This window comes from Chelonoidis abingdonii, chromosome 6, assembly GCF_003597395.2.
Source record: "Chelonoidis abingdonii isolate Lonesome George chromosome 6, CheloAbing_2.0, whole genome shotgun sequence".
NCBI classification, from domain to species: domain Eukaryota; kingdom Metazoa; phylum Chordata; order Testudines; family Testudinidae; genus Chelonoidis; species Chelonoidis abingdonii.
The window spans coordinates 52,291,005-52,350,584 of record NC_133774.1 but is presented as its reverse complement, the minus strand read 5'-3'; the positions used below and the strand labels follow the sequence as shown (position 1 = coordinate 52,350,584).

General features: G+C 40.9%; 3 protein-coding genes across 7 annotated transcripts; 2 read left to right on the top strand and 1 right to left on the bottom strand.

Annotated features, from left to right (window-relative positions):
• Positions 1-1,475: 1,475 nt before the first annotated feature.
• Positions 1,476-7,259, bottom strand: AK6 (adenylate kinase 6). Its single transcript, XM_032769595.2, has 5 exons — positions 7,118-7,259; positions 5,255-5,347; positions 2,690-2,748; positions 1,907-2,052; positions 1,476-1,757 (listed from the first exon to the last, which is right to left on the bottom strand). The coding sequence occupies exons 1-5, from the start codon at positions 7,257-7,259 to the stop codon at positions 1,568-1,570; spliced, it is 630 nt and encodes a 209-aa protein (XP_032625486.1). The 3' UTR covers positions 1,476-1,567.
• A 317-nt stretch (positions 7,260-7,576) lies between these two features.
• Positions 7,577-38,722, top strand: RAD17 (RAD17 checkpoint clamp loader component). 4 transcript variants are annotated; one of them, XM_032769539.2, is made up of 16 exons: positions 7,577-7,706; positions 9,606-9,875; positions 10,553-10,636; positions 13,678-13,834; positions 14,351-14,487; positions 16,790-16,842; positions 16,938-17,063; positions 17,154-17,223; positions 17,621-17,732; positions 21,447-21,641; positions 24,372-24,457; positions 24,657-24,803; positions 25,308-25,454; positions 26,384-26,504; positions 33,703-33,760; positions 37,196-37,598. In XM_032769539.2, exons 1-16 carry the CDS (start codon positions 7,662-7,664, stop codon positions 37,461-37,463), a joined length of 2,076 nt encoding a protein of 691 aa, XP_032625430.1. In that variant the 5' UTR covers positions 7,577-7,661; the 3' UTR covers positions 37,464-37,598. The 4 variants fall into 4 exon arrangements, with proteins under 4 accessions (XP_032625430.1, XP_032625432.1, XP_032625434.1 ...); XM_032769541.2 differs by lacking the exon at positions 25,308-25,454; XM_032769542.2 differs by lacking the exon at positions 33,703-33,760 and having other exon boundaries at positions 7,596-7,706; positions 37,196-38,722.
• Positions 38,723-39,588: 866 nt separating this feature from the next.
• MARVELD2 (MARVEL domain containing 2) lies at positions 39,589-52,544 on the top strand. 2 transcript variants are annotated; one of them, XM_032769544.2, is made up of 7 exons: positions 39,590-39,708; positions 40,508-41,680; positions 45,972-46,004; positions 48,188-48,324; positions 48,947-49,118; positions 49,589-49,639; positions 51,353-52,544. In XM_032769544.2, the coding sequence occupies exons 2-7, from the start codon at positions 40,526-40,528 to the stop codon at positions 51,467-51,469; spliced, it is 1,665 nt and encodes a 554-aa protein (XP_032625435.1). In that variant the 5' UTR covers positions 39,590-39,708; positions 40,508-40,525; the 3' UTR covers positions 51,470-52,544. The 2 variants fall into 2 exon arrangements, with proteins under 2 accessions (XP_032625438.1, XP_032625435.1); XM_032769547.2 differs by lacking the exon at positions 45,972-46,004 and having other exon boundaries at positions 39,589-39,708.
• Positions 52,545-59,580: the final 7,036 nt, after the last annotated feature.

Sequence of the window (59,580 nt, the reverse complement as noted above, 5' to 3'; positions counted from 1 at the left end):
GTTAAAAGCTCCCCCTGCAGAATGGATTCCCTAACTGCCTATTGTATATATGGCTTCTTATAACTTCTAATGCATCTGGTGCTGGCCCCTTTCAGAGACCAGATTCAACACTAGATGAGCCACCGGCCTGATGTCCTATGACAATTCTTATAGCGCAGGAGACATTGATGGAGCAGCCCATGGAGTTCAAAATATTCAATGAGCTACTAATGGCTAGTGATGTTCGCATAGAAAATAAAAGGCTAAAATAGATGTAGAGGTATACAAGTTACATGTCTGTACCAACCCACTTTTTTCCTGAGACTGTAGTTCTAGATGTTACATTCCACAAATCCAATGCAAGTAAAATAGACCCATTAATGCTTTATATTAATGTACTTTAATTTTCATGTTCAGAAAAATACTTTACAAAAAAAACTAAGCCAAAATTTGCTTTATGGAAGTATACACAGAACTTGTTTGCATTATAGTCCTTCAAATCAATCTGAACAACCAGTTAACGACATTTTTCTTCTTCTAGCAGGTGATAACTTTAAGCAACTCTGGCAGTTTCTTGCTCTTGTAAGATTCTGTAGTCCTTATTCAAGCAACACTTCCATTGTGTTCAGTGAGAATGTAACTTGCAGGATCTGGCCCAGAGGGTTCGCAACCCACCATGAACAAACAAGATTAGTTTGGATGGGTTTAATGCTATCCTCTCACATACATCTTTGTTAACAGAGTCTAATCACATCATTTCCTTCCCCCCTGAGCCACTCAAAACAGTTACAATGAAACCTATAAATAAGGAGGAGCAAGGAGCCTGCTAGTATTGTAGCTGTAATAACAGCTGGATGAATAATGCAGCGCAATTAATAAAGAGGAATTCTTGCAGGGACTGACATTTAACTGACCATTATGACAGGTGACCACAGGCAGTCAAGCTCAGGTTTCACTGTAGTCACTTACCTCTGTCCTCAAACAGTAATTCACATTCCCCTTTCCACAAAATGATATACTGCTGCTCCTTTAAACCTTCCATTCACAAAAACTTTATTTTATTCACTTTGGGTGACTTTTAATCAACATAAAATGAGCAATAGTTTACATTATGGAAAAATATTTGATATGCTCCTCTATGCTATGAAGAAGCTTCTGCTGTTTTAAAATATCTTAGCATTTGAAAACAGCTCACAAAAGTCATGCATTTCACATACCTACCATGAACATAAGCTTTCAAATATATACTCACTCCATTGTAGTCTGGAGCTTTCTCTAACGTAAGAACAGCCTATGTGTGCTCCTGACTTCCCTCTATAACCACTTTATAATATAGATCCCAGCTCCTCTCAGTACAAAATCCATCCTTCAGTGGTTGGCATTATTTTAACCATATCAGATTCATCAGTATGATCAATCATTATTATAATTCCTCAGTTTCTCAGATTAAAAAATTATCATAGTCCCTGAAGTGCAATTGAACAAAGAAAGGTTAGTTTACCATGCCACAATTGCAAATTTCATTTATTGAATGGCCACAATAACCTGCAGGGAAAAAAGTCCAACATGTTCTTTTTCCCCTCAAATTTCAGTTGTTGTCTTTCATCCACTGCTCAATCCACTGTACAATCTGGTCTAAATTCCGCTCCAGGTCCTCTGGTGTGTTACTAGGCAACTGGTGTACAATTTCTTCTTTATAAGATGACATTGCCTCTTCATAAATAGTCTGGAAAATCTCACATTGAATGTTGTCCTGTAGTTTTTTCCCTTTGTACCCTCTAAACACAAAAACAAAAACCACAGATTTTATATATAAAAAATAAGAGGACTTTATAGCCTTAGTTTATACAAAACCCTGAATTTATACTCTTGAAAGGCTCCTGTGAATCTGCATGATAATTCACCTTCTTTTACTCCACTGATTTACCTGCTTTCAAGTCTGTCATATAGAAATGAGTTTTCAGTGCGAAGTACAAATACTATATGAAACCAGCGTTCTGGGAAGAAGTCACAGCCATGATAATCAACAATAACTCCACCTTCATTCATTTTGTCTTCTAGTTCATCAATTACCTATAGAAAAAAGTCAGATAAAGGCACAAGAAAACTAGATGCAGCTTCTTAGTACAGTAAAAGCTTTTTATCTGGCAATGTTGGGGGAAATGAGGGTAAGTAAACAATTCTGGTTAACTAATAGGGAGGGAGTTTGGGTGTGGGAGGGGGCTTAGGGCTGGGAGTTGGGGCATGGGAGAGGGTGCAGGGCATGGGCTCTGGGAGCGACTTTGGGTGTGGGAGAGGCCTTGGGGCAGGGGTGCTGGATCCGGGTGGCCTTCACCTTGGGCAGCTCCCCACAAGCTGCTCCTAGGTGGAGGTGTGGCTAGGTGGCCCTCCATGCTGCCTCCCCCTGCAGGCACCGCCCCCACAGCTCCTAGAGCCATGTCGTGCACCCCCTCCCACACTCCAAACCCTTCATGGCTGTTCCTCTGCCTAGAAGCAGCAGGGACATGTCACTGCTTCCAGGGAGCCACGCAAAGCCAGATAGGAAACCTGCCGGCCCCACACCAACCAGACTATAAAACAGACTTTCAATGAAGATGAGAAATGCCAGTTTACAAAGCTTTCCAGTTGGTAAAGTGCCAGATAACACAGCTTTTACTGTAATTAACCCCACCCCCATCTTCAATATGCTAGATTTTTAAGTTGGACTCACTCGGTCTTCGTCCAAAATTGGGCATTCATATTCCTCATCAAAGCCTTCATATAATTCCCCTATAGAAAAAAGAGTCCACGTTATTTTGTGAGATAACGGTAGTCATTTGACAACACATTTATGTTAATCCAACACTGACAGTCAATAGAAATTGTGTTTATTTTTCAAGTTCTTTAAAATCTATTGTATAGGATTTTTTCCAAAAAACAAATGTCATGGATAAAAGCATTAGCTTGAACATTAAAACTGGGTGGATTGATTTAAATCAGAAAACAGGAAACCTGGATTTAAATAACTGATTTTAATCATGTTTTGCATTTGAACTTTTTAGTTATTTTCCTCAAGAAAAAAGTCGATTCTTCTTGATTGGTACCAATTCACATACTGATTTGCAACTAAATATGGCCTTTACACTAAATGTGGGGTTTCTTTTTGCTAACCAGGAGGACACTACATCTATACAAATGTATTTAAGCAATTATATAGCTTAATTTACGTTTATACAAATTCTTGAGTTTCACCGTTTTTATGATTTTAGAATATGGTTAATGATACATTTCTTATTTATTAGATGATTAGGTTTTTATTTGTGATAGGCTCTCTTTAGATTAATATTTAATTAAAAATGCATAAAACAGAATTTTTATTAAATAAAGTACCTTAAGATACATAAGAAAAAGGTTTATCAAAACATGTTTTGCCCTTAAAACTAACAAATACATTAAACAAAGGAATTACTCTCTGCACTTAGTGAACTGAACTGATTATTTCTGGTCTCCGTGTCCTTCAAGATTTTAGAACTAGTAGATATCATCTTGTTGCAGCTAGTTTTTGATTCATAGATTGAAAGAGGAAAACAAGTGCTCCTTTTCAACTTCCAATTGGTTTCCTAACTTTGAATGAACTAGTTGAATAAACTGAAAAGAAGAAAATATTCTCTTTGCACCTCAGAAGAGGTTACAGCTGTCAAAAGCTGCAACAAACTCCAGTACCACCTCTGCCTGCATATCTATTCAAGGGACACCATCATGAGACGTAACCACATCAGCCACGCCATCCAGGGCTCATTCACCTGCACATCTACCAATGTCATGTATGCTATCGCTGCCATGTACATTGGCCAAACCGGACAGTCTCTACGCAAAAGAATAAATGGACACAAATCTGACATCAGGAATTATAACATTCAAAAACCAGTAGGAGAACGCTTCAATCTCCCTGGACACTCAACAACAGACTTAAAGGTGGCAATTCTTCAACAAAAAAACTTCAGAAACAGACTCCAACGAGAAACTGCAGAACTGAAATTAATTTGCAAACTGGACATCATCAAATTAGGCCTGAATAAAGATTGGGAGTGGATGGGTCACTACAAAAACTCATTTCCGCCTGCTGATACTCACACTTTCTTGTCAACTGTTTGAAATGGGCCACCTTATTTACATTGGCCTCATTAGCACCACAAAAATGATTTCCACCCCTTCTTGTCAACTGTTGAGAATAGCCCACTTCCACCTTAATTGAATTTGCTCATTAGCCCTGACCTCCCACTTGCTAAGCCAACTCCCATCTTTTCATATGCTGTGTATTTATACCTCCCTACTCTATGTTCCACTCCATGCACCTGATGAAGTGGGTTTTAGCCCACAAAAGCTTATGCCCAAATAAATTTGTTAGTCTCTAAGGTGCCACAAGGACTCCTTGTTGTAAAAGCTGGTTTAGCACTTCAGAGAATTCTGGTTCTAGGTGCAGAGCCATTGACTTTCACCAGTTCAGTGGTCTGGTGTATCTTTAAAACTTTTCTGCTTCATATTATTTCTGGTATTTAATTTAAATGACTAATGGATTATCGTACGTGTAGACCTTTACGTTGACAACCTATTTCAAATTTAAATAGTTTATTTTTTAAAAATCCTGTTTTTAATTTAAATAAAAAATCCAATTCATTTTTAAAATATCAATTTGTATCCACACCTCATTAAAACATCTGTCATACCACAAGCCTCTTAGTAACAAATTATCCCTACATATTGCAAAGCTGCTTAGGGAAATGAGGACATGAGGTGCAATTGTATAAGGGTGGGAAGTATGGTGAGCAGCTGGTCATGCTACACCTTTAAAAAGGTGCAGTTAACACTTTCCCAACTGTTTATCTTTCAGTTGTCTCAGGGCTTCATCTGCAACCCTTATGCCTGTAAGCAGTTCTCACTGATTACAAAGACCCAATCTTGCATCTGAATCTACACAAGCAGACCCCCATGAGCAGTGGGTATCACAGACTGGGGAGGCTGTGCCTCCCCAAACAGCCAGATGTGGCCCTGCCCCCATTCCACTCCATGCCCTCCTTGCTTTCTGCTCTGGGGTTCCCTCTGTGCAGTGGCCCTGGCTTCGGTACTCTGGGGGAGCTAGCCTGGGCAAGGGCCAGTGGTCACAGTGTAGGAGCTCTGGGTTCCATCAGCTGCGGAAGAGGCAAGACCTTGTGTGGAAGGGGCAGGGCTCGGAGCTAGCCTTCCTCAACCAGAAGTTCACATGACACCCATGCATGTATTCTGTTTTACAACCTACCTTCTTTTGCCAAATCACCCACATTAACATATGTTGCCCCTATTCTTGCTGCAAGCTCTTTGCCCAGTGTAGTCTTCCCTACACCAGGAGTACCTATAAAACAAATTATATAAAGTGATAAGTTATTTAAGTCAATGCCAGTCATAATGTATTTGTATCACACCTAACAAGTACATTAGCAAAATAAATACATTATGGTACATTACAACCATAAACTCACTGATAAGTGGAAACATAATTATGTTAAAATGACAAAAAATAAAATTTAGATTTAAAGGAACCAAGTCAGCTGCGCAGATCTGAAAGGCCACAAATGTTTCCTTAAATAAGTCAGCCAGAAAAGTGCACAAAAAAAACTCACAACAAAATAACCACCACCAAACACCCAGCCCCCACAGAATAATGGAGGAGAAGAAAGTTTGGCCAGAAAATACAAATCTGAATGGCATCAACAAATAAAAGTGAAATCTGCTCTATGCTATGCAACTTAAAGCTGACCCCAAACTGATTCTGGTATCATCATATGGTCATGGTAAAGTCCTAGCAACACTCTGCTGAAACCCTAAGTTTGAAAGCCAGTTGTCAGACTACTTGTGTGAATGCATTACTGCCATTAATCATAGAGGATGATTAGGGTTGGAAGGGAACTCAGAAGGTCATCTAGTCTAAACCCCTGCTCAAAGCAAGCCCCATCTCCAGACAGATTTTAACCCCAGTTCCCTAAATGGCCCCCTCAAGGATTGAGCTCACAACCCTGGGTTTAGCAGACCAATGCTCAAACCACTGAGCTATCCCTGCCCCCCATTCATAGCAAAGAACTGATGGGAAAAAATTCCTGTCAGACTGATGTGTCAAAAGCTGCTAATGGAGCTAACAAAAGTAATAAAACACGTAATGGGATCACTAGCTTTCAATGGTTAAAACACTTAACCCCAGGCAGGGGGAGGGATTATTCAGTGGTTTGAGCACTGGCCTGCTAAACCCAAGGTTGTGAATTGAATCCTTGAGAGATCCGTTTAGGAATCTGGGGCATAAAAAAATTGTCAGGGACAGTACTTGGTCCTGTTAGTGAAGGCAGGGGATGGATTCGATGACTTCAGGTCCCTCTCAGTTCCGTTATGCATATGAGTATCTCCTGTATTTTTATTTTCCCTAGTCAACCATCCAGTTCCCCACGTGGCAGGGACAAAGGAACGAACATTGCAGGGATCATATGGATTCCTCTCTGACTCACTCGAAGGTAACAGTGGACCCTCTTCGTCACGTTGACCATGGTGCAGCGGTGGGGATCCGCGGCTCTGCTACCGGGCAGGCGGTGCGGGGCCGGACCCGCGCTCCTCCATGTCGTGCCTTGGCGGCACAGACCGCTCTCAACGGTTCGATTTAACCTGTGTGACAAGACGATTGGCCGCCGCACTCTGCCGTTCTCGGCATGCTGCTGGGACTTAAAGCAGCAAATGCTCACTAGGAGGACACTGAGCACCTTTCCCGGGCGCCTCCCTAGGCTCAGCGTCGCCGCACCTAAGGCCGACAGCATGCGCCACCGCTGTTCATTGGTTGGTGGTGCGTTCCTTGGGCGCTGTGGGGCAAGGCGCTGTGCGCACTAAGGCCCGCAAGCGTGGGGATCCTGCGGTGCCGCAGGCGGGTCGGTTTCACTGGCCGGCGTCTTTCGCTAAGGAAGCGGTGCCGCCCCTTCCGGAAGCGGTGGCCAGCGGCTGAGCGCGTGCCCAGGTGTTGTTGCTTAGGGCCGCGGTCGCTCAGGCCCGGGTCGGGCCGGGGTGGGACTCGACTTGCGCTCAGACCGCTACGGTCCGGACTACAGGGAGAGCAACTCTGTGCTCGCCCAGCCCGCAACCTCTAGACCGTGACTGCAGCGGGGAGGGCTCTGGTTTGACTGAGGCCCTCGCTGGTGCAGGCGGGGCCCCTGATTAGCACGGACGAGGCCCATGTACGCTGCAAGCCGCAGCGGTCCAGGAGGTGTGGTATCGACAGCCATGCCCGACATCGGGGACAGACCTGCCAGGGAAGCTTTCGCTGAGTATCTCTGTAACCAGGGTACTGCCTTTGGGCAGGGTGGGTATACCCAGTCACAGGGTGCAGTGCGGTTCCCGCCCGTACGGACTCGGTTGTACCGCCCTCAGGCCCCCCCCCCAGTCTCCTTTGTAGAGCAGATAGGATATATTTTTAACCTTGTATTTGCATGTACATTTATTTAAATATCACTTAGTATTTCACATAGGTTTCAGTTAGAAGACTAGTTAATCTTTAATGGCTATGAATGCTTTAGATTCTTTTCCTCAGGAAGGAAAGGATTATTCTTAAGGTCTGTTCCCCCACTTTTCAGTTTCAGGTCACTTTCTTTAACGTGCTACTGGTCATACACTGCGGATGGGAATGATAAAGGTTGATGATGTCAAAAAATTCTTCTAGAACAAAGATAGTGCCAACTAAAGTAGGTGATTGCTACAAATATTTAAGAAAGATTGTTTTGGATTATGTGTGTAAAGTGGAGCTTTACTCTTGCTACAGTGCACACGCATCTTGATACAGGTGTGTGTAATTAAATATAATTTTATGATATAGCAACAAGCCATTCCTACCCTTGTATCTTAATCAGAAACTTAAGTGAAGGCAAAAAAAGGAAAAGATTATTTGCACAATATTCCTTGTTTTTATGCTGAGTTTATTTCAGTGTTCTCTTGGAATGGCTTAATTTGTTATTCATACTATATGACAGTTTGTGTTAAATCTGAGGTCGATTTAAGTATTGATAGCTTTGTATCATCTTTCTTATACCTGAATATTGCTTTTGCCATCAATGTGGCTTAAAGGAAGCCAATTTGAAAGCTAGCCTTAAAATAATAATAATGTAAAGTACTTCCAAGTACTGTAGGTGTTCCTTAATCTGTGTGCCACTATTTGTTATCCAATCACATTTTCCTGTACAAAAAGTTTTTTTCCTCTTACTGATGCAGAGTGAAAAATCCACATGAATCAAAGAGATTACTGTCTATTAAATCACACTATGCTGACAAGTGCACAAATGTATCTGAAAAAAAATCAGTTCTGGTAATCTTAGATGTTACTTGTGTTTATTTTAAGCTTCAAGTAGTTTTAATTGCACAAGTCTGATTTTCTTCTTCCAGTTGATGATACCCCTTTCACTCAGTGGAACATTTTTAAGCGCCCTGCAAATATGTGTTGGTTTTGTAAAAAGTGTGTAGAGTACTGAGTATGCAGGAACCCTCTTGATGGGGATAATATTGATTTAATTTATTCTTATTAGGTTCTTTCAGGCAGAGTTCTTTAGAACATGTGATAGATTCCACCCGCGTCCACGGAATTGTTCTTTAGAATCTAAGTTTTCATTTAAAAAAACGCCCAGTGGTTGTGAAGATAACTTTGAAAACGTGGACAGAATGTAAACTGTGCAGTGTTGTCACTGAGTGTACAAGTAGTTTGAAAAAGAGCTTTGAGTTATGTAAACTTCCCTACCTGTGTCAATGGGCTATTAAATCTAAAATCTACAGATAAACATTTTAATGTTAGCTTTCTTAGCTATTTCATTGCTGATCATCACTGTAGGAGAAACTTCAGGTAAATGTGCTTGACCCACAATCCCAGATTAGTTTCCATATATCTCCCTTTAACAAAGCCCAACTGTGTTCTGCTTTGTTGCCAAAACCTTCTGTTTCCTGTGTCCTCACCCCCCCCCACACTCTTAAATTTGTAAATACAAAAATGTGCAGCATATCAGACATTCAAAATGTAGAGGCAATGTAAAATAAATTGAATAATAGCTTCTTTAGTATTTTTATATTGAATTCTTTATTTTATTTAATATTTAATTCATTGTAAACCTTGGCTCTTTAATAAAGGAAGCTGCCCCAGAATTTCCCGTGTGCTGCACCAGAGTGCTGTGATACAATGTCCTTGCCATGGAATTTAGGTCTAGCTTCTTGTGATGCATAAGAGGCTTTCATTGTAGAATTTAAGTAAGGGTGAGCAAGCCAACATTTGTTTATAATTATACAGTATCACTGAGGACTTCTAAGAGCTTCTTTTAAAATATTAAATGAACATGTTGAAAGAGAGATCTTTTAGACCAACTTCTGTTAGTGAAAGGGACAAGCATTCAAGCTTACTCTTCAGATATTTTTCAAATATGGCATTTCATTATATTTTCATAAGGGAAAATGATTGGTTGTTACTGAAAATATTCAAGATGTAAATGTATATGTCTGATAGATAATGCCAAGTTATTCAGCGTCAACTGCAGCTGAATGTAGAGCGGAAAAAAAAAAGTGAAATTCTGTCTGGCATTAACCTTCACAAATTTATGTTTTGTCAGGTAACAGATTGGGTAGCACCTTCATTTGATGATTTCTTTGGGAATACAAATATCTTACCTAGTACCCTTCTTGTTAAGTCATCTGGGGAGGCTAATCAGCATCAGAAGAGAAAAGATCATTCCTCTGTGCCAGAAAGTAGCAAGAAAAAGGTTCTGGGCAGAATCAAAGGAAAGTCATCTTCAATAGATCACATTTGTGATCACTCTAAACAAAATCAAAGCCAGTCTCAAAATGAACCATGGGTGGATAAATACAAACCAGGAACACAGGTACAAGAAATATTTTAAGTGTTAGATGTGGTAAGGGATACAAAATCATTTTTGTGTAACTTATGAATTGTTCTGTTTCTGCAAATTAGTCCTACCTAGAGTGTAGCTTCTAAATGTTAGTTTGTCTTGCATCAGTGTATAAGCTGAATGGTTAGTTGACTGTGCCAACTATCTGTAGAGAAGATCCTGAACAAACTCAGGTTTTCACAGCTATTTATCCACAGAACTTGCATTTTTAGTGGTGCATTTCAAATATGTTAATGTGTATTGACTTATTACTCTCAGAATGAGGAACCTTGTGGTATGAACTACTGTGAAGTAGTAAATTAACATTCTTATGCATTTAAAATAATCCCCCTCTGAAATGGCTTTGTTGGTATGTATGTAAATAATAAACAACTCTACTTCAGGGATTGTTTCAGGGCTCATCTTTGATTCTTGGCATTTGGAAAATTGGTGGGGAATTGGAGGAGTTAAAGGAGGGGATTTGTGATGGATTACTTCTAATTGCTGTGTTTAGGATATATTTAAATTACGTTAAGGGTGGCTAGGGCGTTCTCATACAAGCCCTTTGTTTGGCATTTTTACACACACAAATACTATTCTTGAACTGTATCAATAAAAGCTCATAAATAAGAGCTTATATGCATTTCTTATATCCTTTCTCGTCATTCTAGAATGAGCTTGCTGTACATAAGAAGAAGATTGAAGAAGTTGAAAGCTGGTTAAAAGCTCAAATATTTCAAAGGCAGCCAAAGCAGGTAGTCCATAAATTATATTTTTTAAAATTTTTTGATTTAATTAAGTTGTAAGAAGTTAAACTTGCAAGTAATCATACAAATGAGACTACAGACCTTTTATAGCTTATATACAGTAGACTCCACGTCACTGAAATAGAATGAATTATGTGGGGTTCATGGGGTTCATTTGGATAAACAGGATATTTCTTAACGCATAGCTGGAGACAAATCTAAAATTGGCTTAATGGGGTTTGAAGTAAGAGAGAGCCTCTGTATTTTGTTTGGGAGACACCATGTTTATACATTTAATGAAAAAATGGACCCATGTGACTGTCCACTGCAGTATGAAGGAGCTCATTGTGAGAAGATCATTACACCATAAACAATGACACACATTTAAAAATATAACTTCTGATTTAAACTGCTGTGTACAGATGCTCAGAAATGCCCATCTTGCTGAAAATTTAATATCTTGGGAGTTTAATGCACAAGATAGTTGGCATTCTATTTTAATATTGAAAGGACTGTTGATGTTTTAATATCGGTATAAAATTATTCTAACAATGTAGGTGACAGTTTTACTTTTCAAACTTATCTATTCTTAGATCCCTTCCGAGTCTGTATATGTCAGAGAAACAGAACTGGATTCTATTTCTCCTTCACCAACAGAATTATTTACTAACTTCTGGTCAGTTTACACCTGTGCAATCTCATTGAAGGTAATGGGGTTGGACAGGTGTCGTTGAAATGCTAATTTATTCAGCAGAGCTTCTGTTATTGATGATATGTTAGTGTGCAGGAACTAAGCTTGAATTGTATAATGGCAGATTGATTTTGTAGAACTGGTGCTTGTAAAAGTATGGCTTTTCTTCATAAACTGAGAACACTTAAGAAGAATCCTTGAGACACAATTAACATGTAACCTCAGATGTTGTTTCTCGTCACTTTTCAGAAAAGAACCAAGCTATAAATGTTCTACCATTTCCTTAGAGGAAATCTCAAAATGAAATGTTTAATACTAAACTGGATGACGCCCTAGACACACATACAGCTGGGGAACAATTTGACATGGTCAAGGGGATGATCTAGAGAACCTGAAAAAGGCCCTGTCCTGTTTTCCTTGTACACCCAACATTCCCACTGAAGCCAAAAGGGAGTTTTGATAGTTCATAGAATGGAGGACTGGGCCTCTACTAGTTAATTTCTATCTCATTTCTAAGATTTTTCTGTGAAGGCCCATTTTAAAGCAGGACTGATGTGCAGCATCCTATTGTGGGGGGTCTCAAATTGTATCTCATATTAGCAAAATGTCATTGCAAACAATGGGTTCTATAATGTAGATTATAATTTTATTTTTCAGAATTATTTCACACTTTATCTATGGTGAAGTGCTATAAGGCATGTGAACTTTCAGATTCCCTAACTATGGGCCATTTTGCTCAGTGTTTTAAAGTGGCAGGTCCACACCTCCTTTCTTACTGTCACAATCCAGAGAAAAATACGTAGAATATATTTATGATAAACTGTCATTTCTCCTCTGTCCACTAATTATGTAGTGTGGTGAATATACAAAGTGTGAGTCAGATCACAGAGAGAACGGACACATGCATACAGATACTTACTGATAGTCTTCACAAGGTGGAAACTGAGTGCCCGAGTCTCCAGTTCACTAGATCAGTGCTGTACCAATATATTAGAACATTAACTTGACAAAAATATTTTTAACACTGAAAATAGGACTATAAAACTTGTCATACCAGACCAGACCCATTGTTCAACTAGTCTGGTAACCTACCTTTGCTAGTTATAAATACTTTAGATGAAGGCAAAATAAAACCCCGTCTAAAGCACCTGCTCAACTTGTTCCAGCAAAGTGTTAAAACTCAGTCTACTTTGAATTTATCTAAAATGTAAAGTGTTGAAATTGTTTATTAATATGGGACATCACCAAACATCAATTTAACAATAAATTCCTTTAATAAATCCAAAGGCCAAATGTTACTTTATGTAGTAGCTTTAAACATGTCTAAAAAGCCTAAATAATAAAGATTACTACATCCAAACAGTAACAAAACATTTATATGCATTTGATCAAGATATTTACAAATAGGCTAAACCCAGGGGTTTTAAACCCATTTTTGGTCTGCTCCAATATGGGGAAGCGGGTATTAGCAATGAACTCTTTAAGAGTTTATTTTTTATACTCTCTAACAAACAAGTGATGTCATTGCCAATTACTGACTTCAGCTAAAAATCAACTGGAGACAGTTCACCCTTATTTCTAGTATTAATCCAGATAAGATATACAATCTCCTTTTTTTTTTTTCCCCAAGGCCTTTCCTCCCCTCCTTCTTGGTGTGAAACAGTTTTTCAATTGCACCTAGGATTACATGGGCTTTAACGCTGGTGTGAGAGTTGGTTAAAGGCCATGTTGGCTCATTTTAAGACACATTCTCTTTCTGTGATTTAAAATCATCTGCAGTCACCGCTGGCCGTCGGAGGCCTTTTTATAAATTTCCCCTGATCTCATTAGCTATTTGTTGAACCAGAGATGTGCTCCCTAATTTTATTCCTTATGGCCTGATCACTTTTTTATTTTCAAGGCATTCCTTCTACTTGCTAATCAGGGCCTTTCTTTACAACACACACATTTCCTTAACCAAACTTAAGCTAACTTTAATTCTTTAATTTTATACTTATCCCACATAAGATAAAACAATTTAAAATTGTTGTGTTGGTGTGTTCTGTTGTTTTTTTGTTTTTTTTGGTCATTCGTGTTAGAACCTTTACTACGTGGCCAGATCTACTTAGGTTCTGCGTTGTGATCCTTTAGCATCCCTGGTGTACCCATGAGGAGTCTTTTAGACTTAGAGTGGATCTCAGTGTAGAATCGGGACTTAAATATTGCACGCAGTGTGTATAAAACTAACATATTTTCCCATTTTAAAAATCAGGTTTTTAATAGAGCAATGATACAATACTCCAAAAGAACAGAAACCTTAACTCAGCATTTCTCCTCTGTCACATTTGAGTCTTGGCTTATAGTGCTCTTTTTGTTACAGGGTGCCTCTATTTTAGTGTTAACTGGACCCCCCGGTTGTGGAAAGTCTGCAACTATACAAATATTAGCAAAGGAACTTCATGTTCAGGTGCAAGAATGGACAAATCCAATATCTCTAGACTTTAGGAAAGAAGATTTCAAGGATGCTTTTAACTATGGTAATTTCCCCACAGTTATTTTTAAAGTTTCTTAACTGTAAAGATTAACATCTAAAAAACATTAAATAAGGAATAACTTTACATTTCTTTCTGAGAGATTTGATGCTAGAAAATATGCTTGGCAAAAAGATTGTTTTATGTATTTGTTTGATATGCAATGTCAAATTAAAGCCAAAATGCAATGTTCTGATTTTTAGTTTTCGTTTGAAATGTGAATTTTTTTTTTTAAAAGGACTGTTCACCTGGTGGGTGAAATTCACTTCAGTTTAGAGGGCCTATATAATGTCCGCAGCACTACGTAAGTCCTCTAAGTGAGACTTAAATGTGTCAGAGGGCCTGTGGCAGACCCGTTGCAATGGAGTCGACTTTATCCTTTAAAAAGAGTTTTGGAACATATTTGACAGTAGACTGTTAAATAGTCATTAACAGGAAATATCACGGGGATATGATGGCTCTTGTATGTATTTATAATATTTGATATAATATGGGACATTTTTAATGAATTTTCCTCTTCAGAATCAAGTTTTCAGATACTTCCCAGTCAGGCCCAGACTGCTGTCTTTCAAGACTTTCTGTTAAGAGCAAATAAGTATAACAAACTTCAGATGCTAGGGGAATCCACAGAGGCTGATGATAAACTTATTCTCATTGAAGTAAGTAAAAACTCTTGAAATTGTTATTTACTTGTATTACTATAGAACCTAGAGGCCCTCATCACGGACCAGGAGCTTCTTGTGCTAAGTGCTGGAGTACAAACAAAGGACAAAGACTCTCCCTTACCCCAGAGAGCTTACCTTCTAAGTATGCGACAGGAGATAAAAGATGATTCAATACAAACGTTACAAAGAAACACTGAAACAGCATTGGTCAGGATGAAGGTTGTGGTCCCAGCACTTTAGCATCCTAACCATTGTCATGTTTTTGTAGACGTCGCAGCACAGAGGATGGAGGAGGATAATGAAAGAGGTTTATGGGAGCTTCTCCCAAGCATGAGGGGCAGTATGGGAGGAAGCACGAAGCTGCTTGTTTGAAAATTTAACAAGGAGTGATGGACGTCACTGACATCAGTGGCCAATTGAAGGCAGGAGTCAACGTGTTTACAGTGAATGAGAGATATGTAGGATAGGAATAGGCTACCAGAGCCTTGAAAATGAAGACAGGTAGCTTATGTTTGATGCAATAGAGGAGGAGGAGCTAGTGGAGGGATACAAAGAGAGAGGAGACATGGTCAAAGCAACAAGATATGAAAATGGACTTTGCAGCAGCATTCTGAATGGAAATAAGTGGGGCAAAATTGTATTTGTGAAGGTCAGTATAAAATATATTGCAGTAATTGAGTTAGGAGATGAGCACCTGGATGATAGTTTTAGCTGTATGGGTGGATATGATAGGTTGTGATGAGATTATCGGCATGAGTGCCAGGCAGAGTGGTAGTGTTGTCTGCAGTAATTGAGAGGGAAGATTTGGGGCAGGGCCGGCTCCAGGCACCGTGCTTATCAAGCAGGTGCTTGGGGCGGCCACTCCGGAGTGGGGCAGCACTTTCAGCTATTCAGCAGAGGGTCCCTCACTCCTGCTCGGAGTGAAGGACCTCCCTCTGAATTGCCTCAGATTGCGATCGCGGCCTTTTTTTTTCTTTTTTTTTTTTTTGGCTGCTTGAGGCGGCAATACCCCTGGAGCCGGCCCTGACTTGGGGGGAGGAGAAGATTAAAGGACTCTGGTTTAGCTATGCTGATCTTGATGCTGATGAGTAGACATCTGTGAGGAGATGTTAAAGCGACAGGCTGAGATATTAGGGCAGAGAGGTGAAACTGAGTGGTCAGCATAGAGAAAGAGTTGAGTTGAATTTGTGTTTGCAATGAGATTATCAAGAGAAGAGGTGTAGAGGGAAGAGGCAGGGACCAAGGACAGATGTGTATGGAACCCCCACAGAAATCTAGAGGGGGATGAGGAGACACCTCTGAAGAAGCTATTAGAGAGGTAGGAGAAAAACCAGGAAAGGAAGCCAAGGGCGGGCAGGATTCAAGAGACGCATAGCTGACTGTGTCAGAAGTGGTTGACAGGTCTAGAAGGATAAAGATTGCTGTTCAAAGGGTGGAAGCTGGGTTGGCACGAGTCTAAAATGGAATTGAAAGACAGGAGCTCCAGACAGTGATTGCAGTTAATGTGTTCAATTAATTTAGAGATGGAAGGGGAAAGGAGCAAAGGGAAGTAGCTGGAAAAAAATTCCACCTTTGGCCACACTTGCTTAAGATGGGGGAGTCTGAAGCATACTTGAATTGTGAACGTGAAGAGTCAGAGGGGGTGGAGAGAGGTTAAGGAGAAAAGTAAGGAAGGGGTGAGAGTGGGTGGATGTAAGGGAGATCAGCAAATGGGAGCGGGGAAACGGAGGGGTTAGAGGAGGAAAGCAGATAAGAAACTTCTGGTCATAGGAGGGGAAGGAAAGTTACTTCATATTTGTCAGTTTTCTCTTGGAAGAAATTGAGATCCCGTGCAGGGAGAATGGAGGCACGAGGAGGCATGGGTTTGAGGAGTGAGTCTAAGGCGACAAAAGGGTGCTGTTGAAAGCTGTGATTCATGATCATTTACATTTACTTGGTAAACATATTAAATATTAAATAATTGAATTCCTAATTTAAAAAAAAAAACACATACACACACACACACACACACACATTTTTGGAAAGCAGGGAAATTTTCAGGCCTCTTAATCCATAATAAAGGAGAAAAAGGACACAGAACCACTATTTTCTTCTTCTGTTCTGTTCCTGTATTAAGTTTATTTGAAAAATTATTTAACTAGACATTTATGCAGCTTATCTAATCACATGTTGAATTTTGCTTGAAACCAGTGTGGACTGGAGAAAAACTGTCTGTTTTCATGGAGGGCTTTAACTTTCAGTCCACTAGCAGAGAACAGATACACTTGAATTACAATACTTCATTTGTTTTCACTAGGACATGCCTAACCAGTTTTATCGTGACCGTGACAGTTTACACGAGATTCTGAGGTGAGTTGTAAGTAATCTGCTTATGGGCTAAAATCCTTAAAAACTGCCAGTAAACTAGAGTTTGTGACCCTTGTTGTGCTTATTTTGTGTTTTAGGAGGTTTGTGCGGACAAGCAGATGTCCCCTTGTTTTTATAATCTCAGACAGTCTCAGTGGAGACAGCAACCAAAAGTTATTATTTCCAAAGGAAATTCAGGAAGAACTGTGTATATCTAGTATTAGGTAAGAGATCATTCACTGCATAAAATTAACCAGAAGGTTAAGTGTAGAACCAGTAGTTTAATGAAAACTTTTTCTTATTGAATTTGATAGTTTTAACCCTGTGGCTCCAACAATGATGATGAAAGTTCTTAATCGAATAGCTACAGCAGAAGCAAGTATGGTAAGGCATCAAAAACTGCTTGACTTCCACATGGTGCTAGGATCACAGCAAAACATCTCAGGCTGTTAAAGCTAGAGTATTAGTTTGTGATCATGTTGTGGTTTCATCCCTGTGTTGTTTAATCCAGGGATGAAACTTTCGTAAGTGGCTTGTTTGCCAAAAGTAGTGACTTTGGATTCATAGAGAAGAGTCTGGTCTAATTCCTGAGATGACTTTTGAAAATTCTTCTGTATGGTACAAAAAGCACCTGCTAAAGGATATGAAGCAAATTATTTTCACGATGGTGATATTGTAGATGGACTCCACACTGGCAGTAATAATAGGCCTTGGTATGCATTAAAAATTTGAAAGCTGTTTTTACTTCAGATATTGCAATTATTTTTGCTTTATCTTTTAGAATGGAGAAAAATTTGCTGTCCCTGATAAAACCTCTTTAGAGTTGATTTGTAAAGGCTGTTCAGGTGATATTAGAAGTGCAATAAACAGTCTTCAGTTTTCATCTTTGAAAGGTAAATATATAGAACTTTCTCACCAATTCTGTGGTAGAGACTTTTTTTTTAAAACCCAATTATGCCAATCTTGCAAAAAACCCTCTCCAGATGCACATTGCCAGCAGGAGTAGGAGGGAGGAATTATTTTAATACTGTGGTTGAGTGTCTTAAATGCCTTACCTTAATATTAGCATAAGAGCAAAAACTTTTCTTAATATTAGCCAACTAGATTTAGAGTTAATACATAGCTTTGGAGAAGAGAAGGTGGAGGTTAAGATTTTTAAATTATTATGCTCTTTCTTCTTCCTGACTCTTGATGTGCTTTCCTTTTGTTTATGATTTTACCAAGCAGAGCTTTCTTGACACACTACTTAATCTGGAAAGAAATGTTTTCCCATGCCCAGAGCGCAGTTCTCACTCACCCCTGTACCCCAACAGCCTTGCTCAACTAGCCGGAAGAGGGAGATGGAGAGAGTAGCGAGTGATGACGGGGGAAAGAGGAGCACTAGGCAGGACTTCAAAGGAAAGAGGCGGAGCAGGGGGCATGGTCTCAACAAAAGAGGCAGAGCAGGGTTCAGGAGAGGTTCCAATGCTCAGTGTGTGGTTTCACACATTAGAAAGTTGGCCACCTTACCTGCTCCCCACTCAGAAGGTGATCAAATAATCCTTCAATATCCAGTCTTTTGCTAGCTGAGGGAGGGCAATACTAGACCTGATTTAAGCTAAGTGTTGCCAAGCTTTATATTAAATATGCCATTTACTTAAAGGAGAGAACTTCCAGGAAGTAATGTACTACTTTCTGCTGCACACTGCATGTAAAATGAAAATTTGTACTTAAAGGAGACCCAAATATATATTTCCAAATCTCAGTGGAAACTCTGAAACAGATTAGAATTTTTGAAGATCTCACACACACAAAAAATATGACCTGGGCATTGTAAAAGTGAAAATTTAGGAGTTGCAGTTCACTTTAAACCCGTAGATGGTGAATACATAATCCTTCAAATTAAAAATATAACTGCTGGCTTGGTAGTCAAGAGGTGGTTTATCTGAATATAATAAACATGATAGGCCAGACCTGAAGAAGATACCTGTGTGAGCTTGAAAGCTTGTCTCTCACACCAACAGAACTTGGTCCAATGAAAGATATCATCTCATCCACTTTGTCTTTGGAGTAACAGACTTGTCACAGTCTGTTCAGTTATTTTGTACTATCTCAAATTTAAAATGCATGTCGCTTCTTGTGTGTTCAGTGACAGTGATGGGGCAGTCAGAGCTACAGCAAATGCCACAAGTTGCGATTTTTCAAAAGCTCTCTGCGTTGGAGGCCAATGTTGAATGCTTTAGAAGTTCCCTCCCATAACAAACAAAAAAAGAAATGTGATAGTTCAGGGTTTAGTGCACATTAATTTGTTTTTGTTAATTTTACTTTCTGAAGGATTTGCATAATATCTTAAACATTTGATTTTGTAATTTTGTTTCTAGATTGGTAACTCAGAGTTTAAATATCCTATTTCCCCTTCTGGATATTATTGATTTTCATATTAAAAGTTAATGGTTTTGTCTCTAATATATTCAGTTTGTGTCCGTTTCTAGTGGTTTGTATAAAGTGTATACATTTTTACAGGAAAAAAACTCCACTGAATATAAGGAAGGCGGGAAAGTAATTTTTACTTATTTTTACCAGCTAACAGTCTGAGATTAGTAATGTACCAGTAAGTGGATGATAATAAGTATTTGGAGAGTACCAGAAAAATGTCACTTAAGTTCTGAGATTCACTAATAGACTGCAAGAGTTGGTGCTGAAATATGTACTGCAGGTTATTTAAATCTTCTTAAAATTACAAGCTAATGTGCATGTATATAAAACTTCAAATGCAATGGACTCTGCCTACAAATATACTTTTATGAAAAAATGAGAGAGGGTTACAAAGAGAACTTTGGACAAATGGCAGAAGGAATGACAACTTCTATTTGTTGTTCAGTACAGGAGAAGTACTTGAGTCCTTTATCAAGGTATCCCAGACTAGTGATTATATAGTTTCACTAATCCCTGTTGTAGAGAATATGAAGAAAAGAGCAATTGTTTGTATTTAGTGGGAATTTTTCAACCATTCGGATATACTGGCTTAAAATTAGATTGAACAGATAACAGCCCTTCAGTAACTTTACAGGAACTACAGCTCCACATTAAAAGCAGCAAAGAATCCTGTGGCACCTTATAGACTAACAGACGTTTTGGAGCATGAGCTTTTGTGGGTGAAAGCTCACGTTCCAAAACGTCTGTTAGTCTATAAGGTACCACAGGATTCTTTGCTGCTTTTACAGATCCAGACTAACATGGCTACCTCTCTGATAGCTCCACATTAGACTCTTCATGGCCTCCAGAATTCTGTAACAAATTATTGTAGCAGAAAACATATAATACCCATAAATGGAATAATACAGTTTAAGTAATAGTAATGGAGATATTGATACACCTGGAAAAAAAATAGACAAGAGACAGCAGATAAATAAATATAAATCTAGCTCTCCTTTACTGTTGGGATACAGAATGTTCACCTGCCACCAAACTGAATCATCTATGCAACTCTTAAGTATTAGAGAATTTGAATAAGGCAGGGGTGGCCAGCCTGTGGCTCCATAGTCACATGCAGTTCCTCAGAAGTTAATATGCAGCTCCTTGTCTAGGCACCAATTCTGGGACTGGAGCTACAGGTACCAACTTTTCAATATGCGAGGGGTGCTCACTGCTCAACCCCTGTCTCTGCCATAGGCTCTGCCCCCACTCTACCCCTTCCTGCCCCCTCCCCTGAGCCTGCCATGCCCTCACTTCTCTCCCCTGCCCCCGAACCTCCTGAACACCACAAAACAACTGATCAGGAGGCGCTGGGAGCAGTGAGGTGGAGCTGGTGGAGGGCTGCTGACATTAGTGTGGCTCTTTGGCAATGTACATTGGTAAATTCTGGCTCCTTCTCAGGTTGGCTACCCCTGCAATAAGGGGCTCTTTTTTTTTTTTTTTTTTTTTTTTTTTTTTTTAATGATTCAGGTCACTGCAGAAGCAGTAGACTGTTGGAAGATGCACTGAAAGGATAGAGTCAGTCAGAGTCAATCTTTCTCTCTGTTTTCCTTTCCACCTCCTTTTCCCAGTTGGACTCAGATGTTACACAGAAGCTTCATATATATAATACATTGATAACTGAACAGAATGTGACGGACCCATTGCAAATATGATTCCTGTGACGTTAACAAGAAGATAATGTCAAATAATGTGTCTGGAAGGGATTTTGTACTTGTTCATATATGTGAGAGGTTCTATTAAAATAATTACCAAAAAAAGCAAGCTAGGTCACTTGGGCACATTTTTCAAAACTTGAGTAAGTTTAAGTGTTTTAGTTTTTGAGGGGGCATTCATCTTGACACTGAAACAAGCATTTTGTCATTTTCAGTATTAGCTTAAAGTATAAATATGGAACAGGACACTGACATAAGTGCATATATACCATTAGAGTAAATGAACTTGGTACGTGTGTCCATTACTTATTAATAAATAGAAAACACATTAAAATCTGTGAAATAGAAGATTTATTTGTTACAAGATGAAAATCCGTCACTCAATAAATAAGAAGGTTAATATAGTTCTAAAAAGTGACTGTTCAGGAGCTCTCCCTTTTTAGTTCACTAATGTTAGTACCTGCTTTATTCTAGTTGTTTTGTTCCTTTGATTGTTAGAGTACTCATCAGAGAAGAACTTGTGGTCAAGGAAAAAAGGGAATTCTACATCAAAAAGTAATACAGAAGCATGCAGAACCAAGAAGAAAAAGAAAGCTGATAAGACCTTAGAAAACCAGGAGATACAAGCTATTGGTGGCAAAGATGCCTCCATCTTTCTTTTCCATGCTTTGGGGAAAATACTTTACTGCAAAAGTAAGAGGACTTTATTTACCCATTATTCATTGTCTAAATGAGAAACAATTAATGATCTGTAGATGGTCACTGGATTTGCAAAACTATTTCTTAGAATTACCTGTAACTCTACTGTTGGTTTAATCATTGTGTAAAGAGATTAGCCGTTGCCGACAGCAATTTGCTTCTCATAGCTTGGACTGTCATTGGCTGTACACATCCAATGTGTAAATAATGCGCACTTCAGAAAAGTTTTACTGTGTGAATATACTAAAATTACATGGTTATAATTCCATGCAGTGATTCAGATGTCATCATAAGCCATGAGGGATAAATGGGATGTGTAGCCTTCAGAACTCTGTGATGAGATAGTTGCCTTGTAATATAACAGGGGTGGCCAACCTGTGGCTCTGGAGCCACATGCGGCTCTTCAGAAGTTTAATATGAGGTTCCTTGTATAGGCACCGACTCCAGGGCTAAAGCTACAGATGCCAACTTTCCAATGTGCCAGGGGGATGGGGTGGTGCTCGCTGCTCAACCCCTGGCTCTGCCACAGGCCCTACCCCCACTCCACCCCTTCCCGCCCTCTCCCCTGAGCCTGCCATGCCCTCCCTCCCCCGCCTCTTGCATGCCACAAAACAGCTGATAGGGAGGGACTGGGAGCAGGGGGCGGTGGAGCTGATGTATTACTGTGGCTCTTTGGCAATGTAAATTGGCAAATTCTGGCTCCTGCTCAGGTTGAAAACTACTTTTTCATGTGATATAAGATGTGGAGGTGTGCTCCTTGTAGTGTCTCCATGTCCTCTTAATGCTGCCTCAGTTTTCCTACTTCTGCTGAAGGATCCTGCTCCCTTCAATCCACTGTTATTTCCCTGACACTTATACTATTGCTGCTACCTTTCCCTTCCCACCTCCCCGCCCCTTGGCTCTTGCCTGCTCCCTTTCCCTTCCCTTTTTAAGGATTACGTTTGCTGCTGCTTCTCTGGGCTGTTACCCTTTTCCCTACCTCGTTACTTTTTCTGCCTTACTACTATTGAGGCTTTTGCTTTCTATAAGTGAAGGCTCACTCAAACTTACTTTCTTTTCGATCTCTGCACTTAAAACACTCACTGGTCTTTGCTTTTTTGCTAGCCACTACAGTTCGCTGCTGTCAGAGTAGCTTTCCTTTACTCTTATGGTGGCTCCTCTTTAACCTTCATGGGAGCAGCTTTGCCTCTTGCTCATCTGTTGGAGTAGTTTGTCTAGTGACATGGCAGATTGGTTTGACATACCATTTTTAAAAAGCTATAATTTAGTTATTTATTTAACACTTTTATACTGGGTACCTCCTAGAGATCGAATTGGTCAGAGCCCAGTTCTGCTAGGTGCTGTACAGACATAGAAAACCAAGTCCCTGTCCAAAGGGATTATGAGAAAATGGTGAGAGGAAAGAAAATACTTTCTACAAGTGGTTGATGACATCATAATTAACCCATAATGAGGGGTGTCAAGTGATTTAAAAAAAAAATTAATTGCATGATTAATTGTGCTGTTAATAGAAATCCACAGATATTTAAATAAATTGCAGTTTTCTACATATATTGATTTCAGTTACAACACAGAGTACAAACTGTACAGTGCTCACTTTGTTTATTTTTATTAAAAATATTCGGACTGTAAAAACAAGTGATGTATTTAAATTCACTTAATACAAGTCCTGTAGTACAATCTCTTTATCACTAAAGTTGAATTTACAAATGTAGAATTATGTACAAAATAAAACTGCGCTCAAAAATAAAACCGTGTCAAACTTCAGAGCCTACAAGTCCACTCAGTCCTACTTCTTGTCTGAGCAACTGGTTGAACATTTATAAATTGCACTTTCACAATAGATTGCACTACAGTACTTGTGCAACGTGAATTGAAAAATACTATTTATCATTTTTACAGTGCAAATATTTCTAATCATAAATATAAAGTGAGCACTGTACACTTTATATTCTGTCTTGTAATTTAAATCAATATAGTTGAAAATGTAGAAAAAATCCATAAATATTCTAATAAATTTCAGTTGGTATTCTGTTGTTTAACTGTGTGATTAAAATTGCGATTAATCATGATTAATATTTTGAGTTAATCATGTGAGTTAACTGATTAATCAACAGCCTTACCCATAATATAACTAATTAACCTATACTACACAGTCAGCAATATGGATCTAAGCAATAATGCTTAGCTCAAGCATTTCCTGGCAATTAAAGCCAATGATTCTTGGTGATTAGTTCCAGGAAATACCTGATGAAGAAGAGGCCATTGTTACTATAAATCATGAAAGTGTGAAGCAAATATAATCTTGTTTAGGTGCTAAAGTTAACAGTTGTACTGCCTGTTACCATGGATACATTACATTTACAGAACTATGGCCTAATTCACTAAAAACATAAGGTGATGCGGCTAAAAACATAAGATGATGTGGCTCTGCTTTTGTCAGCAGTGACTTTGGCTCTAGACTTTTCCTTACAATTAAGAACCAACACAGTAACCAATAGGAAAATAAGACTTCATTCTCAGTGTTCTAATAAACTGATAATTGCATCTTATTATCATTATACATAGCTAGCATTACCCCCACCCCTTCTTTCCCACCATAAGTTTAAATATGAAGATGAGGCTTGATTTTTATTCCTGATTTTTTGTTAATGTTCAGTACAAACATAAAAATAATGCTATGTTTAATATTAAAGACTGTGGCACTATTTAAATTGCTTATAGGAGAACCACTATCTGATTCAGAATTTCCTCGGCTACCGTCTCGTCTATCTGAATATGAAAGAGACATCTTACTTGTCCACCCTGAGGTAAAGGCCTTTATTAATCATTTGATACCCGTTAATAAGACTTACAAGTATTTATGCAGTTTGATGGACACAGCAGTTTTGTCGTTTACTGTGTGAATAATTATAAATAAAATAGATGTATTAACATTACATAACACTTCTCTTTGTGCAGAACATAGACTAATTGTGGTTGTTGTTTTTTGTTTTTTTAATTAACTAGGATATTGTAGAAAAGTCACACATGCCTGGGGACCTCTTTAATTTATATCTTCACCAAAACTATGTAGATTTTTTCACTGATATAGATGACCTTGTGAGAGCCAGTGAATACTTGAGTACTGCTGACTTCCTCTGTAGTAACTGGAATGTAAGTTTGATACATCTTGGCTCTTAATTTTCATATCCTGCAGCCACATACCTATGCATTCTTATTGATTTATAGTAAAAGAAAACAATGTAGGTTTTTACCATCTATAAACATTTTAATTTATCTACAGCTATGCAAGTCTAACTCTCCTGAAAGTGTAAGCATAATTGTTACTGCACCCTAAACTACGTGTACATTTTAACAAGCTGTACGCATTTTTGGTATGCTTTGTATTAATATTTCCCACAACATACAATAGTGTGTACAAAATACTTGCCAGAAGTGCTGTCCTTTTCGGGTTATGGTGAATACATATTACAAATTGGTTCAGAGAATATGCCTTTCACATGAAATAACTAAGCCAGTTAATGCTTTTATCCTTTAACGAGTATTCCAAACATGGATGAGTAGCTGCACATTTACAGCAATATTTGCTCACCTTTATAAACTTCCACACTGATTCTGCAAACTTCACAATTTGCATAATGTCATGTTTTGTTTTAGTCACGACTTACACTCAGGGAATACAGTGCATCTGTGGCCACAAGAGGTGTGATACATTCAAATACCGCTAGAGCCTTTGCCCATTGCCAAGGAGGAATGGGTTTTCGGTCTTTTCATAAACCCCAGTGGTTCCTAATCAGTAAAAAGGTAAATACTTCACATTTAAGGTACTTTTGTTTAAATTTGGAAATTTAACTGCTATGGTTTATAGTGTTGTTTATGGGACTATTCATGTTAGAAACAATATATTAAACAAATATAGAAGTGTATGCAAATACCTTTTTTTTTTTCCTTTTTTTTTTTTTAATCAGTTTTCAGATATAGACTTAAACTTATTTTCTACTAATTAGAAAATAACTAGGGGTCCCAGAAAACAGACTATTTTACACCCAAAATTAAGAGATTGTTCTACAGGATTTCTGAGATCCTTGAAATTCTAGTTAATACAGTACAAAATTAGTGAAAAAGAAATATAATGAAGTGTGTTGTAAATGAAATGAAACTCATGCTCCCTAAATCATCCTAGTCTGATTTGTAAGGTGGACAATTATTGATTCCCTTACTATTGCCTTGCCTTATGTGTTTGTGATCAACAGCTCAACTATAAGATTACAAAGCTCTTGGAAAAAAATTGTACTTCATTTAAAAGGTGCCCTATCCTGTCTGGAAAGCCTGACTGAAGCATCCTATAATTCAATTATAAGAATCTTCAGGAAAATTGCAAGAGAAACACAAGACAGATTTGAAGGAAATAAATTTAATGTTGAAGTTTTTTGTTTTTTAATTAAACCTGGTTGCTTATCTTTTTTCTGAATCCTCACCCCTTTATGGCTGTTTGAAGAACAATCCACTAGGCAAGGGCAGGGCTTATTATGCTGTTTTGTATGATGTGGAATGTTTGGGTGAACATTCATTACAGCTTTTAACATATCATAGTAACTTACATAATTATACTGACAAAATAACAGAGCCAAAACATGGATTCTTTGGTTTCTTTGGAGCTTAATTAAGCTTTCAGGTACTGTGTTTTTTCACTTGTGGTATTTTGTTCTTTGTTCCCTCCCTCCCCCCTATAGTATCAAGAAAACTGTCTCGCTGCAAAATCTCTGTTTTCAAGTTTCTGTTTACCACCTTTATGCCTTCAAACCCAGTTGTTGCCTTTTCTTGCCATGCTGACAAATCCAATGAGAAACCAAGGTAGTGTAAGCATAAGGTTTTCTGGGGGGGTTGGGGTTTTTTGTTTTTTTTTTTTAATTTAAAAAAAAAAGTTTAAATTTCTATCCATAATACATATGGAAGGTCCTTGTGAGCTAAAATCAGAACACAATTTGCAGTGTTGTCTAGATAAGAAAACAGCACATTTGTGGAATAAATATCGCATTGCCTCTATATAAATCCATGGCATGCCCACATCTTGAATACTGTGTGCAGACATGGTCACCCCATCTCAAAAAAGATGTATTGGAATTGGAAAAGGTTCAGAAAAGGGCGACAAAAGTTATTAGGAGTATGGAATGACTTCTGTATGAGGAGAGATTAATAAGACTAGGACTTCTCAGTTTGGAAAAGAGACTGCTAAGGGGAGATATGATTGAGGTCTATAAAATTATGACTGTTGTGGAGAAAGTAAATAAGGAAGTGTTGTTGTTTACTTCTTCTCATAACGCAAGAACTAGGGGTCACCAAATGAAATTACTAGGCAGCAGGTTTAAAACAAAGAAAAGTATTTTTCCACACAATGCACAGTCAGCATGTGGAACTCCTTGCCAGAGGATGTCGTGAAGGCCAAGACCATAACAGAGTTCAAAAAAGACCTGGATAAATTCATGGAGGATAAGTTCATCAGTGGTTATTAACCAGGATGGGCAGGAATGATGTCCCTAGCCTCTGTTTGCCAGAAGCTTGGAATGAGCGACAGGGGATGGACCACTTGATTACCTGTTCTGTTCATTTCCTCTGGGGCAGCTGGCACTGGCCACTGTCGGAAGATAGGATACTGGGCTAGATGGATCTTTTTCTGACCCAGTAGGGATATTCTTATGTTCTTTATGTTCATATAGCAACAAAACTTTATATTAGAAGTTTGATTCCAATATACTTCCCCATGTGAGTAGGTGGTTATAGCTATATCCCAAAGGTTCTTAAATGACAGGACATTTGGGTCTCTTTCTTATGCTGAGGTAATGCACATATCCATAAACAAGGTGATTGATTTGAGCAGGAGTTCTTCAAGTGATTGATCATGTGTATTCTACAATAGGTGTGCGTGCTTGCCACATGCACTGATGTTGGAAGTTTCTCCCCTAGCAACCTCTGGAGTGGCGCCTCCATTGTGCGGTATAAGGGGCGCTGCATGCTCCCTCGACCCTCAGTTCCTTCTTGTGAAGGTGCTTTGGAACTGCTCTGCCCCAGCTTTATTGTAGCTCGTCCCCAGAATTCTTGTTCGTTCAGTGTATAGTACCTGTAGTTAGTAGTTTGATTAGTTTTAGTTTAGTTTAGCCGGTGCGCCCGGGCATGCACCGCGCCCTGGGTTTTAAGGGGTGTGACACTTGTAGGCGACCAGTGCCAGTGAGTGATCCGCATGTGGACTGTTTATGCTGTTTGGATGAAATCCATCTCAGTGATTGATTGCTGCAAGAGTTGCAAGTTGTTTAAGCCTCGAACCGAGAGAGAGAGACATTAGACTCTGGGCCATCCTGATGGAGTTGATGTCGACCCCGACTCTGGTGCGCCGCTCCGAGTTGGCACCGGGCACCACGGTGTTGGTGCGTGGCAACCTTTTTCTCCTCCCCCCGGCACCATCTGCCAGTTGGCACTGCTCCCCATCCAAGGGGCATGCCAAGAAGGCTAGGAAGAGGCCACCTCTGCCACGGCACGGGAACAAAAGGGGCAGAGAGGCTACACCCATGTTGGGCAGTCCTCGGTCCCCATCGACCTCCAGGCCTTCGACTCAAGTCGAGCAGAATAGCCCAGCCCATTCCTCATTGGGAGCAGGCTTTCCCGGATGTCCGGATCCCCTCCGCACCAGAGGCGCTGCAAGTGACCTGGGACGTTATGTCCATGCCGGTACCAGGAGCACTGCCAATGTTGGCTGCGCGGTCCAGAGGCAAGCCACCACTGGGATCTCCGGTGTCGCCTCCAACTCGATACCGGTCTCAGTCAAGGGAATTTTCCTGATGCCATTCACTGCTCAGCAACTGTCCCGTGCGTAGTCCACGTAGATAGCCATCAACCCCCACCAGGTTGTCTGGCTGGGTTCCATCTGACAGAGATTCCAGACACCACTCCACCTTGAGGAGCAGACACCGACGGGACCAAGGCAGACGCCGCTGAAGGTCTTTGTCTCAGAGGGGCTATCGTAGCCAGTCACAACACGAACGTCAATGCCGTTCCCGTTCATCTCGCTCTAGGACCCCGCCACAGCACCATTTCAACAGCTCCGGGCATTGATCGCTGGTGCTTTGCCATTGCGGATCTACCTACCAGAACTGATCACGGAGCAGCTGCTACCGGTGGAATTGTTCCTTCACGTCGGAGTCGTGGTCCCATGGTCGGCACCGCTCCTGGCACCGCTGCCTCTCCTCTCGGTCCAGGGACAGCGGCAACTCATACGTCAGCTTGTCCTCCCTTCGTAGTCGACGTGGCTGGCCTGACCCATCGATGGATGAACAGTCTGCTCTGCTGGTGCCACAGCAGGTGCAGTGGCACCGGGCCCTGTGGCTGGCACAATGGTACAAGTAGGCATCGTGGCCCCAGATGCAGCCCCTGGTTGGGGCTCGCTCGGTAGCTGGAGCCTCAGAACGACTATTGGCCTCCCTCTCCCAGCCTCCAAGGAAGGAGTGTGGGGCTTGCATCTTTGGCACTGTGCCCAGAGAGTGACCAGGTGGTGGATCCTCCGGTGCCAGTGGACACGCAAAGTACTGCGCCTGCATCCTTGCCCTCCCCTGCTGAGGCGATTATGGCCCTCCTCCCTCCATCCTTCAGGAGGACTCTAAAGCTCACCAAGAGCTATTCAAAATGGTGGCATCAAACCTCAGCCTTCAGGCAGAGGAGGTGGAGGAGCCCTCAGACTCCCCTTTTAACATCCTGTCCGCCTCGGTATTGGGCAGGGTGGCCTTGCCACTTCATGAAGGGGTAGCGAAAATTTCAAATGCCCTGTGCCAAACCCCAGCCTTATTGGCCCCCATCTCTAAGAGTGGAATGCAAGTATTTTGTGCCCACCAAAGGACATGAATACCTATACACTCACCCTGCCCCTAACTCCCTGGTGGTCAAGTCAGTTAACCATAGGGAGTAGTAGGGCCAAGCAGCCCCTACTCTGAAAAATAAAGATTCAAGGAGGCTGGATTCATTTGGGAGGAAAATTATTCATCCTCAAGCTTCCAGTTATGGGTAACGAACCATCAGGCTCTCCTGGGCTGGTATGAGTTCAATATGTGGGGCTCTTTACTCAAGTTTGAGGGCTCCCTCCAGGAGCATGACAGGAAGGTGTTCAAAGAGCTGGTGGAGGAGGATACAGTGGCTCCCAAGGCAATGCTGCAGGCAGCGGTGGATTTGGCGGACCCAGACGCATGGTCCATGGCCTCTGTGGTGTCCAGGAGAAGGGTGTCATGGCTCCTGCTCTCTGGGTTGTCCAGTGAGGTGAAGCCCTCCTTGCAGGACCTCGTTTGACAGCAAGGCTCTGTTGGTGGAACAGAAGGCTATAAAACTACATGGCCTGAAAGACTCCCACACTACACTTAAGACTCTTGGCCTCTATGTTCTTGGTCCAGCTAGACCTAAGTTTAAGCCACAGCAAGCATCCACCCAGGCCACCTACTCTAAATATGAGCCCCTTTATAAAAAGTCACGGGACTGTAAGAAGTGCCTGTAGAGGCAGTCTCAGTCTACCTCCCAGCCTGGGTCCTCCAAGGGCAGACAGGCAAAGAAAGGGCAGTTTTGACAGGAAGACTGGGGGCAACCTACTAGTTCTCATCAGAAACTTCCCTTCTCCAACTGGTTGTGTGCTTTTTTTCCCAGAGTGGCTGCAGCTGACCTCTGACCGATGGATCCTCAATACCATCTCCCAGTGTTACACCCTCCAGTTTACCTCCACTCTCTGCCCCTGTCCCTCCTAGAGGACTCCTCTCACAAGGCTCTGCTCGATCAGGAGATGGGGCGGCTCCTTGGCCTAGGAGCAGTGAAAGTGGTGCCAGCAGAGTTCAAATGCAAGGGTACTACTCCCGCTATTTCCTTATCCCGAAGACCAAAGCGGGGCTCAGGCCCATCCTGGACCTGCGACATCTGAACCAGTATGTGGTAAAACTCAAGTTCCACATGGTCTCCCTGGCCTCCATCATTCCCTCCCTGGATCCCGGGGACTGGTACGCCACCCTCGATCTGCAGGACGCATACTTCCACATCTATATATTTGAGGGGCACAGACTCTTCCTCCATTTCACAGTTGGGCAGGAACACTACCAATTTACAGTCCTCCCATTTGGCCTGTCCACTGCCCCCAAGGTATTTACAAAGTGTGTGTTGGTGGAGGCAGCCTATCTCATGCACCGTGGGGTCCAGATCTTCCTCTGTCTGGACAACTGGCTGGTCAAGGGCAGCTCCTGGTCACAGGTGCGGGATCACGTGGCGCCCCTGTCCACATGCGATAGTTTGGGCCTGTTGGTAAATGACACCAAGTCCATGTTAGCCCTGGTACAATGCATAGAGTTTATCGAGGCAGTCCTGGACATCATGTTAGCCACAGCCTCCCTCCCACCGGACAGATTCGAGACCCTGAAAGAGCACATCGACACAGTGAGAATAGCCAGTGACAATAGCCAGAGCATGTCTCCAGCTCTTGGGTCACATGTCAGCATGCACATATGTGGTCGATCATGCCAGACTCGAGACGAGGCCCCTCCAGCTCTGGTTGGCTTCGGCATTCTCCCAGGCCAGAGACAAGATGGACAAAGTCCTCACTGTGCCCGAATCAGTGATCACCTCCCTACGATGGCCGTCCTCCCCAGAGAATGTGCGCTGCAGGGTCCCCTTCAGAGGCAGGCCCCTGGTGATGGAACTAGTGTCCAGTGCCTTGAACCTGGGGTGGTGAGCCCATGTGGGAGCCCTTCAGACCCAAAGTCCATGGTCTGCACAGGATCTAGCCCTCCACCTAAACATCAGGGGGCTCGGGCAGTATGGCTGGAGTGCATGGCCTTCCGGTCGCACTTGAAGAGCCAAGTGGTCAGGGTTCTCACGGACAGCACGGCCATGATGTTTTATAACAGGCAAGGCGGGGCCTGATCTTCTGCCTGGAAGCCTTCAAGCTGTGGGACTTCTGCATAACCCACGACATTTGCCTACAGGCCTTCCACCTGCTGGTGCGGGGGCTCACAGTATTCTCCCATGCTATAACTGGGCGATTACTTAAGAGATTGGATCGTCTCTTCCTATACGTTAGGCACCCAGTCCTGCAGTGGAACCTGAACTTAGTGCTGGCCCGCCTGATGGGCTCCCCACTGGAGCCACTGGCTACATGCTCCTGGTTGCACCTCTTGTGGCAATCACATCAGCTGTGTGGGTCTCGGAACTCAGGGCCCTGATCCGACCCCCTGTACATGGTGTTCCATAAGGGTAAGGTCCAGCTCCGCCCACATCTTTCGTTCTTCCTGAAGGTGGCCTCTGCCTACCATATGGGTCAGGACATTTTCCTGCCAGTGCTCTGTCCCAAGCCTTATGTGTCCAGTGAGGAGCGCCACCTCCACATGCTGGATGTGAGACAGGCTCTTGCCTGTTACCTGGAGCAGACTAAGCTGTTCAGGAAGTCTTCGCAGCTGTTCATCGCCTCGGCCAAACGCATAAGAGGTCAGCCAATTTCCACTCAGCAGCTCTCCAGCTGGATCACTTATGCATCTGTATCTGTTATGACCTGGCCGGAATCCCCCTGCCGTCAATTGTGAGAGCACGCTCGACTAGGGTTCAGGCCTCCTCAGCTGCCTTTTTAGCCCATGTCCCTATTCAGGACATTTGTAGGGCTGCCACATGGTGTTCGGTTCACACATTCACCTAGCATTATGTGATCATCTCTCAGACCAGAGAGGACACCGGGTTTGGCAGGGCTGTCCTCCATCCCGAAAGTTTGTGAACTTCTATCCACCTCCAACAGATACAGCTTGGAATCACCTATTGTGGAATACACATGAACAGTCACTCGAAGAAGAAAAGACAGTTACCTTTCCGTAACTGGTGTTCTTCGAGATGTGTTGCTCATGTCTATTCCACACGTCACCCTCCTTCCCCTCTGTCGGAGTTGTCTGGCAAGAAGGAACTGAGGGAGTGGAGCTTGCAGCACCCCTTATACCATGCCATGGAGGCGCCACTTCAGGGGTCACTAGGGGGGCTCCTCTACGGGTATTGCTAGAGGAAAAACTTCAGACACCCGTGCATGTGGCAAGCATGCACACCTATTATGGAATAGACATAAGCAACACATCTCGAAGAACACCAGTAACGGAAAAAGATAACTGTCTTTTCCTTCCTTTTGTATGGCATCTCCAGGTTATGTATTGCTATTGAGGTTTTGTACTGTAACCTAATCCTTAATCCAGTTCACTTCATATGGCAAATGCTGTTGGTTTTTCCTAATGAGAGATGTATTTTAATTGCTTTCATTGCCCCTCTGCATTCTTTGACAATACTTCCATTTACTAGTGGATAAACCAAAAGATACTCTGAAGGCAGAGTATCTTATGGAAGTGCAGAAATCTGATTATAACATAATAGGAAATCAGAGAGGGTCATGATATTGCTGTTATAATAGAAGTTTAGCTGCCCACTTTATTTGAGGTTTAGACAAAATAAGTTGTATTTTCAACAATTCCATGTTTTTCATTTCTGGCAGGTTTAGGAAACATTTTTTCTTCCATTTGTATGCAAAGAGTATGGGAAATATGAGGCCACTCAGTTCAGGAAGCTGATGGCAATCTCAGTGTCAGAAGTCATTTAGAATAAAATGACTTCTGACATATCACAAAGTTCATTGTTTGGAAAACAGGGTCCACTTATTAGATATTGAACTAGATGCCTTTAAGCATACATAAAGCTGAGATAAGGCCTTTCCAGTTTCAAGATGGAGTCATCCTGAAGGCTATCTGAATTGGTTACTACAACATATTTACAGATGCCTACATAAGATTAAAAAATCCTAGCCACTTTATTCACTGCTATTTCTTAATTTGATATAGAGTTGTATGGCATTATACGTTGTGAAAATTCATAATAGGATAATTTTAACTACTATACCAAAAAATCTTGTGGACATTTACAAGATTCGTGAACTACATTTTATTTTTCTTGTGTGCTTTATTTTATGTGCATTATGACTAGTCCAAGGTGACAGTGATTCTGTCTTTGTTCTCAGCTCAGATTGCCTTTATCCAGGATGTTGGAAGGCTTCCCTTGAAGAGACACTTTGGAGGGTAAATGTAAATCTTATTTGTGTTAGAAAAGCACCATTCATGTTTTATATATTGAAAATCAAAGATACTCTACAGTGCATCATCTTTCCTGCACAACGTCTCCAAGATGAGCTATTTCCTTTCTGTTCACGCTACCGAAACTCTCATTCAAGTTCTCATCATCTCATGCCTTGGCTACTGCAACCTCCTCCTCTCTGGCCTTGATGTCTGCAACCTGTCACCATTCAAAATGCTGCTGTTAAGATCATCTTGCTGGCTTGTCACTCTGACTGTATCCTTTCTCCATTGGCTCCCTCTCTTCCACTGCATCAAATGCAGCCTTGTGCTGTGCCTACTACCACGGGGACCTGACCTGGTTGAAGCCTATGTGTTACTAAATGTTAAATGTATACAAATTAACTTACAAAAGCCAGAAAGAGTAAAAGTTATTCTGTCCTTTTACTCCTTACATACCATGAGATTACCCCTGACATTTTGACAGACAGTATATTAGATGCAATATTAGGTGAGCAAGAAAGATGATATAAAGCAGAAACTGTTCTTATCTTCTTTGAAACAGTTATACGTTTATAAAATTATGATCTATTGAGAAAGTGATTTTAAAGTATTCCTATTACTCTGAAGTTAAAAACATGATTTTTTTTGTCTCATGGAATTTTATACTATTGCTCTGTGAATACTTGAGGAATATTTTTATTTAGTATAAAATAGGCATAAGTTAATTTGTAGCAGGTTTATGATTTGTACAATATATGGAGTTATGAATTTCCACTGTCTGATTCCTAAAAATCCTTACATAAGGTAGCCAAATTGACAGTCAGTGACCAAAATCCTACTTATCCATAGAACATGTAGAGCTCAGACAGTGACACTGCAGCGTATCCCATATTTTGATATCATTGGACCGCAACTAAAGGACTCATTTCTAGGCGTAGGATGACAGTTAAGTTTCCATAACCTCTCACAACCTTGATCTGTGAGAGACCAGCAGGAGTTTTAAATGTGATGTGTTAGTGAGTTGTGTGGGGTTTTTTTATTTTTTTGGGGTGGGGGGTTATTTTATTTTATTTTGGTGCTATGAGAACTTGACCACAAGAAACTGGAAAGAGATTACCAAGTCACTTCACTTATCAAACTGGTCACTGAACAGATCAGATGGTTATGACTTTGACCCTCTACCTACTTTAACTGAATTTAAAATAGTGATTCTGAAGTGAAAGCTTCTATTCTCATATTTCCCAAGAAATTTAATTTTAGAAATAAAAGCCATTTAAATTAAGTAGATTACAGAAAAGGCACCCTTGCATTCCGACTGACCAGAATTGAGAAATGTAGTATTCTCAAATTATTTTTAGACTTTTCTCTATGAAATGTCTCTGTCTGAAGCAGACTTTCAAGAGAGTGATAATCCATTACTACAGCAATACCAATAATGCAGGTATTTTGAGAAGGGTTTCACCTGCAGGACCACTTCCTCTTGAGGGGAAAAAAAAAATTGCAGATTATAGCTCATTAAATGTTTTTGGAGATGGGGCAATGGGTAAAGCATTTATTTCATTTAATGCCATGAAATAAATATATATTTATATTTGATCCCAGGATATGAGAGATACAAAGTGAGTGAGGTAATACCTTTTATTGGACCTTCTGTTGGTGGGAGACAAATTTTTGTCTCTTGCAGCAACAGAAGTTGGTCCAATAAAAGAGATTGCTTCACCCACCTTGTATGTCTCATTAAACATATTGATACCGGTAAAGCATTTGGTACTGTCATGAAATCCTAACATAAAAACAGCCAAAATGCATCAGACCAAAGGTCCATCTACTCCTGTATCCTGTCTTCTAACAGTGGCCAACGTCAGATGCTTCAGAGGGAATGAACAGAACAAGTAATCATCAAGTGATCCATCCCTTTTTGTCTATTCCCAGCTTCTGGCAAACAGAGGCTAGGGACACCATCCCTGCCCATCCTGGTTAATAGCCACTGATGGACCTATCCTCCATGAGTTTATCTAATTCTTTTTTGAACTCTGTTATAGTCTTGGCCTTCACAACATCCTCTGGCAAAGAGTTCCACAGGTTGATAGTGTGTGTGAAGAAATACTTCCTTCTATTAGTTTTAAACCTGCTGCCTAGTAATTTCATGTAGTGACCCCTAATTCTTGTGTTATGATAAGGATTAAATAACACTTTGTGCACACCAGTCATGATTGTATAGATCTTTATCATATTCCCCCCTTTGTCATCTCTTTTTCAAGCTGAAAAGTCCCAATCTTAATCTCTCTTCATATGGAAACAGATCCATGCCCCTAATCATTTTTTACTGCCCTTTTCTGAACCTTTTCCAATTCCAATATATCTCTTTTTTTTTTTGAGATGGGGCAACCACATCTGTACGCACAATTCAAGATGTGGGCATACCATGGATTTATACAGGGGCAATATGGTATTTTCTGACCCTAAAAAAAAAAAAAAAACCCTAATTCGTGTTGCCTAGGATAGGGGCACTGTCATGGGTAAAGACTGTAAACTAAGAGTGACAATATATAGTAGTTTATCAGTTGGAAGTGTCTAGTGGGTTACTATGGGGCTAAGCATTAGGACCAGTCCTGTCAACATTTTTTATCATCTGGAAGAGGTTAAAAACATCACGTTAATGGAAACTGGCCATGATATTAATTGGTGAAAGTTATGAACACCACTCATGACAAAGTAGTAATACAAAGAGACCTAGATAGATTAGAAACATGATCAGAAAAGCAAAATGAGAAATAGAACTGTAATCTCTTTCCCTTCCCTCTTTCAGATTTTTTTTATATATACTGGAATTCCTTAAGGGGCAGGGAACAATGCCATCTTTTATGTTTGGAAAGTGTCTAGCGCACTATAGGCGTTGCTAGAAATAAATAATTCAACTTGTAACAGTTTACATTTTTCTAAGGCAAAGTAATCTGACCACAAATGCGTCATGGCAGGGAAAAATCTAGAAGCAGTAATGCTAAAAGAGACTTAAGAGGTGATAATGAGCAGCAAATGTAGCAATGTGATAACATTTAAAACCAGCCATTTGTAGTTTTGAGCTGCATACACAAATGCAGTACTTACAAAGAGCAAGGAGCGAGTACTCCTATACATCTCTAGTGTAAGTGCACTTGCAATGTTGTGTGTAGTTCTGGGCACCAAATTTCTGTAACTAGAGGATGCACAAAGAAAAGCAATACAAATTATTAGAAGTACTGGTTTAGGAAGGAGGAGGATGTATATTTTAGCTATGGTTATAACAATGCAAATATTTTGAAAGCTGTAAATACTAAAGAAAAGGGATTATTTAGTGTGATACATGGGTGACTTATTCCATTGCAACTTCCATGATCTGTGAAAGAGAGTGCTTCATTTTATATTTTCTTGTTACTGATGGTGGTTATGATTTTGCAGGTTAAAGCTTGAAACTCTTACAGATAAAGATCTGGGTATGCAAGGCTTTGAAAATATTGACGAAGGAGACCTTTCTGCCATGCAGCCTCTAGAGGTGCTTGTCCAGTTGGAGAAAAACCAAATAAATGAGACTGAGCCAGATGAATTTCCTCTTACTTCCAGCCAGGCTAGTGGTATTGAACTACCAGGTAGTCAACCTCAGCCTATTACAGCACAAGCAATCCTTGAGGAAGATGAATTAAAAATAGATGAATATGATAGTGATTGAGTGCAACAAAATGTCAGTGCCGTTGGTCTAACATTGTTTAACAGAATTGTTCTTTTATTATGTGGTAAAGGATTATTTCTTGACTAGATTGTAACAAAAGCATCAATGATGTATTAAAGAGTGGGCCAATTCTAATTCTCCCTTAATATTCCTGTGACTAATCACATGAGAGTATGCTACAGGCTTAAGCCCAGTGTGTACTGGGATAGTATCAAGGAGCCAAGTTTCTTTAACTTCCCTTGACGTTGCAGTATGAAGCCCTAAGTGTGTGAATTTAATCAAAGACGTTGCTCCCTGCCTGTCCTGAGCCATCATAGTAACCTATATTTAAACAAAATTAAAATTATAAATGAGCTGAAATATTTGAAAGAAAACTAATGGTGAATAGTAAATCACAATTTTATTTTTTTACACTTTTTAATTTAATCTTGCAGTTTCTGGGTATAGCTTGTATACTTTTTGTCAGCATTTGGAGGTTTTACTAAATCTCACATGCTGCTGAAACCATTTACTACTGTTTGGAAACCTTTTGAGGGAAGAAAGAATAAAATGTAAATTGTAAAAAAAGTTAGTTCAGTATTGATGTAAATAATAAATCTCTTACTGTTACTTGTTACAATTTTGTACTTTTTTGGCCAGATAGATATTTTATCTATGTTTATAAAAAGATGCATATGTTGTATATCTATGTTTATAAAAAGATGCATATGTTGTATAGTAGATCTTAGATTTTTTTGAGATATTTGCATAATTTATCAAGGAATACATCATTAAAATTAAAGTGCTTTGTATTCTTTAGGAAATTAATAGTTTATGTGAAGACATTTTTCGTCTTAATGACATCTAAATTTAGATATACTTCGCAGAAGGTGTCTGTCTAAATAAATAAAATCCTGTGGTACTGATAAATGATGAGATTGTAGCAGGGGTTCTCAAACTGGGGTTTGGGCCCCCTAGGGGGGTTGCAAGGTTATTACATGGGGTGGGGGGTTGCGAGCTGTCAGCCTCCACCCCAACCTGTGCGTTGCCTTCAGCATTTACAATGGTATTAAATATATTTGAAAAAGTGTTTTTAATTTATTAGTCTGAGTGTGACCCCTCTTTCTTTGGGAAGAGGGGTCACCAGTACAAAAGTTTAAGAACCACTGCATTATAGGAATGTAAGTATTTTCCATGAATAGACCATAAAATAGCATCTGTAGATGAAAACTTTGTATATCCTTCGTATGGCAATAAATAATCGTTTTGATGTGTTCTTATACTGAAATTTCACCTAGCCATCCCTTTAGTCTTAATAGTGGCCTAATCCTGCTGTCCATACTTGGTAGAAGTTGTGCCTGAGTCAGGCCTACAGGATCAAGCTCACTTAAGTTTCTGCTACAGCAATAAACACAGACCATAGCCACAGAGCATGTATTAACTCATGGGGGTCAAAAGTTTACCATGGGCTGTCTTTGCCAAATCATTGAAAACTTTCAGTTTTTATCAGCAACTAGAAATCAGCTACAGTACACCCCTCTGTTATGGCTGGCTTTAAATGGTGGAAAACACTGGCTATTTTTATCTTTAAAATAGGAAAACAGGCCTGAATACCTTAACGTGACGATTTCACCTTTTCCATTTAAATAGAAACATGGAGCTCTTCAGAATGTAAGCACGATGCCAGTATCCTAATGACCATGAATGCAGTTGTCTATTACATCATTATACTCCCCTATGTTTCACGGGGCAGGAGCACCTCGCGCTCACGTTTTGCTCGGCGGTAATTTGAAGGCGAGGGGGGAGGGTGGTGGTGGTGCTGCTGCTGCTGCTGTAACTCAAGGCAGTAGCGGTTATCGGCCACGCAATCTTCACTCTCAGCTCTGCCCTGCTCGCAAGGCAGGCCCCGTCCAACCCATTTAATGGCCGCAAACATCTTTATCTTTCACCTCGTCGCCCCGCCAGCCACAGGAGCCTGGGGTTAGTTGGCTGCCCGGGGTAAGGCAGGGCTCAGGCAGGCTCCCTGCCCTCACTCGCCCCTTAGCAGTTGGGATTTGTTGGCCTAGGCTGGCGTGAGGACGGGTCCGTAGGTTTCTCGCTGCGGGGGCTGACCGGCAGACGGACCGACCCCGCCTGCCCCGGGAGCAGAGCGCTGCAGTTCAGCGTAAGTTAGCGTGTCCGCGCTGAGGGCAAATGGCGCAGGGACGGGCCAGGTCGAGCCGAGCGCAGGTGCCCGCGAGGCCCGGGCTGGAGGCGGGGGTGGCAGGTGAGTTCCCGGGGCGGGGCCGGAGGGGACGAGGCGGGAGCGGCTCAGGCGGAGGCGAGCGCGGATCCAAGCGGAGTGCGGCGCCCTGCCGAGCGGCCCCACCCACCGACCCGGGCAGTTGGGCGTCGTGCGCCGGTACCTGGCGGGGAGCTGAGAAGTTGCTGGCGGGACGCGGAGGCTCGCGGTGAGCGGGATCGCCCTTGTCTGGCCGGGGATAGAGGAGGGCAGGGGCCGTGCAGGGTCGGGAGCCGCGGAGCGGGGATCCATGGGGCGGTGGGGGCCGCTCTCTACAGATCCCGTTGCAGAATCGGGGCCTAGGAGGTCTTTGTTCCTTTTTCCTGGGACTTTGTGAAACAGCGGCCGGAGAAGTGCCCCGTGCGCCTCTGCGCGTCGCTTGATGGAGACGGACTCGGTATAAAATCCTTTGAGTTTAGTTTATAGATCATTTAAAAAAATTCCCCACACTTCGGTCTTAGACTTTGCATTGTCAACGTGAAATGGCTGCTGTAGTCGTTGTTAATTGCTCTGCGTTATCTTCGCTCTAACACCAGAGGATAAAATATGAAGCATGATTGTTTCCAGGTGGAATGGGTTTATTTTTTTTAAAAACATCGGCTTTTCTTTGAAGAATGCACCAGTTTTGGTGGGGTTGTGAGCTCCTCCAGGAATAGTTTTTATTTTTGGCTTGTTCAATGCTGAGCCTGTTGTTGGGTATTTAACAATTTCTTCTTTGATGTTTGTAGAAAATGCAAATAAAGTGGGAAGGGGATAACTTATAAATGTTCATACAATTATCTAGGTGTTCCTAGAACAGGAGATGGAATCACAAATGTCTTCCAGAAGTGCATTGTCGCAGCACAGATCAAGGCAGCATGGCAGATCTACACAATATGATGAAGTATTTGTGGATTCCTCTTTTCTAGAAGATACAGAAAGTCTGCCTCAAAGTTCACAAAACGCTGAACTGCTACTGAGTGCAGATCGCTTGCCGCCACCACCTCTCCCACTGCAACCACCTCTCGGCCCTGAGTTTTACCCAAGTAATAGTGAAGAACCCTCTGATCTGAAACCAGTAAGACGATTTATTCCAGACTCCTGGAAGAACTTCTTCAAAGGGAGAAGAAATAACCCAGAATTGGATAAGCCACCGTCAGATATAAAATACACTTCCAGTGGAGTTGAATGTTCTCCACCAGCATCTCCAGTACAGCAAAATCACAAGTCAGCTGCTAGTTCCTATAAAGACCCATATGGAGGATCAGGTGGAAGCTATAATTCAGGCAAACAAGCTGAAGCCATGCTTACCCAAGATCCTTATGCCTCCCTAGAACGACATACTCAAATGGCTCTAACTTACAGTGAGAAGGTGGAAGCTTATAATTTGAGATACTCCTACATGAAATCATGGGCAGGTTTACTCAGAATTCTGTGTGTTGTAGAGCTGCTTTTAGGTGCAGCTGTCTTTGCTTGTGTCACAGCCTATATACACAAAGATAATGAATGGTACAACATGTTTGGATACTCACAGCCATATGGTTTTACAGCAAACAGTGTATATGGAGGCTATTATTATAGTGGCCCCAAAACTCCTTTTATACTTGTAGTAGCAGGCTTGGCTTGGGTAGTGACTATAGCGCTTCTAGTGCTTGGCATGTCAATGTACTATCGAACTATTCTTCTGGACTCGAATTGGTGGCCTTTAACTGAATTTGGAATTAATGTTGCATTATTCATTCTGTATATGGCGGCTGCAATAGTCTATGTGAATGATGCTAACCGAGGTGGACTCTGCTATTACCAATTATTTCAAACACCAATGAATGCATCATTTTGTCGCATAGAAGGGGGACAGACAGCAGCAATGATCTTTTTGTTTGTTACGGTGATTGTCTATCTTATTAGTACAGTAGTTTGCCTAAAGCTATGGAGACATGAAGGAGCAAGGAGGCATAGAGAATTAATGGAACAAGAGGTAAGTCAAAAACTATCACATCAAACTGATTGCATCAATTTGCTTGTGTGCATTTAGAGTGCATGTTGCAAGGTGGGATGAAATAATAGACATTGGGTTCCAGTTATCATTGTGCCTTGGGCTAACTGTCGTATTAGGCAAGTTGTCTTGGTACTAGTTTTCCCAACTATACAGCAGGAATATTTTACCCACTTTTGTAATATTCTGAGCTCACCAAAGGGAAGTGTCACATTGCAATGTGCATTCCAGACCACTGAGAGGTTATCACTGCCTGCCCTCAGTGTTTAATTTGTAATGAAAGAAGTGCTGGGGCCCAAGCAATTTTTTTTTTTTAAACTTTCATAACGATGCAGCAAGCCCAGAAGTGCCAGAGCAGTGAACTGCCAAACCTAGAGATGCAGTGAGCTGCCCTGGCGCAATTGAAGCACTGCCTGCTCCTGTAATCTTGGGTGCCTCACAATGCTTTGCTGCTGTAGTTCCCAGCTACAGCAACTCACAAACAACCAGATAGCATGCAGGTCACACCCTGAGTGTCCATCAGCTCAGACCCCAGCAGCCTGTCAGCAACATCCAGTCATACTCTGGCTTCCACCAGCCTTAGTTATTACTTGCAGGTGACCCCAATACATTTCTAGTCCTGAATTTTCAGATATTAAAGGGCCAACATTCAACAGCTTGTTACTTTAACCGGGGTTACCAAACTGTTCAGTTTGAACACAGCACTGGATTAATTTAGATTAAAAATAAAACAAGTTTATTTTACTACAAAGAGATTTTGAGTGAGTATAAGGTATTAAAAGTATAAGGTGGTAAAGTCAGAAATAGTTACAGGAGAAATAAAAATAAAATGCTTTCTAGTAGCTAAAACTTAAGCTAGACTTAGTTCAAAGTAAAATCTTTACCACGTTTCCAGCAACATGAATGACCAAATTCTAGGTCACAATCTCCGCCCCACCACACTCTCCAGTTCAAAGCGCTGGTTACTTTGTCCTCTTAGATGAGAGAGAGATTGGGGTGTCTTTGCCTCTCCCTTTTATAGTTTAGTAATCCTTTGGAATGCATTTTCCTGAGGTTTACCCCTAGATAAAGTTCATTTCAGCTGTGAGAAAGGTGATGTGAAGTGAAAGTGGTGCTGTCTGTGCCTGACCCTGTTCTTTGCCAGATTGCCAATGACACTTGGCTTGAGGTGTCACCTTATCCTTTACCTTTGAGAAACCAGTTACCCTACAGCAGTGGTTTTCAAGCCTTTTGTACTGGTGACCTCTCCCTTTCACACAGCAAGCCTCTGAGTGTGATCCCCGCTTACACATTGAAAGCGGCGGAGGGGGAAATAAATGTAATGGGGGCTGGGAGCTGTCAGTCCAAGGCTCTGATAACTTGCAACCCACATGTAACCACTTTGCGACCCCCTCTAAGGGTCAAGACCCCCAGTTTGAGAACCCCTGCACTAGATTTGTCTTGTAAGCACATTGTTGGCATAATTTCAGCTTGTTCATAACTCTTAATATGCATTTCATACATACTTTACATAAGAATATTGATGATTATGTTATAAATTTTTAAATGATACCCACAAGGCATATTTTGCACAATTATTACAATAATGTGTAGGGTGTGAATACGGGGTGGTCACAGAAAGGCACTAGGTAAGGTGGTCTTTCCATTGATTTCAGCAGACCTTGGATCATGCAGTCACATGGAAAATGTCGAAGTACTTTCCCTAAACCAGCTGGTCAGCTGCTTCTTAGTACATACTCTTCTCTGAACAAAAGATAGGGAAGAATATAGTATAAACTGACTTATTTTAACACTTTAGGAGGAGGCCTTAAAACAAATAGCCTTTGGAGAGAGAACTTTCAATTTAGAAGTTAGTCAGAGCTACTCTAAGGATATAAATAAAAAGAACAGGAGTACTTGTGGCACCTTAGAGACTAACAAATTTATTTGAACATAAGCTTTCTTGGGCTAAAACCCACTTCATCTGATGCATCAGACTAACACGACTGCTACTCTGAAATCTAAGGATATAAGAAACTGATTTTGTGAATGGAGTATGCAAAATACCAGACCACCACTATGGTCTATGCATTTTCAGCTTTGCTCACACTACTAATTCAGCACTGTATTCTTGGCTGTGAGAAGCCAAAACCAAGCCTATTTGTCACTTATATAAAGACATTTCTCTAATATTTAGAGTAAGAAAGCTTGCCAGTTTTTTAAATAGAAAAAGAAAGCTAGATAATTGAGTGCTGCTTTTTACTGGTTTCCTACATTCTGGGTATTGTGCGTGAAACAAAAAAACTTTAATGCATTAGTCCTTAAATTCTAAATCAGTTTTCAGGTCTCTTCCTGCAGGCCCTTTCTCATTAGTGTATTTCCACTCACATTGTATGCCTTGTAGCTCTAGTATTTAAAAAAAAAAAAAAAGAGAGAATTCTTGGTTTCTAGTTATTTTAGCAATATTGGGCATAGGTGGAGTTGCTTAAGGCTTAAAAGGAAAAAAATATCCACTGAAATAAAATTTCTTTTCATTATGTAGCATACAAATCTGTTATAAGGCATCATTCTATCTCTTTGATAGAGTTCAGTACAAATTATTTATGCAGTATGACTATCAGACAAATATTTTGCTGTATGTTGTAGAGGCTCTAAATCAGAGGTAGGCAACCTATGGCACATGTGCCGAGGGCGGCACGCAAGCTGATTTTCAGCGGTGCTCGCACTGCCCGGGTCTTGGTCACCGGTCCGGGGGGCTCTGCATTTTAATTTAATTTTAAATGAAGCTTTTTAAACATTTTAAAAACCTTATTTACTTTACATACAACAATAGTTTAGTTATATATTATAGACTTATAGAAAGAGACCTTCTAAAAACATTAAAATATATTACTGGCACCCAAAACCTTAAATTAGAGTGAATAAATGAAGCCTCGGCACACCACTTCTGAAAGATTGCCGACCTCTGCTCTAAATATAAGACTGCAAGATCACTTGTGCTCTGTTTCAACTATTTCGCAATTGCATTTGCAACATATTAGGAACATCCTTTATTATTAATTGCTTAATCTCATATCTGGTGGATAACGGAAAATCTGTTTTATTTTTGCTTTACCTATCAACTAATGCGTTCTAAGTGGGTTGTGCAAAACATGATCAAATTGAAACTAACATTTTATTAAAACTTATAAAACTCACTAAAATATCACATTCCACAAAATTCAGAGGATATACTTGAGCCACACCTATAGGATTCAGTTTTTGATTTTCCTTCTCTCACTAGGGAGGAAGAACAGTGGATTTCCTCCACTTTCTAATTTCAAACTTTTATCTTTTCTTTGTAATATTCTAACTAATATCTTTCTTCTTCAAATTCAGTTTCACTCATGACTTGTCCTAATTTTAAATTAAATGAGTATCTGTGTGATTCTCACAATATTCTAGTTAAATGATGAATTTTAATTATAAAAATATCTGAAAAAAGTTTTACTGAAATTTATATAAAAATGGTCAAATTATTCCCACCCATCCTCCAACATTGTTCTATTCTATTTACTTTAAAATATTCCTAAATAGATTATTTTTATAGTGGTTAGTTTGACTGAGCTGAGTATGATGTAAAATTGTTAATGGCTGAGTTATTTCCCAAAATAGATTTTTTAAAAAGAATGATCACTGCCCCCAAAGAGTTCATGGTTTAATATTGGACAAAATATAAGAGTAAAATGGTAGGGAGAAAATTGAAGTATCTTATCTAAAAGTAGTAACTTAAAGCCTGTGCTGTCCCGTGGGTATAATTCTTAAAGTTGTGTGTGTTTGTTTTTAAATAAAAACCAAAAATAGCTCAGAACTAAACTGGATGGTAACAAACTGTGAATCCCAGTGATGGTTCAACTTGGTGATGAACACCAAAAAACAAAAAAAACACCTGTCAGCCATGCTTGCAACTGTTTCTATCCCTTCTCACTGACTCAGCAGACATTCTGGGCTGCAGAGTGACAATCCTGGGATCTTCTTATAAGATACTCCAAATTAACTTGTGTAAATTGTTAGTATTTTTTGAATTACTGGCTTCTCGCTTTAAAAATTTATTTAAAACTAATGACACCATACTGCCATACATAGATTTCCTGAAAATAATACATTTACTCATATATTTAAACATTAATTGATCACAAATACCCTGTGTTGTATGATTTGTATGGGGTTTAGGATATTAGAGGTTTGTGCTTTTGCAGAATACATACATGCTTCAAACCTTTGTTAAACAATAAACTCTTTTTTTTTTTTTTAGATGAAAACACAATCTTTTCTACCACAAAGGATGGTAAGAACCAAATTTATTCTCTGTCTGTCTCTCCTAATTTTCTAACTGATATTATTATAGGATGGAAAGAGGTAAAGTTATCCAAAGCACTGACCAGAATAGGTTAATTCTCTGTGTTGGATTCTTGCATTAGGTCTTAGCTCCTTAACACAAGACCGGTGGAACTCCACTATTTCTCAACCTTTTTTGGTCCTTGAGGGAAGTAGTGATCAGGTAGAACTAAAGTAAGACCTCCTTTGAAGTATATCAGGGTTGCTTTCTGAATATTCTGGTTAACTTCTTTGACCATGGTAAAGAAAGCCACGAACTCCCTGCAGGAACTAGCAGCACCCATTGTTCCAGCTCTCCTCTAGAGCCTAGTGATGCCCATCAAGTGGCCTTTCTTGGTTTCAGCCTTGTTTTTCAGCTGGATCTGCTTCAGAGCTCTGAATTCTAATTCTTTGCCTCAAGTGTGTTGGTGCACCCGTGGTACCTTTTTGTATGTGTGTCAATTTCTTGTTTTCAGCAGACTTAAGACCATTTGGTGTATCAGTGCTTGGTCTGTTACTTTTTTGAATATGCTTGGGTTCAGTACTTCTTGTCACACATTTCTCTTGTTGTTCTGGTGCTTCCCTTGACAGGTCAGGACATGGCCCTCCCCCTTGGTTTTTTGGCAAGTATGGAGATAGTAAGGAAGAAAGATAGTTCAGTGTCTTCACATCTTGGCCACATTGTAGGATGATACCCAATACCCAGGACTGATCACCATGTTTGTTTTGTGCCTTGGAATCAACCATGATATGCAGGGTATAATTGCACATGTCATCTGACAAGCAAAGAAGTGTGGGAAGTGCCTCCCAACCCTTACTGAGGCACCCCAGAGAGAAAAGGCTAACCTGGAGCACTTTGAAGGGTAAATCCTTTATGCTGAGCCCTGAGTTAACCAAGACTACTGTGCACTGGGATTCAGTGCCTTCACTGCTCAAACCCCTAGTTTACCAGTTTAAACTAAATCAGTTTAATGAGACCAGGGCAGCTTTACCACAAAGTGCCTTGTGTAGGCATCAGCAAATCTTTGCCAGGTGTTGGAATCTTGGGAAATTAAAGTCAAGGGTATTGAACTGTCTCTCATCAGATGAGGCAGAGCCTCCAAGCAAATGGTTGAATAAGGAGACAATGAGAGAAACTCTGCTACTCTCTAGCATGTCTGAACTGAAGCCTTATACTTCAGATAGCGCCATACTGAGACTTCAGAATTTTCCCCTCTTGTGTACCCAAAGCAGAGAAGCCAGTGATTTTGGATAACTGTATGTGCTCAGTAATCTAATCAAGGTCTCCTGGATCTCTCTGGGGAAGCCCCAAAGCCCACAGTATCAATTTTGAGACATGCCTCTAACTGTGCATCAGCAAGGGCAGGATCTCTTGGTGCAGTCAGAACACTTTTTGCACTGAGGCAGATGCTCATGCCCAAAGAAACTCTGCCTTAGACACCAGAGCCCACAGCACTTCTTGTGCAGGGGCTCCAATGGTACTGATGCTCCCAAGAATACTTAAGGTTGTGTGCTAAGTATTGCCTTAACTCTGCCCACATAAAAAATGCAAACTGCACAGTGCCATTCTCCTGCCTAACAGAAACTACCAGTTTCTCTGTGGGCACCACAATACCAAATCAGGATTCTTATTCCTACACTCCAGCAGGACCCTCAGGGAATGGGAAAAATTGTTGCTGATTGACAGATTAAATTAGACCCACTGAGCTACCTTTCTTACTAGTTTTCTTGTTGCACAATCACAATTAGTCTAGTAATATCTTAGAGGACTTCCTTAAACTTTCCAGTTCTTCATTCGAGTCACACGAGACTAATTTCTAAGCTGCCAAAAGAATGATATATAAAGGAACTGGTATCACTACTGGGGCAGATTTAAGTTTGTGTTGTGTGAGAAATCTCACTTTGTTTCTTTATGCAGTGGTGGTGTAGCCATGTTGGTTACAGTATATTAGAGAGGTAAGGTGGATTGGTCCAATAAAAGATATTCACCCACTTTACACTTACCAATTTTCTAACTCCATGCTTAGTTTTTCTCTCTAATATTACAGTTGCACTCAGGAAGGCACAGGAAACTATTTAATAACTGTAATTTTAACTCCACACTAACAATTATTTTGTGTTTTTTATATTTATCATTTTTACTTTTAAAATTAGTATGAAAGTAAAGACAGACCAAGAGAAGAAGTCAATTACAAGCAATTTACATCGGTGGAAATGAAACCTGAACTACTTAATAGCCATATACCATCAGGGCACATTCCTAAGCCTATAGTGATGCCAGACTACTTAGCGTGAGTGTTTTTTGTAACTTTCCATTGTTTCATCAAAGAGGTGGTATTTTTTGTATGGGCTTATTTTAGTGTCTAACAACTTTTTCATACTTCATACTCTACTGGTCTCCAATTTCTTAGACATTAATTTTAAATAAGAGAATGATAGCCTGTGGATGTAGCATGTAAATATTTAATATAAGTGCATAATTTAAAAACAAAATTTTGTAATATTTTAATTATTTAAACTATCTAACAGAATAATTACCAAGGGGATGAGGAAAGGACAGACAGTAATACAAAAATAATTGAGAAGAATAAATGTACAGGCATTTCTTTGAACTTTTCTAAAACCTCTAATACTTATTCTTCTTAAACAGTCTGACTGACAAAATCAGAATCAAACCTTAGCAAAGGAAATTTAGACATGAGTAAAATTCACAAAAAGTAATAGTCTTTTCAAGCTAATAGAACTCGATAGTTCCATAAGGACATGTTTCAAATAAGTGTAATTTGTATAACACTTAACTCATATTTCAAAGTCTTACATATAACCTGCGGAAGTTTGCATGTACTCAAAAAGCCATATTTACAGCTTTTTTGGAAAGTCATAACTCCAGCACTAATAATCATTTTTTTATAGGAAATACCCAGCAATTCAGACAGACGATGAGCGAGATCGCTATAAAGCTGTGTTCAACGATCAGTATGCTGAATATAAAGAGCTTTCTGCTGAAGTTCAGGTGGTCTTAAAAAAATTTGATGATTTGGATGCATTGATGAGTAAGCTGTCTCTTCACCCTGGAAACACACTGGTAAGTAGCTAACTAGATGCATGTGGTTTTTTTTTTTTTAAAAAAAAAAAAAATAATAATTGCAAAACCTAACTAATTTGTTTTCAAGAATTGAGCACAATCTTAAACAGCTAGGCTGCCTATGGGAAGAGAGAGACCTTATAATACTAAAGATAACAAACAAGATGGACTTGATTTTCTGAAAACCTATTACCTTCATATTACAGAAATAGTGAAACACTTCATCATAACTAGCTTATACCCATATTTTCATCAGTTTTTATTTTAGTTGTTTTCAGTTAGTTTCCATCTTAATTGAAAGTTTTGACTAATTTTAGTTGTTAGTGTTGACAAATTTGAACTAATGTTTTCATGAAACAAAACCTAAGATGTATCTCAGGTCATACTTTTGACAGTTCTGGGTAGAACTTGTGGGAGAACACTAACAACAAACATAAGGTTTTTAAAATGCTTCACCTTTTGTTTTAAAGGAACATGACAGAATTTCAAAAGTTCTGCAAGAATACAAAAAGAAGAAGAATGTGAGTATTTTGAGCTTTACATGCTAATACTAGGTGGGGGGTCAGAGTGGGTGGGATTATAGGGGTGCCCATTTTTCTGGGGCTCCTGGGCACGCCCCTTGGCCCAGTGGCTAATCTGCCAATGGGAGGAGGGCAGGTGAGTGAGCATGTGGCCCAGCAGCAGAAGAATCCTTCAAAAAGGTAGGCCTGCCACTGGGGGAGCCAGGCCCAGTGTGGGGCAGTGTAGATGGGGGCTGTTGCCGCTGGAGAATGGTGTCTCCTTCTAGAGATGAGGGCACACCTAGGGCTCGGGGGCCCCTGGCCAGAGTGTCCATTCCCTCCCCTCCACACCCTAAGCCAGCTGGAGGGGGGTGGTATGCCAACCCCGAACACTTCTGTCCCCCTGCCCCCCGTCATTGCCCGCCCACCCCAAATTGGGGACTACCCAAGTGTTCCATCCTGGCTACGCCACTGGTTTGCAATAATAATCCAATGGGTGGTTAAGAGGATGTAAGTCAGTGGTGGGGAACCTGCGTCCACGGGCCGCACATGGCCCATCAGGAAAATCTGCTGGCAGGCCGCGAGACAGTGTTTACATGGCCACTGGGAGCTGCGGACTGCTGTGCCTGTGGACAGTCAATGTAAATACTGTCTCATGGCCCATCAGTGGATTACGCTGACAGGCCGCAGGTTGCCCACTACTGATGTAAGTAGACAAAAGCAGCTTTAACAGCCGGCACAATCTGTTAGTTAAGGGTATGCCCAGCCTTTGCACGTTGGGAAGCTGTTACAATGTTCTGGGTACCTGTCACATAAAATGCTGGACACTTGAGAAAATAGGTGAAGTTTGTTGCCCAACCCATTACAATTTCATGTTGGTTGCATCTTGTGATAGCACTAAATATATAAACTAGATTTAAAAAGAAACAGTTGACTTTCTTAAGCTAAAGTGTTTTTCTGTTTGACGGTAGGTCCCATCTGTTTAATGGCTTGCCTGGAGAATGCTTGTTAACATTGTTCAGTTATTTTTTTGGAAACAATCCATTTTCCAGCCACACATGCAACAAAAAGCCAACATTCCTTGTCAGTGATAAAACAATGTGGTAGATATGCTTAATCTTGAAAGGAAGTCTCTCATTTTCTTTTTAAACAAAAAAATTTTGGGGGGGGGGGGTGAAATATATATTAGTTGCAGAATAACTATTGCTAGAATCCAGAAGTGGTTTTACCTTATTGCTATTAAGGTAGGTGGGGGATGTGTGTGTAATTATTTGCATTCCAGTAAAATCTTAGCAATATAATCTCTTGATTTGTACCTTTTTGTGTTTTTACTCAATGCACATTGAGGGTTCATATTAGTCTGTTTTCACTGTGTTGTCATTTGTTTTGTAAATTGTTGTTGTTAAAGATCACCGGATACAAACCATCAGAACACAAATATATAACTGAAATAGGGCAGCACAACATACGTATTTAAAATAGAAATAAAATTACATCACTTTACTAAATGGCTAAAATACATCAAAACCACAGCCCTTTTTCCACCCACCAAGAAAGCAGGAAAAGGGCAGGTAGAAGAAATTGTGTTCAAGGAAGAACAGCAGGTGTTTGGAGGGCATGAACCCATATGCATATATGCTGTCCTCAGCCAAGTGCATTATTGATTGTTCTTGGAGGAAACTGAAAGATACATTGTATTAATGAGTTGTTGATTTGCTTGTATATTTCCTGCAGGATCCTACATTTCTGGAGAAAAAGGAACGTTGTGAATATCTAAAGAACAAACTTTCTCACATAAAACAAAGAATTCAGGACTACGATAAAGTTATGAATTGGAACGTACAGACATAGTATCACTTTAACTTTATGTGGAAGCTACTTAGTATTTCGAAATAGAAATTATTTTTAAATATTTATCTTCAAAATTTATCAGCTTCCTAATGTGAAACCAATTGCTTCCTCAATCAATGCCTGTATGTAGTATATTTAAATCTTGTGCGTTTGACAGGTTTTGTATGCAATCCTATTTTAAATGCAATATAACAAATAAATTAACAAGCTATTTTATGGCATCTACATTAATTGTAAGCTTTAGTACTAGATTAATGCTCAAGTCTGTCCCTTTTTATATAATCATAGGTATGATATTTTTACTCATCTGTTCTCCCTTTCTTCTGTCTTTGTCTTTAAATGTGTGCACCTTTTCCACCAGATCTGGTTCTTCTAGATCTAGTCAAGAATCTGTGCAGTAGTGCTGTAACAACCTCAGATAGTGACTTGATGTATTTCCTGTATAGTTAGAGTCCTGCAGATATCCACTTCATATCCACAGATCATGTTTGCGGATTGGATGCAGATACAAATTTTGTATCTGTGCAGGGCTCTACATATGGTATTGGAAATAACTGGGCTGTTTTTATGGCCATAATTCAGCAGAGTATTTAAACACTTCAGTTCAAATAAATGAAACTGTTCATTCATGTCCTACATGCTCCACGAAATCAGAGCCACTTGTTAGTCTTTGCCTATTTTTTTCCCCCCATTCTGAGGATTGTTGTTTTCTGTAGGGAGAACCCACAGATTTCTCAGAAACTACTGAGTGGCGTCTGCCAGACAGGATGGAGAGAAATGTGGTACAAGCCTTCTTACTGTTTGATCGTGAATATTTATTTAATTCTTATATCTTTGTCTTTTCTCATGCAGAAGTTCTAAAGAAAGCAGTTGAAGTTTTGCCTAAATAAGGACTGCATAACAGGTCCTATATTAGCAACCATAGCATAGCTTAATTCTGACCTCTGTTTTGCAGCGGTGAGGTAACTTATTCACATTCAAGAGGAACGTGACTCTCTTGTTTGAGAAAACTGGAGAGAGTAGCTGATGCAGGTAATTGTAAACATTAGGAGTCAAATGTACACAATTTTTAAACTTTAATTCTCAGCATAAAACCTCCCAAAAAAGTTACGGTATATAAACCATAAGCATGTGATGAAAATCCAAGTGAAATGCAGCCTCTAGAGATTTAGATTTATACTGAACCTTACAATGTGGTTTGAATTTGTAAATCTATCTTGTATCACAGTTGTAAATACTTACAAACTTATGAAAACAATGTCATCTTATGAGAGTTTTATCTTTTGTATGAACTTTTTTTACTAATTAAAATACACTAAAATTGTTAGTCATTTTCTCATTGGTAGTAGCCTCTTCACTGAACAGTTTTTGGAACCAGTGTGTCACTGGACATTTTGTTCTGAAGTATGTTGTTCAAATGTCCAAAACAATACATAAACATAATACTTGTAGTCTTGCTATAAGTGCTTGGAGGCAATTGCTTTTATTAGAGGTTTTTGTTTTTGTTTTTGTTTTTTTTTACTGGAACTTTCTATGCTTGGTCTCAGTTTAGAAGGGATTATATCTCCAAGCTATAATCCGTTATTACTATGCTAGCTTTCCGAGTGTAGAGAGGTATGTTCATAGCTCCTAGTGTAAGGCTGTGGTGTTTCCAGCTGACTTTACACTGCTGTTCTACAGCGCTGCAAGGATCTGTAATTCAAAGCCACATCCAGCTTTCCTCCCTCTTTTTTTTTTTTTTAAAAAGAAAAGGGGAACACTTAAAGTGAAAAAAATTGTCACTAATATCAGTGATGGATTTCAGTATTCAAGATATGGAATTGGGATTGTTGACTTCCCAGCATGCTGTTAACTTAGTCACATTGCTTATCACGTATATTTTGAGAGCTTTATTGTGCTACACACTTCAGAAGATAACCAGAAATAAAAAGGTACATACCATATGACCAAATGAATGTTAGTTCAAGAATCTAAACTCAGGTTCTGACAGCTGGGAATTTAAACTGTAAACCTAAGTTTACAAAACATACGTGTATGTTTCTAGGTATATCGTAGGTAATCACTTGTTAGTTTTAACGGCTGGTCTTAAAATGTGTGCCCATCCAAACAACCAGTAAATCATAAAATACTTGTCAGAAGGTTCATATGAGCTGGATTTAACATTCTTGGGGTACTATGAATTGAGCCCTGTGAAGTTTTTTTTTATATATATAATTTTTTCGTTTTATTTTTGGGGCATGTGGTGGTGGTTTTGTTTTATCCCTTGGGGAATAGGGTACCAGGTCCTGCTCCCAGGGGGTCGGAGGCCCTGGAGGGGGGTTTCAGAGTGAACCCATCCCACACTTGCGTTGCAGTGGCGGCTCCTGTTCCACAGGTCTGGGCCTGGCTGCTTGCTGTGGGTGCTGTGACCTGGCATCATGATGCCGGAAGGATGACTGGGCCAAATTTGAATGAGAGGCATTGTGATCTGGCGTATATTTTGGCCCCAAAGGACAGATACCACTGGTTTGGGGTGATATTTTTGGTTTTCATTTTATTTTGTGGTGTTTTACAGTTAAAAAGGTGAGGTTTTAACTATGAAGCATGGCTCTGGAATTTACACACACACACACACTTGACTTTCACGTGTTTATATTCTCAACTATGTAGAAAGCTTCACTTGTTGAAATATGGGTCTGTTCTGTTCTGTTCTTGTGGATGGTCACCAGTCTTGTAAGCTCCCTGGGTCTGGGTAGTGACCATTAAATATTATAACTTTGCATCTCTCAGGCACGCCCCCAGGTGCAGACCCTGTCTGGATTTAACTGTTGTTGCCTTTCAATGTTAAAGTAATCCACAACTGCTGCATGATTTCCTCCCTTTTATAAGAGAACTTGTGCTGCTTGTGTATATATGGCAAAGTTCTATTTCTGTTGTGTTAATACCAGGATGAAAAAGCTGCATTTCATAAATGCTTCTTACCACTTTCTAGATCATATATTCCAGTACAATTCTATTTCCAGTATTTACAGAATGTACTTAAGGTTTGTCTCATGGGGCAATTATTCTGATGTTAGTTTTAAATTACAGATTAATCTGCTGCATGAGCAGTTTTGCGCACCTGATATTCTGTTTGTCATATAATTACTCTTGGGGAAATAAATCTAGGAATTATGGGTTCTTTATCAAGAGGTCACATGATATGAGAGAGAAAGAAAAGCCTCAGATATAGGAGAAATTCTTTAGGACAATGATGCAACTACACTACATTGCTAAACTAGAACTGAGGGTGCACTAAATATAATGAATAGATTGCTCACACTGTAAGACATCATGTGTTAGTTGCCATTCCTTTTAATAATCTGCTCTTTTACTATGATTCATGGCTTGGGTGGAAGAACTCTGCTCATAACTAATTGTTAAATAGACACATGTATAGAAAGCATGCTCTCCCATAATATAGTGGAAACTTATTAAATGTGTTTTACTCCTCTTAGCAGCTATTTATTTAGAAGCTTATGCTACTTTACAAAATGGTCTGTATGATAGATGGTGAAAATTCTCAAGTCTGTTCCTTTAACAAATACTTAAGTGTGAACTCTCATGTGAAGTAGTTATGAAAATTTTATTTTTGTTTAATCTGAATGTGGCCCTTATGTCATCTTTACAGGTTTGAAGTTCTTTACCCATGGATGAGTTGTAGCTTAGCAGTAGCAATTTGTGCTATCAGTGTGTTTTGGCAGGATTTACTGCTTGGATGTGAGGGTAGCAGAGTCTCTGTATTCACTCAGGGCTTGTCCACACATAAAACAGTGCAGTGGTGCAGCTCCCCTCCCCTCTGTTTAAGTACTCCAACCCCTGCGATGCAGTAGCTAGATCAACAGGAGAATCATTGGGGGTGTGGATTTTTGTACTTACACTGACCTAATTTCCTAGTGTAGACCAGGCCTCAGTTTCTGCTGGATTTGCCAACTATTTACTCTTAGGTCAGGTCTACATTTACAAAGTTACAGTGCTGGCAGTTACAGCGCTGCTCAGAGAGCACCAAAGGAGAACTTCTGTTGTGTGTTCACGTGGACAACTGCCTGTGCAATAGCGTGTTCACACTTGCGGCGCCATTCAGAACAGTGCACTCTGGGCAGCTATCCCACGGAGCACCTCCTTCTCTTTCGCTGCTCTTTCGTTGCGGGGCATCCTAGATCCTGTCCCAATGCCCCATGATGCATTGCTTCGCATCTCAGCAATCTCTGTGCTTCCGTCCGCATTTGGTGCCATCTTTCAACAGTTTGTGTACTGCGCGCCCTGCCCTGCCTTTTTTGGTCTGCAGGAATTGATCCTGAGCTGTTGACCAGTATGCTGCTCGCACTGACCAACACATCACGAGTGGCAGTGGAGATATTTCTTAAACTACAAAGGGAAGAGGAGTGCAACATTGATCTTGCCACACATACTAGCTATGACACCAGATTGCTGGTGGCATACATGGAGGTGCTGACCACATTGAAACACGGCTTTTGGGCTCAGGAAACATGCACTGAGTGGTGGGATCACATTGTGATGCACATCTGGGATGACAAGCAGCGGCTGCAGAACTTTTGTGTGAGAAAAGCCACATTTATGGGACTCTGTGATGAGCTGGCCCCAGCCTTGTGGCGCAAGGACACAAGAATGAGAGCTGCCCTGTTGCTGGAGAAGCATGTGGTGATTGCACTGTGGAAGCTGGCTACTCCAGACTGCTACCAGTCGGTCGCTAACCAGTTCGGAGTTGGAAAATCGACTGTTGGAGTTGTGTTGATGGAATGTGCAGGGCCATTAATTGCATCCTGCTCCAAAAGACACTGACTCTGGTCAACATGCTTGATGTTGTGGATGGCTTTGCACACTTGGGCTTCCCTAACTGCGGAGGGGCGCTCAGCATGCTCCTTCCAATTCTGGCACCAGACCATCTGGTCACCAAGTACATTAATTGCAAGGGGCATTTCTCAATGGTTCTCCAGGTGCTTGTGGATCACCGTGGGCGTTTCACAGACATTAACTCAGGCTGGTCTGGAAAGGTGCATGACGCATGCATCTTTCAAAACACTGGCCCATTCAAGAAGCTGCAAGCAAGTACTTTCTTCCCTGACCAGAAGATCACTGTAGGGGAAGTTGAAATGTCCATTGTAATCCTGGGAGACCCCGCCTACCCCTTAATGCCATGGCTCATGAAGCCATACATGGGGCAACTTGACAGCAAGGAAGAGTTCAACAGGCTGAGCAAGTGCAGAATGACTGTGAAGTGTACATTTTGTCCATTTAAAAGCCCGTTGTATGGGAAGCTGGACATGGCCGATGACAGTATTCCTATGCTTATAGCCGCATGCTGTACACTCCATAATATTTGTGAAGGGAAGGGTGAAAGCTTCACTTAGGGCTGGACTTCAGAAGCTCAGCGTCTGGAGGCTAAGTTTGAACAGCCAGAGACCAGGGCTATTAGAGGGGCGCAGCACAGGGACATAAGGATCAGGGATGCTTTGAAGCAGCAATTTGAAGGTGAAAGCCACTAATAGCTGTTACTATGCTTAAGATTGCAGTGCTTGTAATGCTAGGAGGTGATTGATGCAAGAAGGGGCCTTAATGTAATTGTATGCTGCTTTGCCATGCTCTTTTTGCTTTCACTTAATAGAATAAAGATTGATTTCAAACAAACACAATTCTTTTATTGAGACACAAAAAGAGGAGAGAGTCAAATGAAAAAAATCAGCAGGGAGGGGGATGGGGGAAGGGAAGGTCTCAAGACGAGAAGGAGTCCTGGGATGATTACAGACTTGTGTATGTTGAAGGATCATACCCAACTTTCCCCTTTGGAGTACGATGCAGCAGGTGCTGTACTTCAGCAGGGCCCAACTGTAGAGGGATGGGTGTTGAGTGCAGTGAGTAGTGGGAGTCCACACTGCTGGATTGTGAGGAGGGAGGAGTGGGTAGAAAGTGGAGCCAGGAGGTTGATAACTGTGTGTGGGGAACACATGGGAAAGAGTTTTGCAACAGCAGCTGCAGGGGGGGGCGAGAGCAGTGCTGTTCAGTTTGAAGAGCTAGTATTGCCTGGAGCATGTCCACTTGGTGCTCCATAACTTCTTAAGAGCCGCTCCGTGGCTTCTTTCTGGTGTTCTGCATTCTTCTTTCGATCCCTCTTCTCGCTGTCCCGCCACTCCTTCAATTTTTTTCTCAGTGGCGGAGTGCATCATAATGTCACGCATAAAGTCCTCCTTAGTTCTTGGCCGCTTTCTAATTCTGCATAGCTGTTCTACTGCCGCTAACAAAGAGGGAGGCTGGGCTCCCAAGGTCATCTCTGTGAAGTTTAAATGCAACATTTTACAGAAGCCGTATTGTTTCCAACATAGATAACACTGTTTTAATGCTTTAAAACACAGCCAGTACTCACACCTGACACTAACTGGCTGACCCCAGGCAAGCACACATGAGCCACATGACCCCCAAAATGGTGAGTAGCCACAGGGGCAGGGTAAATCTCTCTTCCTGGACCCTGCTGTACACTGGGCACGTGGCTCTTGGGGAGACCCAGCACTGTAGGGTAGACCTGATAATCATTCCCACACCTTCCACAGGAGGTGATCATTATGGAAGATATCCTGCTGCTGAGGGTGAGCAGGGAATCAAGGGAGGGTCTTCTCCAAGGCTGCGGCTTCTGCCCTGGTGTCTATGCAGCTTGCCTGTGTGCAGCAATGGTCCCCTCACCAGCAAAGTGGCATGGGAAAGTTACTGTTAATGGGGCAAGAAACAAAACAGCTCTGCTGAGGAACCTGTGGCAGCAGATTGCCCAGGATCTCCATGAGAGTTTCCTGGCGATCTCTGAAGGAGATTCCCCAAATGCTGATGAGGTCCAGCACCTCGGCATTGCTCCAAACAGGGAATTGCCTAGTGCGTGGAGCAGGCATGGCCACCTGGAAAGAGGCACTGAGACCTCTGCACACATCACCGAGCAAACATGAAGGGGACTTTTAAATTTGCAGAAGAATGTATGGGGTGGGGCTGATGGTTGATCACCTGAGGGCAGGGCAGTAGAGTTCAAACTGATGGCCAGAGAGGTGAGAACAGGTATTGTTGGACACCTCCCGGAGGCCAATTACAGTGCTGTAATCACCATGTTGTCTACACTGACCCCGCAGCGCTGTAGCCCTGGCGCAGAAAGCTGTACGCCTCTCATGGAGGTGTGTTTTTCTTTTTAGAGTGCTGCGTCTGCGCAGTTTCTGCCCACAAAGTGGCTTGGCAGTGTATACACCTCAAGAGTTACAGCACTTAAAGCTGCTTTACTGTGCGCAAACTTGCCAACATGGATGGGGCCATATTTATTATTTTGGTTGCTGGGAGGTGGCACGTATGACTGCTATTGCTATAGGACAACATCAATAACTGTACAAAATCTGTTCTAATTGTGAAGAGGCAGATACATAATCACCTGGAACTATTTGATGACTGTGTAAAACAAGATAGTAACAGCTTTTCATTATTGCTGTAGCCTGGATCTGAAACTGATCAAGAAGATAAAAGCTCCATCTCATCAGCATCAGTTCATTTAAACAACAAACGCCATTTAGATAGATCAGACTGTAATTACTGGAGTAGGAGCTTACTTAGGACTGTGACTAATACTCCCACACTTGTTTTAAAAGATGAATTAAGTAGTCTCTTGGGTTATTCAGTAATAGGTGTGTCAGTGCATTGGTTTTGACGTCTGTGAAACACCTGTAACACCACAGTGCTCCCCTAGCAATATTCTTGGTTCAGTTCTGACTGAGGAGTATGTCATTGACTGTCAATCAGGGCCGGCTCCAGGCACCAGCTCAGGTAAGCAGGTGCTTGGAGTGGCCAAAGGGAAGGGGGGGCACATCGGGCCCTTTGGCGGCAGGTCCCTCTTGGAGGGAAGGACCTGCCGCCAAAAAAGGAAGTGGTGCGGTGGAGCAGCCACCGATTGCGATTGTGGCTTCCCCCCCACCCCCAGCTTGAGGCAGCAAAAACCCTGGAGCTGGCCCTGCTGTCAACAACTCCATTTTCTCTAACACCATTAATTACATTGCTATTGATATAATTGGGGTGTCTTTGATTGCTGATGGCCCAAGTTTGGCTGACAGAGG

Excerpts from the sequence above, each read along its gene's own strand:
- MARVELD2 (XM_032769544.2), top strand. The coding sequence starts at position 40,526 with ATGGAATCACAAATGTCTTCCAGAAGTGCATTGTCGCAGCACAGATCA. Across the intron at positions 46,005-48,187 it reads CTTTTCTACCACAAAGGATG|TATGAAAGTAAAGACAGACC; the intron begins GTAAGAACCAAA and ends TTTTAAAATTAG. Across the intron at positions 48,325-48,946 it reads GTGATGCCAGACTACTTAGC|GAAATACCCAGCAATTCAGA; the intron begins GTGAGTGTTTTT and ends ATTTTTTTATAG.
- AK6 (XM_032769595.2), bottom strand. The coding sequence starts at position 7,259 with ATGTCGGGCATGGCTGTCGATACCACACCTCCTGGACCGCTGCGGCTT. Across the intron at positions 5,348-7,117 it reads CCCTCCCCGCTGCAGTCACG|GTACTCCTGGTGTAGGGAAG; the intron begins GTCTAGAGGTTG and ends TTTGTTTTATAG. Across the intron at positions 2,053-2,689 it reads CAATTTTGGACGAAGACCGA|GTAATTGATGAACTAGAAGA; the intron begins GTGAGTCCAACT and ends TTTTTTCTATAG.
- RAD17 (XM_032769539.2), top strand. The coding sequence starts at position 7,662 with ATGATGTCAAAAAATTCTTCTAGAACAAAGATAGTGCCAACTAAA. Across the intron at positions 16,843-16,937 it reads AGTTTACACGAGATTCTGAG|GAGGTTTGTGCGGACAAGCA; the intron begins GTGAGTTGTAAG and ends TTTGTGTTTTAG. Across the intron at positions 17,064-17,153 it reads CTGTGTATATCTAGTATTAG|TTTTAACCCTGTGGCTCCAA; the intron begins GTAAGAGATCAT and ends TGAATTTGATAG.